We start from the raw sequence: 70,647 nt of genomic DNA, 5'->3' as shown, positions 1-70,647 counted from the left end.
ATATGCATTTGCTCAGGTTCAAATTTATGTTGTATTTTCGAAGCAAGCTGAATGCCTCGACAAGATTTTTGATGTGGTGTGTTCGCTAGGGAGCTTTGACTAACATGTCATCTACGTAGACCTCTATAGTCTTACTGATTTGCTCCTTGAAAATTTTGTTTACTAGTCTTTGGTAGGTTGCTCCGGTGTTCTTCAACCCAAAGGGCATGACTTTGTAGTAGTATGTACCTCTTTCGATGATGAATGAGGTCTTTGCCTTGTCTTCTTCATGTATCATGATTTGATTGTAGCCGAAGTAGGCATCCATGAAGCTTAGTAGTTGATTGCAGGAAGTTGAATCGACGAGCTGATCAATTCTTAGCGTGGAAAGTTGTCTTTAGGGCATGCCTTGTTGAGGTCGGTGTAGTCAATGCTACTAGAACAACGTTCGCCAGCCATTCTGCGTAAGAGACTTCTTCAATGAAATTAGCAGCTAGGAGCTTGTCGATCTCGGCTTCAATGATGGCAACCCGCTCGGGGGCGAAGTTGGTCTCTTTTGTGCTACACGCTTGATCACTGGGTTGACGTGTAGGCGATGGCAGATGATCTTGGGATCGATGCCTGGCATGTCGGATGCCAACCATGCAAATACGTCTTTGTTGTTCAGGAGGAAGGCAGCAAGCTCTGCCTTTTTCTCCTAGCTTAAGCACGAGCTGATTCGAGCTTTTCTCTCTAGCTTGTCAGGATCAAGGAGTACTAGCTTGACGTCCTCTTCAGGCTTCCATCCTTCTTCAGGAGAGACCTCCAAACGAATTCCCTCGACTTGATCCTTATTCTTTGATTGCTATTGGGGAATAGCTATTCCCTTTCCTTTCTGGTCTGCTCGGCCGTCACGAAAGGGATCTTCTTTCTCCTCTGCTTGTTCTACTCCCTTTAGATCTGCCTGATTCACATGGAGGAACTATGTTTGCTTGGTCCTCTTCAGCCCTTGACCTAAGAATTTCCTCACCATTGCCTGATCGCTGTTGATCTAGCCGACATCGACCTTAGGGATTGGGTAGCGAACTTTCTGATGTGTGGCGGAGGTGATGGCGTTGATTTTACCGATCCATGGTCTGCCTAGAATTCCATTGTATGGTGAGACTTCATCAATGACCATGAACGTTTGCGAGCTGATTACAGATGAGGAGTAGACGTTGAGATCTATCGTGCCCACGGTAACTGTTGTTGCGCTCATTGAAGTTAGTTAGTGGCCTAGCTGATTTATTAATCTTTGTTTTTAAGCCCATCTGTTGGATGACTGTCAATTGTAGGATATTGGCTACACTCCCCTCGTCTACATGGATTCGATTGACCATGGCCTAAGCGATTTGAATGCTGATGACATAGTGGCCTGTTTGATCTTCCTCTTCTTTTCTTTGCTAGTCAGCCCGGACTCCTGGGAGTCGGCTAGGATTGTGTTAATCCTTATGACCTTCTGGGATGGCTCCTTGGCGGTATCGCGGTCCTCAATATGCTGGATGGCCTACTTCGCAATGAACTTCGTGCAGTGACCTTCTCTCACGAGTTCTTCGATGTGCCCTTTCCAAGCAAAGTAATTATTCGTATTGTGCTAGTGCGTCGCATTGGATGCACAATATTTTTTGGTATCTCTCTTGTCCGGATCTCATTTCAAGGGTGGTGGTCTTTTTACCCAAGGTTTGTCTTTCACTTGGGCTAAGATTTGATGTATAGGGATGGAGAATTTAGTGTAGTTCACCTTTGTTGTAGTGTCTCCTTATGGGAGCAACCTGCGTTTGTCTTTGTCCCTGCTGCTAAGCCTGTCGCTTTTTTGGTCTGCCCTCTTGGTCAGCTAATCTTCCTGCTTGGTAGACTTCTTCGTGGCGATTCGATTGTCATCCCAAAGCGCATAGCGTTCCGCGGTCATGTAGACCTCTGCCAAAGTCTGGCTGGGAGTGATAATCAACTCATGGTATAAGTCGTGTTCAGCTAGAAAAACTTTCTTGAATGCAGAGGACGCGATTCGGTCATCGCACCCTACAATGTTGGCTTTTTCTACTTTGAATCTCTTGATGTAATCTTGAAGGGATTCATCTAGCTTCTTGCGCAGGTTGTATAGGTGGTCAGGGTTCTTCTTGATCGTCCGGTAAGAAGTGTATTCTTTGATGAAGACGTAAGCAAGCTCTTTGAAGTTGCTGATCGACCCGAATGGCAGGGTGTGAAACCAATCCTAAGTTGCTCTTCGCAAAGTCATTGCAAACACCTTGCACATTAATGCGTCTTCGGCCTTGTATAGGAAAAAGGGCGTTGAGAATCGTTTCAGGGAAGCAGCCTGCTCGATTTCGGTGGTGAAAGGTGAGGAGTTTGCTCGGTCTACCTCCATGCGTAGTGCATCTTCGAAATTTTCGCCAATCCTGAAGTCTCGAAGTCGGTTACTTACAAGCTTCTCAACGTCTTCCGCACACATGGTTGGTCGGTCATGTTAATGACCTTCACAATTTGGGCAACACTAATTGATTTCCTCGTTGGTTCGCAGGGGTCTACCTTCTCGGTTGTCCTGCCTAGGTGGCGTGTTGGTGGACTGCGCTTGTGAAAGATTCCCTGTAGCTTGTTGACGAGAATTGGTTCTTCTGGAGAAGGCAACGAAGCACCTTTCTTCACGATCCTCATTGTGAGGGTCGTCAAGTTGACCTCCCTGAGGGCCTAGCTTTTCGTGAAAATTTCCCTACGGAGCCAGGCGGGCGTGGATGTCAAGTCGTGGGCCCAGCATTTCGCGCACATTGGTCCTTGAGCTCAATCTAGATGAGAGACCTCGTCTGCTCAGAGTGTGACTTGCAGATGCTTGTGACATGTCGGCAGGCTGACCGTGTTGTTGTCCCTCTCTTTGTCTGCTTACTCCTGCTTGACCTGCTTGGTATCCATCGAACTTCCCAACCGCGCATTCTTCCATCCTTCTCTCTTAGCCCTGTTGTCCAAGGCCAAGGTTTTGAGCCAAGTTTATTTGGTTGAGAAGCTGCCTCATCAAATTTTTCTGGTCGTCCATTCTCTGAGTTAGTTGGTCAACTTTCAGATTAAGGTCTACTTGACTTCGTGGACTGGGAGGAAAGAAGTGTGTGGAGCCCAATTGCACACGGGTTAGGGTTTCATTGGAGGTGTACGTAAGAGCGTGCGTCGAGCATGGAGGCAATGGAGGGAATGACTGAAGTTGCTCTAAGGTTGGGCCAAAGTCGGTGGTGGTAGTGAGCCCATCTTGATGGGAGGTTCCACCATGCTCGGTGGTGGTGCCATGAAGATGGCTTGATCCAGCCACGGGGCCTTGAGATGGGACAACACCAGCCACGAGGCCATGATGAAGGTTGTTGCCGGTTACGTGAGGCTGCGGAGCGGCAGTGGTGGCAGCAAGGTGTCTGGGAGGTGGTGCAGTACTTCCAACCGAGGGGCCTTGCTGTGCTATAGTGCGGCGGTGCGCGTCAAGATGGTGTTCCCGGTCGTCGAACTGAGAGGAGGAGGAGCGGTGCCGTGAGGGCGTGCCAGTCTCAACTGTGGTGTGGGGTTGTCTCGGAGCCATGGAATTGTGGTGGTCCGAGCCTGTCGTGGATTGGGCCATCGCAGCATTCTTGCCTCTTGTTTTCTTGCTTCCAACCATGGTTTTTTGGAAGGCTTCAGTGGATTGGAAAATTTGAGGAATGGATTCCTTGAGCACGCAAAGAGTATAACTCGTGCTCTCAATGAAAGCACCAAATGTTTGTGCAAATAATCTCACGGGAGAATATTCGCTTTTAGATCCTTCAACCTTCGATCTTCCCTCTTTCTCTTCCTCAATTCTTGTAAAAAAGACCAGAGTAAATAGACCACACCTGGGGGGTGTTGGCCAAAGGCCCTCAGATGCCTAAGTTAGTTCAAGTGTTTGTAAGAAAATAATAGCTAACAAAGGGGTACGGAGATGTATGTATGGTGTGAACCGGGCATTCTCAGATGTATTATGTTTAAAGTGCCTATGAAAAATCCCCAGATTCCAAGTAATGGCATTCTCAGATTAAATACTTGTAGAGCAAGCATTTTAATTTTTACATAGGCTCTTTAAACATAATAAAAATATAGTATTTGAAGGACCCTTTTTCATGCCACCTTGTTCCCAAATTGAATCTGAGAATGCCATTACTTGGAATCTGGGGATTTTTCACGGTGATGGTGCCAAAATTCTTCCTTGCAAATTTTTTTAACAGTAGGCATCAACAGATGCCAAGTGCAATGGTCTGTCATAATTAGGTGCCTTCATGGAGTTGGTATTCTTCACAACACAACAGTTTCTATTCACAAAATTAAAAATGGGATATCATTCTTCGTATGGCGTTAAGACCTGTAAGCTATTCACTCGAGTAAAGACACCTAGGATGTATTCATGTTTCCAGGGAAGCTAGCTGATGATGATGTTATCTTCATGAGGTAGTGATGGCAAATTTTACCCAAAAAAATCAGAAAAAAGGGTACCGCCGTGCTGCTATACTAACGTAAAAAAGAGGACCCCTCGCCCACGTGTCAAAATACGTATAGCCGGCCGGCTATACTCTTTTTAAAAAAAAATTACGAGTACAGCCGACTGGCTATACTATTTTTTTTTTTAAATACGAGTACAGCCGACCGGCTATACTGTTTTTTTTAGAATGTTTTTTTTAAAAGAGAGAACCTTTTTACAACTTAAAAGTTAAGTCACTATATAATATTTTAATATATATTACTTTTATTCAATAATATGTGAGAATTATTTGTATAATACGATAATTTTTTGTGTCTTATTGAAACATTTGTTAAAAATATGTGTATTAAACATGAAAGTACTAAATTCTTTGTACGGGTAATTACTCTGGGTGTCTTAATTAAATTTCCCCAGATCCCAAGAGCCCCATGGCCAAGGCCCTAGTCTTTGATTAATATAATTATTATTAAACAAAGCCGAGCCTATAGCCAAGCCCATTAGCCCAACTCTCCAATGTTAACCATACTTACCAAACCGTCATCATGCTTTGTTTATAAACACTTTTATAGGAGTGTGGATTTTCGATGTGGGATTTTCACCCCTCAAAAGATAAGCCAACAAAGAAATCCATATTTTTATTGTTGGTGCAATGTGGAAATATATTTAAAGAGTATAGCCGCGCAACTATATTGTATAAATAGAAATTTTGAATTACTATTTATTGAGTAATATAATTCTTGAAGTTAATTAAAATATTCAATACTAATTATTCACTAAAGAAATAATATTTAAAATAAGCCAAAGATCATATTTTATTACCAAAAATAAAATTTTAAAAAATTAATTAACCTAAACATATTAAGTTTATAATTTAATATATATATATATATATGTTCATGTCTATCCCGGCGAAATTTACCGGCATAGACTTCTACCGATGCTCATTCGTTGGGAGAGGTTTTCTTCTTATTTAAAAAAAATCAGAGAAAAGGAGTACAGCCGAGCGGCTATACTATTTATGCAAGTAAAAAGGGACCCCTTTAGATTTTGTGACCACATGTCAAAATACGTATAGCCGCCCGGCTTTACTATTTTTAAAAGATCGAGTATCGCCGCCCGGCTATATTATTTACAAAAAATTTTTTTTTTTTTTAAAAACCGAGTGCAGCCGTCCGGCTATACTAGTTTTCCCAAAAAAAAAAGAAAAAAGAAAAGCAGAGTAAAGCCGCGCGGCGATACTATTTATACAAGTAAAAAAGGTGGTCGATTATGCGCCCACATGTCAAAATACGTATAGCCGGACTATTTGTTAATTTTTTTAAATTACGAGTACAGCCGGCCGGCGATACCCTTTTTTTAATTTTTTAATTTTTTTTTTAAAGAGGTCCTTTTTACAACTTAAAAGTTAGGTCACTATATAATATTTTAATATACATATTATTTTTATTCAGTAATATGTGAGAATTATTTGTATAATACATGAATTGTTTGTGTCTTATTGAAACATTTGTTAAAAATACGTAGTGTATTAAACATGAAAGTGCTAAATTCTTTGTACGGATAATTACTCTGGGTGTCTTAATTAAATTTCCCCAGATCCCAAGAGCCCCAAGGCCTTAGTCTTTGATTAATATAATTATTATTAATCAAAGCCGAGCCTATAGCCAAGCCCATTAGCCCAACTTTCCAACGTTAACCACACTTACCAAACCGTCATCGTGCTTTGTTTGTAAACAACTTTATAAGAGTGTGGATTTTCACCCCTCAAAAGATAAGCCTAAAGAGAAATCCATATTTTTATTGTTGGTGCAATGTGAAAATATATTTAAAGAGTATAGCTGCATGACTATATTGTATAAATAGAAAATTTGAATTACTATTTATTGAGTAATATAATTCATGAAGTTAATTAAAATATTCAATACTAATTATTCATTAAATAAATAATAATTAAAATAAGCCAAAGATATTATTTAATTACTAAAAATAAAATTTTGAAAATTTAATTAAAATATTCAATACTAATTATTTACGGGACATAGTAATGCCGTTATAGAAGTTCACAAAAGTTGTGGTGCATGACCATTATTTAAAGGGTATTTTAGTCAAGAAGTCTTCTTGGGAAATATGATGGTCGATGCACTTGTTACTTATGGTCATCAGTAGGGATGGCAATGGGTCGAATTGGGGATGGGTATGCCATTCCCATCCCCATCCCCGTTAAGCTTTTTTTCCCCATCCCCACATTCATACCCGTAACACTCTAAGCGGGGATTCCTCATCCCCGCCTTCTTTGGGGAACGGGTTCCCCTACCCGCCCCATTACTGAAATCTCTTTAATAATATATTTATATATAATAAATGAATAGAGAAGATTTCATGTTATTACATTTATAGAGAGCCCTATATCGGCTGATTTGATTTCCTATTACTCTATATTCGCACAGTTGAAGTTGAAGAGATTTCCTATTATTATTATTATAATAATAGGAAATCTCTTTAATATATATATATATATATATTCTTAACGAGGCGAGTTCGGGTTGGGGATTAAAATATCATCCCCGCCCCTCCCCAATCACCATACCCATCCCCATACTCGTTTTTTGTCCTTCATACCTGACCCGTTAAGGTCGAAGCCCTGCAAAGACCCATACACGCGGGGAAAATTGCCATCCCTAGTCATCAACTTCCTCATCTTTGTGTTTAGTTTAATCATGTTTCTCATTTGGTAGCTCTTCGGATGTTGTATGATAATATTTTTCAAACTATGATGTTACTTGAATGCCTAAAGCCTCTTGTTTAGGCATGAGTGCCAAAATATGATCATGGATGAGTTTCTCATGAGTTTACCCTAAACCCTCATCCTCATAGTTTTCTGGAACGCTTTCCAAGTGAAAGACTGTTGGTTAAAACAAGCGAAGTCAAACTCAGATCAAGCCTCTCTCACACTTTATCTAATACTGGTTTAAGAGTTTTTTGTGGATGCAATTTTCCTCCTGGGTAGATTCGGAGATGATCCTCGCACCTCTTTAATGTGTTCTTCCAAGATCCCTGCAAAATAAGAGCGATCAATCTGAGAACACCTTGGCCAAGGACCCTCTGATGCCTAAGTCAGAATACGGTCTCAAGGAGATGTAGGTATTTCTGAAAGGAAATGAGTGTTTCTCTTGGTAGATAAGGGGTGGTGTGAGAGCCATAGAGAGAGAGAGAGAGAGAGAGAGAGAGAGAGAGAGAGAGATGTGTAGCCTTTTGCTAGGGTTTATAAGAGTTACCTCATTGTGGTGTAAACTTATCTTTATATAACCTCCTTACCTTGTGCCTTAAGTTTGGCATGATATTTGGAAAGGAATAATTCCCTTTAAAAAGGAATTATTCCCCTTTCCATAAATAAGGTGATGGAGGAGATCAAGGTGATTTATTTCACTTTGAATCCTTGCATTATGGAGATATTTCCCATATTAAGGCAAATTAATAGGCAAATTAAATGGGGATTTAATTGGCATAATCAAGATGAACTATGGAATATTCCATCTTCCACGTGGTGTCACCGGAGTTGTTGCCGAACTTCCTTATTACCATAAATGCCCCCCAACTTGCAGCATGTCACGTGTAGGGCATGTAGGAGATGTTAAATACTCGTTGGGCTTTTTAATTCCCAATTGCTACTGGGCTGCTTTGTAAGGTAGGATTTGATTTCTTCTTGAAGTTAGGCTCCTTGTCAAGAAAGGCTTATGGAATTCCTTCTTGGACAAGAATTCCCAAGGGTTATAAAAACCCTAGTTCCTCTCCTTGTTTTGCACTTGTTATTTTATTTTCTTCTTCCTTCCGACTTGCGGCAAGGAGAAGAATTTGGAGGAGTTGATCGTTGAGGAGAAAAGCCAAGCGAGAGACTACCGATTCCCAAAGTGAGTTTCTATCTCTGTCTTTTTTGTTTTTTTTTTCCTGTTCTTCTCAGCGAGGACCAGTTGGCCGGTTCAACTGAAACACCGCTAGTCGGCTAGTTGTTGCTGGAGTAGTGACCAATCATGGAACTGGCAGAGTGGCTAGGTTGCACCAAGGTCGGGTTGGCAGTTATTGTTGGCTTTTTCTTTTTTTTTTTTGGTACCGAGCCGATGCAGAGGCTTGGCTGCTGCGTTTTAGCTTGGCCGCTATGCTATGACTACATTGCGGCTCAGCGATTGTGCTCGGCCTAAGCCAAATAGGCCCTTATGTATATATGTACACACACACACACACACACACACACACACACATATATTTGCCGCAAGCTAGGGTTTCTCCTTCTCGTGGTTCACTCTTGTGGTTTTGACTTGTGATTCTGACCATTTTTCTCCTTTTTGCAATTGCTTAGTTATCATGTCGTCAGATGAAGGAAGTTGGTCATCTGCTTCACAAGCTCTTTTGTATTTGTTGGGTGGTTCTTATGCTCATAGAAACAGGATTGTCCCTAACTTGCACCGTGTCCTCGATGAGGCACAATTGTAAAGGTGGTGATCCTTGTTTTCAGTGGCTTTCCCCCCCTGATGTGCATGTGGATTTGGCTGAGCCCTTATCTGATGATGTTGACTGTGTGGAGATGTATACCATTTTTTTTTTTTTTTTTTTGGTTGCTTTTTTTAAAAAAAAATTATTTAAAACAATTGATGTACTAATATTAGAATTGGCCATTTTAAACTACATATCAAACCCACCACTATCTTCTACAAACCACCAACATGGAAAACCTTACACTGATACATATACGGCCACCTAGGGTTGATTTTCGGACATATCAAATTAGTATCAGGGGATTCCAATCAAAATGAAATTTCTATTCCAATTTCGTTTTAAAAAAATTCGGAATTTCAATATCCATTACAATTTGGAAAACTTGTAATTTTTGGAAAATTTTGGACCTTACATATTTCATAATGTTTTTTTGGAAAATTTCGGAAACTAGTTCAAAATTCTAAACATGCCCAACCATGTGAAGTATTAAAATTGACTCAAAATTGAAAACTCAAATCGTAAGCTAGGATTATATGCTACCTTTACTAACTACGGTATGCCATACAATGTCCGGAATGCATATTGCTTATTCAGGACCACATTTCTCTTCCATTCTACTAGCCATGTCCATGGGACTACCCGTTCACTATTACCCAGCATCTTCCATGATGCCGATGAGTTCGAGATTCTATTCTTCTCATCATTCGAACATGAAACCTATGAAATTGGATCTTTCCCCATTTTATGGCGAAGACCCCAATGGTTGGTTAGCAATGGCGGAACACTTTCTGGAATATCGTGAGGTGGAAGAACCGAGGAAAGTCATGGTGGTGGCTATGCACTTGGGTGGTGACGCATCGCTTTGGATGAAATGGTATGAGGCGAGGTATTCTCGAGAGTCATGGACCATTTTCTCTAAAATGTTCTTACAGTGACTTGGGCCAGGCGAGGCTTTAAATGTTAATGTTGCCCTTTCACATATTCGATAAGCAGGCTCAATTGCGGAGTATGTGGCCCAATTTATCAAGCTGTGGGCTAGACTGATGAGTTACTCTTGGGTGTATTTGTAGGAGGCCTGAAGGAAGATATTCAACTTGACATCCTCGCACTTCAACCCAAGAAGCTCGCATGAGCAATGGAATTGGCCCATAACTTTGAAAACAAACGGCTTAGGAGGAGATCTTCTTTCCAATCCAACACGCCAAAACCTTCTTAACTGGCGTTGTTGGTAAGAAATAAGTGACCCTTCATACCCACAGGTACTACTCCAAAAGCTAATACCGAGACGCTCTGAGCCGGACCTGCAGTCAATTGAAGGACACAATCTGAACTCTAAGAGTGTAGGCAAAGAGGTCTATGCTTTTATTGCGATGGCCCTTATGTGTCGGGCATGATTGCGATGGCCCTTAGTCAAATCAGAAATAGAGGCTCAAGGTAGAGACATGTTGAAGGCATGATTGATTCGCCCTAGTACTAGTCTTTTTTCATCCCCAGTACTGTTAGTCAAGAAAAAATAAGGCACCTGGAGATTTTTTTATAGACTATAGAGCTCTCAATCAAGTGACTATTAAGGACAAGTTCCTCATTCTGGTGATTGACGAACTGCTTGATGAGTTACATGGTGCTGCCTACTTCACCAAAATTGACCTTCGATCCAGCTACCATCAAATTAGAATGAAGGAGGACGACATACCTAAAACGGCTTTTCATACCCATGATGGACATTATGCGTTTCTAATGATGTCGTTTAGTCTCACAAACACACCTTTTGCCTTTCAAGCACTAATGATTTTTTTTTTTGAGTTTACTTAGGATAATTTGTTTTGGTGTTCTTGGATGAAATTCTTGTTTACAGCTGCACTCTTTCGGACCACATTGCTCATTTGAAGGTTGTATTTGAGGTGCTAAGGGCTAATCATTTAAAGGTGAAGTTGTCCAAGTGTTCATTAGGCCAAGCTTTGGTTGACTACTTAGGACATACCATTTTTGCAGTAGGGGTTGGGGTTTATAAGAAAAAAATCCAGTGCATCAAATCCTTGCCAAAACAAACAATAGTCAAAGGGCTACGAGGCTTTCTTGATTTGGCAGGATATTATCGCAAGTTTGTGAAGGGATTCGGTCTTATTTCCAAGCCCTTGACTAATATGCTGTGAAATGATGGGTTTGAGTGGACACCACTTGCAGAATAGGCCTTTCTGGATCTCAAGAGTGCTTTGACAAAAAAAAATCCAGTTCTTGCACTGCCAGATTTCAGCAAGGACTTTGTAATTGAATGCGACGCTTCTAATGGTGGAATTGGAGCTATTCTTTCATAAGATCGTCATCCCATTGCATACCTCAGCAAGACTCTATCTGACAAGCACAAAACCTTGTCCGTCTATGACAAAGAGATGATGGATGGTGGCATTGGTGCCCATATCTCTTGGGTAGGAAGTTTAAAATTTTGATGGATCACCAGACCATTTCTTGGAACAGAGAATCATGACCCCTACTTAGGAAAAATGGCTACTTAAACTATTGGGTTACAACTATGAAGTTGCATACCGCGCTGGCGTGAATAATGCTAGACCTTATGATATCTCAAGAAAACACAAAGCGGATGTCAAGCGATTCATCGATGCCTGCGATACTTGCCAACACACCAAGTATGAATCGATTCACCCACCCAGTTTATTATAGCCCATGCCAATTCTAGAAACCATATGGCAAGATATTGCTATGGATTTCGTGGAAGGATTAGCTTCAAGCCACGGGAAGAATTGTATTTTGGTCGTAGGGTTGATCGGTTGTCGAAATATGGCCATTTCGTAGCTCTCAAACACCCTTACACAACAGCTCATGTGGCTCAACTCTTTATCAAGGAGATTTTTCGTCTTCACAGTCTACCTCACACCATAGTGAGTGACCGTGATCCTACTTTCCTGAGCCAATTTTGGACGGCCTTCTTTCAAGCACTGGGGACCAAGCTTTTCCAATTTTGGACGGCCTTCCCTAGTCCGATGGCTAAACTGAGGTCTTGAACTGTACATTCAAGCACTATTTGCGTTGTTTTGCAGGGGATAAACCCACTAGTTGGTCTACATGGTTACAATGGGCAGAATGGTGGTACAATTCTACCTACCATTCAGCCATTCAAATGGCACCTCACGAAGCTGTTTATGGGACCAATTATTTAGTTTTACATTCCCGACATTTCCTAAGTTGACGTCGTGGACACTACAATCAAGGAAAAGGACATAATTCTTCGCCAACTCCGTCTCAATCTGCAAGTAGCCCAAGAACCGATGAAACATTTCATCAATAAGCACCATACAAAACGAGAGTTTCAGCTTGGAAACTGGGTATTTCTCCGTTTACAGCTATATCGCCAAGCTACCATCCATAATCCCCAACATCCCAAACTGTCTCCGAGGTACTATGGTCCATTCCAAGTGCTTTATCGTGTGGGCTCTATGGCCTACAAATTGCAGCTGCCTGGCAACTCCAAAATTAATAATGTTTTCCATGTCTCTTTGTTAAAGAAGGTGGGTGCCAATGTCACTTCTTCTCCCACGCTGCCTTCTTTGTCATATGGTTTAATTGCATGGGTGCCGGCCAAAGTGTTGAATAGGGGAATTTTGAAGCACCAGAATAAACCGATTACTCACTGGCTCATTCAATGAGAGGGCCTTCTGTTTGTGCCTAATAAATCACGGCCATGAGCTGGCCGAAGGAGCCCCTTTTCTCGGCCCTGGCACTTACTCGTAAAACTGAAATGCAGCGTTTCAACAAGGTGCCTTGCCTTCCTAAAGACAAAAAGAAAAATGCTAAGGCATGATCATCTCGGCCTCGAGTGCAGGCCGAGGCCGAGGCCGAGCAAAATCACAGCCAGAAATATTAAAGCCAGATCATCACGTGATAGCAGGGACCCATGCTTCATTTAATGAAGTAGTGCCTGTTTAATGCAGCAAACCCACTGGCCACAAATAAGCATTTAATGCATGCGGGAAGGTGGGAAGTGACTAAAGTCAGGTTTTTGCGACAGAAGACAGAGTGATTAGACGTAGACATTCTCACAAGAATTCTTACAGCTTGAGAGATTAGGTCACCAGCTATTAGAGCAATAAATGCGTCTCCACGGCCAGCGGCGCAGAAACCACGATTAGGGCGGCGGCCGAGATTCACCAGGATTTATGGGGTCACACCACCATGCTTCACGATCCCAAATGTCGATTGGACACCCACTTGCGCTAATCAGACTCCACTATGCGTGAATTCAGCCTCGATTACTCATCCAGGAACTCTTCCTATAAATACAAGGCTCGAGCTACATTCAAAGGGTTCAAACACCAAACAAAAGCCTCCCACGGAGCAACTTATATTTTTCCTGTAATGCACTTTCAATATTTTACTTGCTTTCCTAGGAGTAGTGATAGTTTGTAAGGAAAATCCATTCATCAATATATCATACGACCCTTGATTTTCAAGGCGCCGGAGCATCATCTCTGTTGTTCGTTCCCTCACCCCATATATCATACGACCGTCGCTCCCTGAGTAGCGCGCTGGAGCACCGCCCAAAACCCACCACCAACACCATCACTTAACGGCCTTGTAGTTCAGGCCGTGAACCTAACAGCCGAGACTAGTTCCTCTCTCGGCTACAATCATTTGATTAGAAGACGAGTTCAAACAAGCGCACCACTTATTCATCCTACACTCATCAACATCTCGACGCACGGTAGACCGTGCTGGCACGCCCGCGCACAACCGCACCGCACCCAAAAGCAGGAAACCGCGTGTCAACGCACATCCCCTCGGCCCGGAACTCCAGTCTGTGAGATTTGCGCGGCAGACACCTTCCCGAAGAAGATGTAACCTGGGAAGATGCTTCGGTTATTCAACAACATTTCCCATCTTTTCAGCCTTGAGGTCATGGCTGTTAATCCCATTTGGGCCTAATACTCTTTCCAGCCCACTTACTATCACCTTAGTATTGCCTTAGTATCGCCTAGCTATTCTCACACAAAATAACGACGTTGTCCTTTCCACATTTGTAGGAGTTTTGTTGGAACCTTTGCTAGATCGTAGCCAGCTGGCCACGATCAGGAATTGTATAAACTCTATTTTTCATTTTCTTGAGAGGCATGAATGAATACAGTCAAATTTCCATTTCTCTTTTTCTTTGTTTTCTGCAAGTTTCCTTTTTCAGATCCAAGGTTCTACCAATCATTGTGTGAATATTTTCAGAATTTTGTATGAAGCCAATTGTTCCAAAATTTCAAGTCAAGACAACTTAAGTTGCGATCACGTCAAAATTACATTGCTATGGGAGATTGAAGATTTGAAGTTCTTGCCGATTTTTCCTAGTGATGAGCAATATATGTCTGGAAAGCTAAGAAATAGAACTACAATTCAAATATTTTTCTAGAATTTTTTGGAATTGTGCAACTAGCCCAAAATGTGCGTGAAAAGTGGCTGACGTGTTTCATAGTCAAAGAAAGATTCTATCCTAGTGTTCGAAAGTCTACATCAACTACAATTTGGAGACCAATTACAACTTTGACACCAACTCCAACTAGGATATGGAGTCCTATTTCACATCCAACTCCAACTTGGATACAAAGTCCTATTTCACGTCCAAGTCCAATTACAATTTGGACTCTCACTACAATTTGGCTCCAAGTCTGATTAGGATACAAAATCCTACTGCAAATCCAATTTGATTACAATTTATTTGTAATCAAAACATCAACTCTTCATGCAATTTGAATTCAAGTGGGACTACAAGATTGCCAGTGTTTTTGAATAATATCAAAGGGGAAGTTTTCTACTTCCTACAAGGCTATCTTGGCTCCATAACTGGGGACTGTTATTGGAGTCCGATGATTATTTCACTACTTGGAGTCGACATATTATTCTACAAGGACATTCTACAATTTCATCGAGAAGGCGATTATTCAACATTGAAATTTCTCCAATTCTTCAGCAACCACGAGTGGGGGCTTGATCGGTTCATAATTGTATATCATTTTGTACCCTTCTAGCTTATGATTTGGTTATGTTTTTGAGTTAAACTTGTGCTTTTAATCCTTTTTGTGTTTATCTTTCAGTTCATTGAGCTTTAGGTAATAATGATGGCTTTAGAGAGCATAATTCATGCAATTCAAGCATGTTAAGGCCTAATTTGGATGAATGGATGAAGAGCTTAAAGACAAACTCATTTTGGCTACAGGCCCCTGCCAGTCCAGTTCCGTAGGTCATATTGCAAGCTTTGTTTCAACAACCTACATAGCTCGAATGAGGCCACATTCTTCATGAAAGTTGTTTCAATTGGTGTGTACTATAACATATCCAAAATTCAGCCCCATTGGATAAATCCGGAGTCCGTTACCTAGCAAACACAGAACCATGCTCAGGATGGATCTTATCAGCGCGGAAAATGAGTTAGCAATTTGTTTCGGCCTTAACTTCTTCCTCCGACCTTGGATTGGCCCAAATAACATATGGCTGGAAAGAAGACATTCTGAACTTCAATTTTGAGTGCTTAAAGTCCTAATTTGATTAAGAGAAGCCCAAGTTGTAAGCCCTTGAAGTTGCTGGTCATGCTGACCTCAGCATGTGCTGGTTGGATGCTTGGTCATGGTGAGCTAGGTATGAGCTATCATTTCTGGTTGGAAGCTTGGTCATGGTGACATGAAGATGAGCTAGGGCTGCTGGTGGGATCTATTGGTGAAGTGCATCAACCAATTCAAGATTTTCTAATACAAGTGCATCACCCAATTTAAATTTTCTAATACAAGTGCATCAACCATTTCAGATTTTATAAAACAAGTGTTGTATGCATTAGCCATATTGAATTCAGATTTTCACTTCCCCTAGGCCTATAAATAGGGAAGTTCTCTAAGCTTGTAAACACACCCCAAGGGGGGGAGCTCTCAAACACTTCTCTAGAGCTCCCTTCCCTTCTCTCCCTCAAATTCTCTTAGTTTCTCTTTCTAGTTTTCAATTGTTGTAATGAAATATTTGTGCTGAAATTCTCCTTAAGTTTTCTTAGTTCCACTTAACTTTTCATTATGTAAATTCTTTTCTTTAGTTTCAAGTTTGATTAGTTTCCAAGTTTCAATTATGGTTCATGTTCTTATTCATTATGCTTATAAGTTAATATGCTAGTTTGAATGATTGATCACCATTTAGGCTTGCATGTTAGCTATCTTGGTTTGAATTAAGAGTATACACCATGCTTTAATTCGAATTGAACTATGAATAGGAAGAGTATGTATGGACATTCGACAACAGGGATTAGATACATGCTTGGTTGTTTAAATTGTTCTTCTATGCTTAATGGGTTCCTAATGCTTAATTTTAGGTTAGACAACAAATGATCAAATTAGGGAATTAGGAACACAAGGTTATGACCAAACACCATGGCTTAATCATACTTTAGCTAGAATCAATCCGTTAATCTAATTGAACTTGGGAACTTATCTGCTTGAGTTAGTTATTTTCTTTCTTCCTTGTTTTATTTATTTCCCTTCTTTTTCATTTCTGTTTTGTGTAGGGAAAATGAATTGAATCATTCAATCACCAATCCTCGTGGGATCGACCTCGCACTTACATACGCTATACTACCGAACGGTTCGTGCACTTGCGAGTATCACAAGTTGAGGATGCAGCTTAATCCATTTTGGTGCAGCTGTATCTACGCAACAGGGCTCAAGTGGACGAAAGGTCCAACCTTGAGATTTTTCGAGCTTAGACGGATGAAAGGTCTAAGCTTCATTTTTATCGAGCCCAGGTGGATGAAAGGTCCCGACTCAATTTTTTGTCGAGCTCTAATGGACGAAAGGTCCAAGCTCCATTTTTATAGAGTTGTGGAGGACGAAACGTCCCAACTCAATGTTTTATCGAGCTCATATGGAAGAAAGGTCCAAGCTCCATTTTTATCGAGCTCTGGATGACAAAAGGTCCCGACTCAAATTTTTATGAAGCTTATATGGACAAAAGGTCCCAGCTCAATTTTTATCGAGCCTATATGGACGAAAGGCCCCAACTCAATTTTTAGTCGAGCTTAGATGGACGAAAGGTCCAAGCTCAAATTTTGTTGCATTTAGGTCTCCATCATTATTATACAAACTTTATTTCTCCAAATTATTCTACAACAAAATTCTACAATGGTCAAGTGGACAAAGGGTCCAACCTAGCAATTGTCAAGCTCATGGGGACGAAAGGTCCAAACTAGTGAGTGATCATGTTTATCGACATAATAAATTCGTCTACATCAAATATTTGTCTGCATCAGAATTCATCTCAATCTACAACTTTGAAGCAATTAATATTCAGCTTAGTGTCATCAACAATTTTTGTGCACCTCCCCAAACAAGACTCTTGTCTGGGGACTTGGGGGACTTCTGTTTGTGGGTAAAATTACCCTAAGGCTGAGCTTCATATAAATTGGAATTCTATTAAGATATTGACGTCTACTTTGACCCTTCATTTGGATGAAGAAATTGAAAATCACATAGAATTCTAAAATGACGGAATTTCGATTTCCATCATTTCAATTTCTAGCAATTGAAGATTTCGATGTTTGGATTTATGTATGTCGAATTTTGTAAATGATAGAATTTTGTAAATGGCACTATGGAAATTGTGAAATGACACCTATTTTGATGGAAATTAAACTCAGGAATTTGATGCTCCAATTTCCACTTCAGCGTGTCATTTAATAAATTTAACGCTTAACTTACCAAACAAGAGAATTGTCAATTTCTCCTTTTTAATTCCCAACTTTTAGCTAAATTTCGAGTTGTTTTCCCTCATCCAAACGGAGGTTGAGGCTAATTAGGAAGCCTACTTCTACAAGGATTTGATTATCTCCAAGCTATTATATAAAGGCGACTCTCAAACTTGAGAGGGGTTCCTCCGAGTTCTTCCCACATCCACATGCAAGAACTCACCCCTATGTTATCAATATTTGATCTTGTTCGTCATGATTATGAGTGTGATGGGTGTAATTGGGATTTGGGTTGTGAGGATCAAACACTTTATATCTCTTGTTCTTTCTTCATTCAATAGTGAAAATACCAAACATCCCATGGACGTAGCCCGATTATGGGTGAACTACGTAATCTCTTGTGTCGCTTGATTGAATGTTCTTACTTAATTTATATTTACAAGTGCAATCCCTAAGCACTAGAACTCGTTCTAGGGGACAATCTGCTTGGTCATGCTAAGTTGGTTTGGAAGGATTGCCGACCTCGATCTCGAAGATGTCATTTTTTGCTGAACCAATTTTAGGCATCAACAAGTAACATTGGTAATGATGTTATCATGGAGCGTTTTCAAACAATGAAAACGTTTAGGGGACAATTATAAATTGTATTATTTTATGCTCCAGTAAGAATGATCATTTTGTTAATTAATATTTAATATCTCTCTTCAAACTAAATGCTTTGCACTTCCACATTTTGTCCCCAAATACAAAAAATTCTTGAATCCGCGACTGATGACAGAGTGGGAATATGTCTACTTTTTCTTGTTTATATGTTCAATGGGTCTTCGTGTCTTAGTCAATTGCCATATTTAATATGATTATTTATTTAGTTTGGAGCTAATTTTTTGATTCACATGTGACTGTCACCAATTTCTTTTGGTTGTTGTAGGGTTTGTTCTAGATGAATATCGATAATTTCCTAAGAAATAAGAAATGAGTATGACATGAATAAGAGTGAGCATGAGAGAGATGGGTTATCATCGAAACATTTTTTTTTTCTTTTGCTTAGAGAAAGATGGGTGTTTTCGTGTTGTTAGAGTTCCAGTCTTTCACCTTGACCAGAAAAAAGAAGAAAAAGAAAAGTCCATAAATTATAAGTTATAACTGCTAATAGATGGCATTACAATTGCAGCTACAATGGTTATCGTTCTCTCCTTGTCTTGGTTATCATTGGCTCCTTGTCTTGATTATCATTGGCTTCTAATCCAAGTGGTACATTAGAAATCCAAGAGTTACCAAATTTGGATAAAAATTCGAGAATAACAAAGACAAAGAGAGGTACCAAATTTGCTGAAAACACCCCTCCCTTGACTTTCTTGTATATTGTGTTCTTGCTCATTGCACTTCCCATTCAATTTTAATATCCATAAGTTTTAGCATGTTCGGTTGACCTTTAAAAATCTAAAATCGCGGTCAAGGTAGTGATTAGAACTTGTTTAATTTTTACATTTCCAGAAAGCTAGCTAATGTTGTTATATGTGATTCATGCTTTCCATCACAAACTGTCACTGATATGAGTTGTTACTATCAATTTTTGTGGGAGTGCACATGAAAAACCAACCTCAGAGCACAACAGCTGTTACCCCAGGAGTTCCCAGGACAAAAGTACCCTCAAATTCCATTGAACAACTTTCATGTCATTGTTTAGCCACATCAGTCAATGATGTGTTGGGCAGATCAAAACAATTGTGCTGCTAAGCAAGAGCTTTTCATATAGTAGAGCAAAACAACCACCTCCATACAACCTAGCCAAAACAACTTTGTGGTGCTATCTGAACACTTCAGTATGGATTCGTGCTCAGTCTAGTTGGAGTCGCGCCGAATAATGCTCAAATCAACTTAGATCTGCATCGCCTGTATCCGAATCCAACACTAACTTCTTCTCTCACATCTAGAAATCCTTACTCAAATCACCTTCCATATATGGATGAATCTCAATCCCTAAGAATCATGGACCTTTGCAGGTTATATACTAAGATCTTGACTTGCAATCCTAGTGTCATCAAGACTCACCCTTCACCAAGAATTCCCACCCTTTTGGGACACTCTCAAGTCAAGAGTATATATCTTTTTCACACAATACAAAAGTACATTACCATAATCTTCAAACCCCATCTTCTGCAACTTCAACTCACCTGCTCTCCAAATCGAATCCACCTGACTTTCTTGTCAAACACCACACTGGTGTCTCATTAATCTTTGATAGCTGCGCTGAGTTGAGACTCTTATCTGCAAAAGATTGATCCTACATCACATACATGTGGCGCTTTTTGATAAAAAAAAAAATTGAAGAGAGTTTAACTACAGTGATCAAATATTTACAAAGAATATTATTAGAAGAAACATTCTAAACAAAGTAAGCATATCTCGTGTAATATACATGACTACAAAAGTCAGAGATAGAGAGAGGGAGATTTCATACCACTAAAATGTACATGCATCATATAAGCACATTTACGAACCATTCTTAGGAGAATCCATGACACGTCTGGCTTTAGGGTTTAGGGTCTGAGCATCATATAAGCACATATCACCTTATTCACCTTCAGGATAAAAAGAAAATCCATCTTTGACACTGCAGTGGTCTGAGAATTTTTAAGTGCCCCTTATCTCTTATAATTTCAGTGAGTCCATTCATGATCCTTAAGCTTGACATCAGGTAACTGGAGATCTTAAAGATTCTACTGGTAACTCATAATCTGTTCTGTGATCAAAGTGCCCAAGTCAAAGCATGTGCATGGGGCATGAGATAATATCCAGAGCATTGAGCTAGTGCTCAAGCAAAGCATGCGCTTAGTGCTGATGTCATAGGAACACCCCAAGCATCAAGCTAGTGCTTGACTTCAGCTCCCGCTCGGGTTATGAGAAGTGAGAACACCTGAGCATCTAGTACTCTGGTCAAGCTGGTAATTGCTTGCAGCTTCCTGGTTGCTCTCTCAGATATATTCATCAACATCAACTTGAATACCATATTTGAGCAGTATCTGTTGCAACTTAAGATTTGCAGTTTCTACTGGATTCATTACCCTCTTTTTTCTAAACCCAAGGACAAGTGCCTGGTGAGTAATGTAATTAGGAAAGATACCATGTTCAATCATCAAACTTATCAAGGTGCATGCATCATCCATGCTCCCAAAACTACAATGCCCATGAATCAGAGTGTTGTACAGTATCAGATCTGGACGTAATCCAATATTAAGCATCTTGTGAAACAAAACATTAGCTTCTTCTATTCGACGCTCTCTACAGTATCCATTGAGAAGAGCACTGCATGTCACTACATCAGGTTTCACATCATGCTCGCTCATGTAGAACCACACAAAAAAGGCTTCCTCAAAGTTCCCCTTCTTTGAAAACCCATCTATAAGGTTTGTGAATGTGACCACATCCAGAGAGAAACCCCTTTTGATTAGCTCAAACAAAATTTCTTTTGCCTCGATTACAAATCCTCTTGTGACAAGACTATGAATGAGAGTGTTATATGTCACAATATCAGGTGAAACATTGGAAGAATTCATCATATCTAAAAGCCCAAAAACCTTTTGTAAGTGTCCCTTCCTACCAAAGCCATCCATTAAGGTGTTGAATGTAACAATATCAGGTGCCAAACCCTCTGAAATCATCTTTTGCAACGAATATTCTGCCATTTCCATGTTTCCAGACTTGCAATAAGCATCAATGAGGGATGTGTATGTGGTAACACATGGTGTGATTCCATTTTTTAACATTTTCCCAAAATACTGAAAAGCTCTATCAATGTCTCTCACTTTGCAGTATCCATCAATTATAGTAGAGTAACAAAAGCAATCAGGGAGCAAGCCCAACATAGACATCTCATGAAACAGGCTAGAAGCTTCAACCATATTACCATCTGTGCATAACTTTGAAATAAAGCTATTGTATATGAAAATATTGAGGGGAGTATTGAAAATCTTCAATATGCTAATTGCTACCTCTGTCTGCCCCAGCTTACAGTGACCATCAATAATTGAACTAAGTAGAACTGGATCAGGAGAAATACCCAATTGAGTCATCTTAAACAATAAAGCGGTGGCTTCATTCAGATAAGACATCTTGCAAAGTGAGTTAATAACAATTGTAAATGACACCACATCAGGTTGAATCCCATAATTTTTCATTTCCAACAGCAACTTCCAACCACTTTCCAGATCACCCTCACTACAGTACTTATTAATGAATAAGCTCATCATAGCTGCATTTAAACCCATCCCTCTTGTCTGCATAACTTCCAGAAAATCCCATGCCAATTCCAACTGCTTTGATCCTAATAATGCCTGCAGTAGTGAGTTACACACCCCTTTTGAAGGAAAGATGTTTAGGTGCTTCATTTGACATGCTATTTTTAAAGCCATGTTCACCATGCCTTCCTGAATATAACCATTGACAAGTGTGCTAAATGTGGTTTCTAACACCCTTATTTCGCTATGGGTTTCATAAAGGACTTCTAGCAATGAATTGCATGACTCCTCGTCACCATGATTTCTCACAAGATGCAATATCAGATCCACTGCTCTATGATTCAGGTTTCCAGAAACCAAAATATGTATCATTCTACATATGGTTCGTATTGTATGCTTTGATCCAGAACAGCATTCTGACCACTTGAAGAAGTACAGAACAAGTTTAGCATCCAAACTCTCCTCAAACAGATCGTTCAAAAGCTCTATAATGCTCAACTGATTCAGATAGATATTATACCCATTTTGACAACCAAGATTCCATCCACGCTTTGCGAGTATTAACATTAATCTTTTCATTTCATCTTCATCTGGTCTCTCATTAATGGAAAACGAGAAACCAGTGTCAACAGGCTCACAAACGTCGTCTCCACCACAATAAAGTTCGTTTATTCCTCTAAAGTCAGTAGGATAGCTTTTTGCATTCAGAAAAAAACCATTATCAGCAGCAACGGTATCTTCAAGTGTTGAGGTTTCATCCTCTGACAGAGTTATGGAAGATAGTGCTGAATTCACAGAAGAATAATATCTCAGTGCACTTCTCCTCCTGAATATCAGCTTCAATTGGGACGCGTACACGTTGATGATTGACAACAAACCCGTCATCAACAACCTTAAAAGAGCGAACATAGCTGTACAAAGCAGAAAAAGAGGAAAAAACAAAATGTTTACATATCTGAATTACCATATATCCTTCGAGCAGATACTCAAAAAGAGCTTAAAACAATCACAAAATGATGAGCATATACAACCTCACTCTCACTTTCAACCCTAGTCACATGACCTGTTGTTGTGACGGGGGGTTGTATTCAACAGTTGTATAGCAACCAGAAACAAAAAGAACAAAAATAAAAATAAAAATGATCCTTTGAACCAGAACCAACTGTGTCTCATATTCATACCATAGCGCAAAATATATATAAAGTTTTTTTCCATGTTGTCAAATACTAGCCACTTCATAAACTTTATGTTTTACTACTGTTGATTTGTTCAACATCTCAATCCGCAAATCAAATACAATGCTAGCGTTTGAAGCCAAATCTCTTTTGTGGCATTTCATCGAACGATGACCAATTGCATATTATCACCAAATTATCAGTCATGAGATACGTGACAAATGACATGGCCTTCAGAATAGCAAATTACGCCAAAATCCAAAATCAAAACTTTGCTTCTAAGTTGAATTAAAAGAATTAGAAGAAAGAACAGAAAGCTTACCATTTGGGAGATTACGCTTGCTGTATTTACTGCTGCCTGCTGGGGATGATGATTCAGTGAGAGAGAGAGAGAGAGAGAGAGAGAGAGAGAGAGAGAGAATTATGTTTACAGTTTGGCCGACCGAGAATAAGCAGCTGTGTTCACCGGACAGTTGAAGAGTAACTACCTTTTCCTTATTTCGACAAGGTAGTGTTTTTCAACTTGAAGCCCTGATGTTCATATGGCCAGAAGTAGGTCGTTTTTTTTACTTTTGGGTCAATTACAAGTTTACCTCTATACTTCTGGGATTTTACATTTTGGTCTCATAACTTTAGTTTTCTTTTTCTTTTCTTCTTTTCTTTTCGGGAAATAGTAACCTCTTTTTTTTTTATTTTTTTGGGGCCTCTCATATTGAAAGGGTCAAAATTCACTAAACTCACACATGCCCATAGGACTCAATCCAGAACCATTCGTGCAAGAATTTCTTTTTTCCAAACTACTACATTAATGGGTCTCTTGCAATAATAACCATATTATAAAAGTAGACAAAAGAAGTGGTGCATGACCACTTTTTGAAGGGTATTTTGGTCAAAACAAATGGGTTTATGTCCAAGAAGTCTTCTTGAGCAATATGGTGGCCGCCGATGCTTTTGCTACTTATGGTCATCAATTTCCTTATCTTTTTGTTTGGTTTAATCATGTTCCTTCTTTGATAGCTCTTCGGATGTTGTAAGATTATATTTTTCAAACTATGATGACAAGCTTATGGCAGATGTTACTTGAACGCATAAACTCTCTTGTTTAGGCATGTGTGCTAAAATATGAACGCATAAACTCTCTTGTTTAGGCATGCGTGCTAAAATATGATCATGCATGAGTTTCGCATGAGTTTACCCTAAACCCTCATCATCATAGTTTGCTTGAACGCCTTCCAAGTGAAAGACTGATTGGTTAAAACACACGCAGTCATACTCAGATCAAGCCTCTCTCACACCTCCTTTATCGCAACAATAGCCAGAGTAGGAGTTCGGATCCATCATTTCCCCTGTTTTACCTTCAAATTACGATTGATCCGTCTAGAAGCTAGGGCGTTGTTCGCCTTTGGACACGAACATTATTCCGATCTCAGCAGAAACCTGCCGTAACTGTTGGAACTGAAGATTTCTTTTTTTTTTTTAAACCTTATCTAGTAATTGTTTAAGAGTTCTTGAACAAAATTGGTTTTTAAGAGCTAGTTTCTACACATGAGGATCTGAACAATTGGTATTATGTATGAGCTCTTGGGTACTCTTCCGTTGAATGACACTCCTTTTCTTAGTTTTTATTCACCATAAATTATGTTTCTAGTCAAATAATACACATACAATAAACTGTTGCTTAACTTGTTACATTTATGCATGCTGGATTATATGTCGAAGAACATGAAACAATTGCTAAATCATGGTAAGGTTAGAAGACAAATTATAGAAAATGTTCCAGGTTCTAGAAAATCCCGAATGAATTGAATATCAATCAACCTGAGTTGATTTCAAACGGCCATTTAATCGAAGTTCATATGTCAACGTAATTTAACTTGAACAAGAGAAATTAAAGAGCCTTAGCTGCCTTCTAGAGCATTTACCTCTGCACCGATAATCATAGTTCGGCTTTCGCCCTTTCCATTTTCAGAATATAAGAACAGAAAGAAAACAAGAGAAATAGAACATTTAAAAGTTTTAGATGATATTAGAATCAACTCTTGGTGCAGATAAAATTGTCAAATGTGCTTGATGTCTGGCCTGCAAACCCCCCTTCTAATTCTAGATAGGAATTCCAGGTGAAACCAAAAAGAGCCAAGAAAAGAGAGATGCCCAAGAGACTAGAACAAACATTTAAATCTTTTTCCTTTCTTTCCTATTATCAACAAATACAAAGAATATGTAAAGGTTAATGTACAGGCTTACAACTGATCCATCCCTAAACATAAACTTGAGGAGATGTACACCTTTTTTTTTTTTTGCTTTTTTCTTTTTCAAAAGAATTGATTTACTAATATTAGAACTGGCCATTTTAAACTACATGTCAAACCCACCACTATCTTCTACAAACCACCAGTACGGCAAACCTTATAGTGATACCTATACGGCCACCACAAGAAAATTTGTAATGCCCTTTCCAGTTCCACCAACCCATGAACTTCAAAAATATGCTTCCCTTTCTCTCGATACCAGAGATTCTATTTCTAACTAGAGAAAGCCTTCTCCCAATACCAGAGACTCCACGTTTACGACTAGAAGTATTCAGCAAAATATTCTTCTAACATCTTCAGCACGTACAATTCATGTTCTGGAATACTAGAGTTACTTCACGCGAAACTCATGCCTGAATACTGTCAGGTTTTGGGTAAACTTGTCCCTGTTCTTTGAATCCAAGCTTCTGGTAACATCTGCCATAAGCTTGTCAAAACACTGTGAAAGCCGCTGATGTTGATCCGCTGGCTGCAGGTCAATGCAAAAAGAGTCATGTACAGGTGACAATAATTTGAAGAGATACATAGGGTTCTAGAAAACTATTCTCTTGTCAGATTTATATCGCATGACAAATGCTTGTGTTGCTAGACTGTGAAAACACATTCACGAAAAAGTCAAACTGATCAATAGTCCAAATTACAGTCTGCAACATCGCATCTTTCTCTCCCTATCACTAAAATACACGTATAAGACTTGAAAAGATGATTTGGCTGTGATTTAGCACTCTTTTTGTTCGAAAATATATATATTTCAATTTTAAATTCATTGTTACTCAAACAAAAAGTTTGTGTTTGGCCCATCCAATTAACTTGATCTTTAAAATAGTGAAGGCATGACTGACCTGTGAAGCCAAGATCCGAACTTTCAAATCAGAGAACATCTGCAAGTTAAAGACCACCTTTCAGTAAAATATAAAGTAACATACGATAAGTGAAAAGGTTGGGACCATCAACGCAAATCCCTTTCGGTGAAGTTTTTGGTTTTTGGTTTTTGGTTTTCTTTCTATCTATTCTCCCATCACTCTTCCTCACTTCTTTCTCTTTCTTCCTCTCTTTCTCTCTCATGAAAAACTAAACTAAAAAACTTTATCAAATGCAGCCCAAGTAGTTTGGGGTTTCAGCTAATTTGGCCATGCTGATACAAGAAGAATTAACAAAGTTGGCCCACCACAATGAGTTGAACAAAAACATAAAAGGCACTGAATTCAAACGTGCAACTTCTGTATGGAAACGCAAAGGGAGAGCATCCTTTCGTTGGTCAGGAAGGCCATGAGAACAGAGAAAGGTTAAAGACTATATATAAATACTGTACAATTACTGTTGAGACACAAGGCAAACGTACAACATTTGAATATGTTCTTACATTATGAAATGCACAGTGGAGGAGAGTACCATACATAATAGGAGGATCCTTCAAGATTAACAGTTAATAGAGAGAGAGAGAGAGAGAGAGAGAGAGAGAGAGAGAAAGAGAGAGAGATCTGCTCTGTTTCCAAGAAATGTACTAAAAGCTGAATAGAGAAAAGAAAACATTCTTTTCAATTGGCAGAAGAAAAGTACAAGCACATACGCGCACACAGCACGAAATTGAAGAAGCCGATCTTGCACATTACGTGTTGTTTCTGTGGCTAAAGATTTGAACAAGGTAAACTACGAAAGTAAAAGGCCACACATGCACTCAAATAAAAGTATCACACACAGAATGGGAAATTGAATAGTGTATCAGATGAAGATAGGATGAACTGATTAATAAGGGGCATTTAAGAAACAATGTTGCACACATTCCTGTTGTGTTTGTGGCTATAGATTTGAGCAAGGCAAAATATGAAAGTAAAAAGCCACACATGCGCTCAAATAAAAGTACAACACAAACACACACACACACACACACACACACACACAGAGAGAAAAGAAAATTGAATAGTGTATCAGATGAAGGTAGAATGAACTGACCAATAAGGGGCATTTAAGAAACTGATGTTGCACGCACATGTGTTGTGTGTGTGGCTAAAAGTTTTGAACATGGTAAAATATGAAAATTAAAAGTCACACATGCACTCAAGTAAAAGTATCACCTGCTCACTAATAAGTACCAAGCTGAGCATTGGTCTGCTAAGACTCCACTGGTTGCCACAGTCCTCGAATAAAACAATCTCAAATAGCGTCTTCAGTATCTTTACATATAAAAGAAAAAAACAATCAGATTATTAATATAACCTAAGAAATTGAGTAATCATGGAGGAACAAAATAATAAAAAGTCATCAAAGTTTGGAAACCTAAAGAAAGAGTAAGCGTATTCAATTCACTTCATATACATGGGGTATGCAAGTGATTTCATGCAGAAGTTTGACACAAGACCAAAAATTATAATCATCATTGACAGCACATAATTCACACAAAATGCTATTCTGAGCACTAAACTTTTTCAATATTGTAAATTACAGACTTTCAAGTTTCAAGATTCTATTCAGCTCTGTAACAAGGAAAAAAAAAAGTTTTCCATTCTGAATACCAAACTATAACCACCTAATTCCCAAAAAAAAACCAACCCGAAGTCCACAAGAGCATATATACATCTAGACCTCGTCCTCTTAACGGTGAGGCACACAAACACTTGATTCACAGACATCCAGACATGGGATTAATTGAACTAAAAAAATGCAAAACATATGTATACAAGTCAATTGGATTTGTGCATTTCCTCAAGTTATTATGTGAGACAAGAGCAAACACTTAAAATATTGGAGCTCAATGCCAAAGAAAAGCATATCCACTTAACTAAGCACAAAGTGTAACATAACCCAGAAATTAGAGCAACAACGTACAGATCCCCACTTACTTCTGGAAACAAATTGGGGCAGTCTGAAATGTGACGAGCAAGATTGACCGCAGTAGGTAATGTGGGCGCCTCACCCATTGTGATGTTGTTGAAGTAGAAAGCAGCCAAATTATCAACAGCAGATGCACACTAGCGCAAAAGGTAAATTTTAGGATTGAATAATGAAAATAATGAAAAATATGATCGCGGATGAAGAAAAGTAACTGGTCAGTTGGTACAAGCACATTTCTACTTGAGATTCCTTTTTTTTTTTGGGACAACAATTGCTTGCCAGAAACTTTATTCGGTGGAATGAATTTTTTAAGTAATTTTGACATTTGTTTTCCAAATAAACATTACTATTCTATTTCAGTTCCAATAACCACAATACCCAGATTTCTACTAGTACAGTGTTGGCTGGTTGGGGGTTAACACTTGGGTATTAGCAGTCACTAGCCATTGATCATCTGAGGCGTTGCCACTGACTGGCTGGTAACCCGTTGAAAGTTGCCAAAGACTGCCGAGGGTTAGGCAAGAAATTGGACTTGAGGGAGTAGAACTGGTGGCAACGAAAGGTTTAATCTTATTCCAAAACCAGACTTGTGCCCTTGAGAAGCAAAGTTATTTTCTACATTTCAGACTAGTTTTCTTTTCACTTGGACACATATTTCTATGACTGATCTTCTAGTTCTGAACAAAAATTAAGAAAAAATTGCAAAAAATGTTCACTCATAAGTTATTTTCTGACAACAATTGGAGTAAAAAATTTGAGACGTGCAGATAATGATAGAAGAGTTCCTCCGCCCATAGAAGTTGGCATAACACGTACCTGTGATGAAATACTTGTATCTAGACCTTTAAGCCCAGATTCAAGGGATCCAACTATATGCATAAAAGTAGTGGTATCCAGATTCAGCATATAAACTATATGGCTGTTGAATAAAACCTCCAAGAATGCAAAGTAGGCCCTTGTCAGCTGCACATAGAAGAAAATCTAAATAAAGATCTTCCTACAAATTTCAAGCAAGAGAAAAAACTCGATGCAAAAGAAAACTAAAGAGCATGATATGTTTAAAGTATAAAAAAAGCATCCACATGAGAAAATTTTCAGCAAGGACTAGAAGTTCAGAACCATGCTTTTCAAACAACAGCGTTTTCTCATTTCCCATTTTTTCTTCGGACAAATAGAAGGAACTATTTTTTTTTGTTTCTTATGTTTTATTAATTCTTAATTTATAGTTTGTTCCAGAAACTGTGGTTAACCCAACAACCTATATGAAATACATCATAATTCAAGACTAGCATATTCATATTCTGTGGAAATAATTGATGGGAAATGGCTGTGCGTGACTTGTTGGAGGTGTTGCAGAGTCTTGTGACCAGCCTGTACAAGATTATTTCCAAGGTATTTGTTTAGGAGATCGAGGGATTGCATGGCACATCTATTTCCACTTCCCAGCCATTGTTATTATAATTTTAATTAGCCTCCAAAATTTCCACTGACATTTGGTGGACTCTGAGGCTTTCTTCCACAATTTCCAGCAAAAAAAACCTAAGTGTCGACGTAATTTCAACAAAATGGTGGAAGGATATACCCTATACCAGGTTTTGGTGTCAGAATGACTGAAACACCTAATTTGGCTGAAGTTCAAGCACGTTCCAACTTCATTTACAATCATTTAAAGTAGTATTAAATACTAACTATTCATTAAAAAATAATAAGTTGGTCCACTTTGAATGATTCGCAACAAATTCCAATTCCTCAGAATTTCCATATTAGCTAGAATCTCATATTCTGCACCACACACAAACACACACACACACACAAAACAAGTAGTACCCACAAAATCAAACTTCGAAGATGGAGTACGCACACAAACAGGCAGACATTCAAAACCATATGATTCTAGTTAAAATAAATCCAACCAGGTATTCAAAACTAATAGATGTCGAAAGAAGACTTGCAACAAAAGTTCATGTACCTTACGGAATGCCAATATATCAGCCAAAGGAATTGATAATGTCATCTTCAGTGCAATATCAAGTGCATCAGAAAGAGCTCTATCACCATATAGCTCAAACACCCCAAAGTTAACATAATTTCCAGCAAGAGCTGTTATTTGGCAACAACACACTAGAATCAGTTCATAACATAACATTTCTACAAGCTATTTATTTATTTGTTTTAATATTCAACCAGAAAAGCAGGGAAACAGCCACTACAGCATTTCTAGCTAAAAAAATAGTATTTGCAATTCTGTCCTAGAAAAAAAAAATTAAATTGAATGCACAACTCTGAAAGAGAACTTTATTTTGTTGTCTCCTGTTTTCAATTTGAAAAGAATAGCAGTAATAGAAGAAGAAGAAAGAGTTGGGATGCTCTTATTAAAACAGAGGCAAATAACAGAAATGAAAAACAAAATCTAAACATCAGTTTTCTTATGGTATCTGCAATTTATTCACTTCGAGCTTATTTGTTGAACTACAAATTGATGGGTTTTCTCCAATTATCTTCATAGACTCTTTAGCTTGTCTTTGTTACGGTCACATTATTTTTTGTGTAATCATATTTCTTTTAAGAATTTACATACATAAAACATTGATGCATGTTCAGTCTTTCCATCTCTAAACTTCCCTTTTTTTTTTGTCTTTGTTTTTTTTTTTGACAACCCAGAACTCCACTTTGTCAGCTTTGCTGACTCAGCTTCCAAACTGGGGCCCACCTGCTGAACCCTACAATCTTTGGGGGGCAAGGAAACTCTGGCAATAATTGTGAGATAGGTACCTCAGTGAGTTTTGAACCCCAAACAGGCGGTTCCCCAACAAGTCCCCCAACCACTGGACCACAACTCACAGGTTAAACTTCCCATTGAATAAATTAAATTGTTAAGGTCGCCCATGATTCAATCAATATTTCACAGTCTCACCTTTAACATGCCTTTCTTAAACCCACATTACTGTTACAAGAAACAAGAGGTTCATGGTCTCACCTCTCGTGAGAATAGTTAAAGAAATCCATATTCCCTTGTATTTGAAGGCATATATATCAGCAACATTTGGGAGAGACAAAATCCTTGACCCATAAGCAACAATCAATTTACTGACTTCTCGGAAAAGAAGTATGCCATTAGGAGAAGATGAGTCAAAAGTCAAACGTTGGGCTTTGTTCAGTACAAACTCAGCCATGAATTTCAGTAAAGGGGTGGTCACCTGCAGCATTAAGTATTGAAAATTTGAGAAAAGAATAACCATTATTTATAACCATTGACTTTGGAAGAAATAAATAAGGAACCAAATGTAGATGGACATGCACATAATACAGAGATAGATTTCAGGACTGGAAGACAACAATGATATCAAGAGATAAGTATTTAATTCTACCTGATCAACAAGCTACAAGATATAATGCAAAGGGGTTGTTGAACAAGAAACAGGCTTTTGCATTTGCTTCACAAGACATTTATTTATTTATTTTTAATAAAATCTTTCAGAAAATGTGGAAATCCTTAATTAGTACTAATGGTTCAGTTCCAAAGTATGAAAGTTTAGATAATTCATTGTTGGCTTAACCACTTAAGACATCAGAACTCTGTTGAATTTCTCGATAAAGGAAGAAGTTAACATATCCTTTACCTCTGGTGTATCAGACCAGTGCAAAATGCCTTTCAAAAGAAGTGGCATGTGTGCGGGGTACAACCAATCAAACAGAAGCCCATAAGTTCTGCGACTGAAGTTATTCAAAGAGAAGAGCATAAGAAAAATATTATGTTATTCAATTCAAAAAATGAAGAAGCATTTACCTATTTGTGGCCATGGCAATTCCTCTAAGGTCTCTCATCAGCCCAATTAACGCATACTTTACAGCATCAGTACGAAACATTGAATCAGGAGTTGATTCCAGATTGATGAAAACCTAAAATACCACATATAGTACATGAGTAACTAAAATTAAACCCTACAAAAATAATTAACGTTGGCAATACACAAATAGCAACAATCTTTCTTCAAAGAACTCAAGCAACAATGACTAATAAACAGAGAGGACCAAGAGGATTTTTTTTAGAAATTAAAACAAATGTGAGGTAGAAGTGGGTTTATTGTGGGATAAGGTCCGGGATTTCCGTTTCTGCTAGGGTTCAGGAAATACCATTTTAATTTATCCATATGGATTTGGAATTTTGCAATAACTTAAGAGATTGTTTTCTTCTAGTTGGCTTGTAACAATGAGTAGCTGTTATTCTATATTTTCTTGATAGCTGGACCCCTTGTTCAAGTTCATTGTTCTGGCTTTCACTTTCATTAATAAAATTCATTCTTATTCAGACGACTGTATAGCAGGTTTGTAAATTCTCCCCTATTATGAGAAAGAAAACCACACATTGATAACCAATAGCGAACTTAACACTAAAATCAGTATGGTCAAGTATTTTAATGAAGAGTGCAAGAAAACATGTGCAGATTATACAGCATGCACATAAGCAAAATTTGTGTGTGTGTGTGTGTGTGTGTGTGTGTGTGTGTGAGAGAGAGAGAGAGAGAGAGAGAGAGTACTTGCAGAAGTGGATCCATGGAAGATTTAAATTTCACAGGGCTGTCTTCCATGAATATTAGCCAACCAATTGTGTAATAGAAAGTTGTTCTGCTGCGAGAACATCTATACTCTTCTAGAAATGGGAAGTGCTCCCTCTGAAAAGAGACATTCAAGATGAGAACTTTTCAGACAAGAGACTCAAGATTTTCAAATCAAAGCTGTAAACGTAAAAGAAAGACATCTCAGATCTGGATTTACAGTGTGATTGGCAACTATAAATTTGACAGTATCCAACTTCAAAAGTAGCTTTCCAGTCATGTATCTGCAAAAAGAATTATAGTGGTACATTAAGTAAGCACCATTAAGGGAAATGAGGTTCTCTTAAATCAACAAGCAACTCCAATGCTCTAAACCAAATACTGAAATAACAAAACTAACCCAGATGCCAGCTCCAAAAATAAACTCAGGGTGTGACCAATGACCTCCTCACTCTGAGAATAGGCAAGGATTAAAATGCAAAACAGAATAAAGAAAAGTATCTAACATAAGCAAAGGATGAAAACTATTTCACCTCAGTATAACATTTCAGGTTTGTAGCAATCTTGCCAACAATCGCATTTAACATTAAAAGATGATCCTGAAGTCCAAGAAGCTCAGAAAGGCGGGCATATAACTGCTGCAACAATAAGAGAAGCTTCAAGCGCAATGTTAACATAACTTTAAAGAATGGAAGGGAAAAATTAATTACCTTTGAAGAATGCATGGCCTGATCACCCACATAAGACTTCCGAAAATGTTGAAAGAAGGTAAGGATTGCACGATCTAGTCTTTGCTTGCTTATTTCACCATATCTCTGCCAAATGACAGAGTGATTAAAAGAAAGTAAAGAAAGGTGAACAATGTTACTAGTTGCATCCTTATTAGGAATTTTTTTTTTAAGAGAAACAAAGTTTTATTAAAGATCTAAAATCACAATACAAAACTTAGTGAACCAGAAGTCCACCATCAAATTGATGCAGCCCTAACAAAAAAAATCTCTAACATATACTTCATACATTGTAATACAAACTTTAAAAGCTATCCTACAGCATCACCCCAATCTAGTACAATTGCAGAAATGAAAGATCCAAAAGCTAGAGAAAGAGAAGCCCATAAGGATGCCCAAAACCTGACTCTTTTCCAAGAATTCTCTTCTACGTCCCCACTATAGTTCTCGAAGATTCTCCTATTTCTCTCTAACCAAAGTACTCAAAAGACAGCTAATTTCTTGCCTTATTTCCACTGCAAAAAGACATACTTTTCAGAAAGAAGGTGACTAAGGAATAACCCAATTAACCAGCCTCAATGCATATGAACAGTGTAAATACAATCGAGGTTGCTTATTTAATGTGTGTGGTAATTAATGGGTAATGCAATGGAACCAACGGGTACGTTTGTTACTTTTTCTTTTTCCAGAAAATATAAACTGTATTATAGTTTCATAATAAATACTATTTTGTTTCTGTATCTGTATCCTAGTATTAGAAGGTAAGATTAATTTTATATCAAACCATGACACGAAAAACCACCAAATTAGGCAGAGAAAGATAAGAATAATGTAGCATTAGAAGGTAAATATTCACTTCAAATCTAAAATTTAAAAAGGTAGTCATTCCTGCTGCTGTACCTGGCTGTGTACCCCACTGTCAGTGACATTTATTAATTGCAAGATACGAGCCGAAAGTTCTGCATCAAGTACTTCTTGTGACTCAGCACTGCACAGGAAAAATGTAAAACCATAAATAAAAAAATTGTAGTAACAATACCATGGTACACTCTGCATTGAAGGGAAAAGATAAATGAAGAAAGGAAGAAATGTAGTTTTTCTTTAGATTGGAAAAGTGGTTTTGTTTTCTTTACCTGCACCCAGTACATTGTTTTATCTTAAGAATTGCAGCAACAATATGAACAATCCAAGCAAGTTTGGCTTCAATAACAGAGAGGTCACTGTTATCACTGGTCTGCACTCGAGCTCTTTCCTATTTAATTCAAAAGAATTTATCAAAAACATGAAGTCAACAAATTTTTCTTTTTAATTTCCAAAAGGCATCCTTCACTATAAATGCTCATACCGTATATATTTGCAGAATAGGCTCCACTATGTTTATTATGTACAAACTACTGCTTTCATACTGCAATCCAAAGAAAGGTGGTCACAAGACCAATTTTAACAAAAACAAATCAGTTCCACATGTCAATGTCAGGATACATCTTTAAATGCAATTCTATTTACAAAAATAGTCATTTAACCATTTGCAAAACAATATTTTCTTGAAACTGAAAACGAGACAAGCGCGTATTATTTGTAGAGGCTAGACCTGGAATCTACAGAGGTAAGGAAAACAATCCAGCTGATCCTGAAGAAGTTCAACATTGTCTAATGGGTTCTCAGAAAGATCATCTGGCGATCCATCCTGTAAATAGTAATAGAAGAAAAAGAGAGTGTTGTCTCAACTTTGAAAGTGAAATTATAATATTGACCCAGAAAAGCTTTTGGTGTATACCTGAACGGAATTAAATCTTGATGTGATGAAACCTTCAGTAATTTTAGGCACAAATTCATCAAGCAAGCTGGGTGCATCGCCTTTCAAGTATGGTACAGATGTCACCAATCTAGACCACAGTCCTAAAAGGTAGTATACACTGCTGCTGGCCCACTGGCAAGAAGAAAAAGTTTGTCAGTAATTCAAATTGCAATTTTTTAATCCAGATAATTAGTTCTGGCCACCAGGCGCTATAAACACACTAGGACAAGTAATATTTATCGAATGAAATTTTTGACTTTATAGCGAAAGCAAGAGCAATGCATCTGTTGGAAACACAGAAGAAGAATTAGTAGCAGGTTATCAAACCGCCTGTGTAAACGAGGTGCTCTGCCTAACTGAGCTATAGCCCTTGTGCTGTCTTCTATCTTTATTGATTTTTTACTGTTTTACCTTCAAGGGTATTTTTGTGAGTCGAAGTAAGTAATTAAAATATAAACAAACTTCGGTGGCCTCATATTGAAACCAGCAATTACAGCAATATTATTTTCTTCTGCATCCATGAAGCACAGATGGTAGTGCTAAGATAGATGGTAAAAGTGACTACATCAAAACAGAACAAAAATTTGTGAATTAAAGAAACATTAGGATTGACAATGAAGAACTATATGATAAGAGTGACTAGACTTATATGGTATGACATACAATATAGACCACTAGATGCACTTAACTAAAGGAAGACTAATTTAAATAGAAGGAAAAAGATTGTGAGGCCAATCAAGACTGACATGGGTTGAAGTAAAATGAAAGGATCTACAAAATTTAGATTTAAAAGATAGTATAATATATAAGAAGGGTAGATCAATTGCCGACCCCATACGTGGGACAAAGGCAAGGGTGACACTAATTTATCGTGGAAGTGTTTTCATTTAACAGCCTAATATGCAACAATCTTTGGGTAATGCTTAAAATAAAGAGACAAAAGCCAGTCAACCTTCCAGGATTGTAAAGACTTTAATGTGAACTCTGCTACTAAACGAATCCAGTCACTATAGCCTTCCACATTCACAAGCTCTGACAACTGCAACAGATTTTAGAAATTCAATGAGCATGAGCAAAAAGTTGATCAACTCAAAGCAAGATTTGCATGCCAGAAAAAGAAATTCATAATCAGCATGAGAAATTACAAGCTATCTACACAATCTCACATTAAAATTCACCTTTTCAAGGTACAAAATCTTCACAACAATAACCCCCTGAAGATAATCATTGTACATCAAAACAGATAGAGTAAACTGTCGAAATCCGCCCTGAAGTTGTAGCTAATTTTGGATATGCCCCTTAACCTTTTTTCTTAGAATACCCTTAAGCAATGAAATTAGCCAATCTACCCGCTACTGTTGAATTTTCTCACATTTTCCGTTAAAGAATATCATGTACCCTGCAGCCTTCTCTCTCTTCCCTTCCTCCCTGCCTCAAATTCCATCTCAGGAACACCATGGCTTCATCACCATCACCACCACAACCCACGAAGCCACCACCCCAACCCATGAAGCCACCACCCCCACCCATGGGTCCACCATCACCAACGCAGCCACCACCCAAACCCCAACCCATTTTCTTTGAAACCCCACAACCCACCACCGAATTAATATCAGAGAGAGAGGTAGTGGGCTGGTTTGGATGAGCTGAGGGATGGGGAGGTGGGTATGGGTGGGAGACGAAGGGGTTGGAGGCTTGAAGCCGAGGAGAATAGGGTGGGTGCTTCTTCTTCTTTTTTCCTTCTTTTTTTCTTCTTTTTTTTCCAAAAAAATAATGTTTTTAATGATTGAAGTGTCACATGAGAGGCCTGTGACCCTTTTTAACAGCAAATTGGATGAAATGTGATGCATTTGACGGTAAGGGGAAATTGACTGTTTTTAACAGTTCAAGGGAAATTTATTCTAAGAAAAAAGGGTTAGGGGGTAGATCGAATTCAACAGTTTACTCTAACAAATATCCAAAATAAAATGTAGACTATATATATATACACACACACCCACACACACACACACACACACACATACGTAGTTATATGATTAACCAGAGATACCAAAAATGACTCTTGGGTATTTCTTACCAAAGAAAAAGCCTGATGTCAAAATTACCAAAAAGAATAAGATTTACCTGATAATTCACTCGGAAACGTCCCAAAAGACGACAATATTCATGATAATTATCATGATCAGCAAGACCTGATTTCAGTCCAAACGAATCATTACAAAACAAAACCCAACAGATGAAACATATAATTCTTAAATTAACCAATCAGATTTCGGGCCAGTCGTTTACAGTATTAACTCAATAGCTGACAAGTGTCTAAAACTCAGAAAAAGTAAAATATAGATCAAAGTTTTATTATACTAAGGCATAAAGCGAGGCGTTTTATGGAAACCCTCATGAGGCATAAGTCCCGCTACGTTTAACGCCTTAAATCCCTATTATTATTATAATAAAATGTATATATATTTGGGTCATATGCATTGATATAAAACGTATGGCTGAAATAAATAAAAATTGGGACATGTAAGTAAGTATATGGGCTGGGACCATAAGAGAAAACTTATTAAAATACCAGCCCACAAGTGAAACACTACGTTTCACTAGCCCTATTCTTCTCTGCTTTTCACTAACCCCATCCCCCACCAGCATCTCTCATCTCTCACCGGCATTGACGTCGTCTGGTTGCTCCCTCATCTCTCTGGTCAGATATGGCTCATATCTGCCCAGATCTAAGCTGTTGGGGGAGAAACAGACACAAGGCGAGTGCAGACGCACAGCGCCTTTTGCACCTCCATCACGCACAAATCGCGCCCTGACAGTGCCTCCTTTACCTTGGGCTCTGAGTTCGGCGCTCCGATGCATAGGGAATGCACCTCACAGTGAAGTGTGCCTGATGTGCGCCTTTTGAATCATTGATATAGATACAAATCCTAGCCCCAATCAATAAATGGCAAAGACTACAACCTAGAATAAGTATGGGTAAAAATCGTCCATAGTTTTTCATGCAAAAGCGTGAAAAAGCAAAACGGGAAAACAAAATAATATCTATAAGTTTATAAAATATATACATATACAGTAAGTTTCTAATAAGTATTATATCTAAGGAGTTAATAATTACCAAAAATGTACACAAACAAATTATTTTCCATTCATCATCATTAGAGTACAATATACATTACAAACAAACGGCAACAGAAAAGGGACAAGCCAACCGCACCTTGCCCAGTTTGTAGGATTTCTTTGGTTCCTGTCATTAAATGGGCCAAAAACTTAGAACGGGCAGCATCGTTTGTGAACAAAGAACGTCTAACAGAGGCTAGTCGCACCAAGCACTCCAGTGCCTAGAAAGAACCATAGTGAAAACTCAATTTCAAGGCATTAAACAACAATAAATACATTTATTTAATTGGTGGGCGAAGAAAATTTATACTCCAACAAACAAAGACCAATGCATATTACATAGGGGGGGAAAAAAGACTTCCACTGCTGTATGCCTGCACATACGTGAAGTAACTGTATGTGTTTGCAGTTATCGGGAACTACTAAAAATGTTCTTTCAGAGGATGTACTTTACACAAAAACAAAAAAATAAATAATTAAACCAAGATAAAACATTTATTAGCATTATGACAAGGATCCATCAACAACATATCCATCATCAGCAATAAATTAGCCCAAAAGAGACAGTTTTTTTTCTTTATTCAGTATTAGTACTTGCTAGTAATATTCTTGATCTATGTCCTTATGTAAATTATACAAATTGACACGGAAAGCATTCCCAATCATTCAGAGATAAATTGAACCTCGTTATGGGCTTTAACTACTCCAGTGTTTCGTGACTTGCGATTCTTTCTTCTAAACATGGACAGCAAAGTTTCTCTGTCTTAAGTTTCTTGATCGTAGCTTAGGTGGCTTTATTCTGCTTACAGCCTGGTTAGGTGCTGTTTTGTGTTACACTCCTGGTGTCTAGTTTTTTGCACGTTGAGGGTTGTATCTTTTGGGTGGACAGCTGGTGCACTCACCATTTTCTACTAATATAAGATTACTAGGTTTCCTACTTAAAAACTATATGCATTGACCTAGTTACCTTTTTAAATCGCAAAATTTACTGAACATCTTACAGATCACACTTAGATAAATATTCATAAAAACTTTGTGCATTAATACAAGCTCAGCAACAGTTATTGCTACTTGCCCAAAACACACCATAAATTTTGAAAATACCTATAGGCCAAACATTATCTAAGACAACTTAAAATGCAACCAATGTAAAAGCAAAAGATTGACTAGGTGGGCATACTAACTACGAGAAATTTGCAATCTGCCTGGTTTCAGTAGTTGTGAGAATGTTGCATGCTATAGACCTTCCATAGCTAAGGATTAAAATATACATACCCGCACATATAACAGTACTCAGGACTTACAGAAACATTGATGGAAATATCAATATCGGTCGAAATATCACTATTGGTGGATATATCGATATTGGTAGAGGTATCAGTATCAGTGGAAATATCAATGAAAATAAATAAAAAATACCAAAATTTGCTTTAAGACAGAGAAATTTAGAATGGAACATTAAGAAATGTTACAATCAACACTTCATAAATTAGGCATTTAATCCATGCTAGACAGAAGGCATGTATAATGAAAACAATACTTGTGAGTGATCTATATACTCTTTAATAATTTGTGTATACAATTTGTATCAGATATATATCAATTTTGTTTTCATTTGTATAGAATAGAATTGTATAAGTTTTTACAACAACTTGGATTAATTATTTATTGATTTGACAAAAGAATTTTTATCGGTTAACAAGGATTATATTGAGAATATTTTAAGTAATATGGGTTATATTTGTCAATACAGAGTATTTGAATAATATTGATCACGTCCTACATTCATTGGTTGTGAATCGTAAACAGCCTCACCCCAAAATCGTTAGCCCATTTAGTTTACTCATGTGTTATTGAGATGTTTAGTTTACTGGTTAACACTTCTACTTCGTTGCCAAAATTTATCTTAAATATGTTGGTTTTGAGAGAAATTCCACTGAAACACTGAAATACTACCCAAAGAGCTGATAAAACCAAAGTTTCTAGGAAATCTAGAACCTTGTTCATCATGGGGTGAAGCTTTCCTACTTGTCCGTTGGAGATTTTTCTACTTTTACCTTGCAGGTGTATTGGGTTCACAGTTAAGGACTTTTTTTTCTTATTTCAGGGGGAATGCAGCTTTGGGGTCCAAGGCAGAATATTAACTGCAGAGAATTTGTTACCACAGAGCCATTTCATCACCTGACCAGCTATAGCAGAATAGGCAAGGCAATGAGTCTTCATCACTACATGGTTGCTGAGATTATAAAATTGAATAAAAAGAAAAAGAAAGGGATGTCCCTTATTCAAGAAGGCATTTTCTTCACTGTCGCATGGTTGATGGAGCTATAAAGGACAAAAGAAAGAGATTCTGACTAAAAGAACTCAGCAATGTACCTTGTAGAGTGGTTCCAAAGGCTAAAAGTGGAGTACTTAGCTAGAAAATATAGTAAAATCACCAGTTGTTTTGCACTGTTCTCAACTTTCTTCATCTTGTATTTCTCACTTACTCCAAGGTTCTTGCTTATCTAATTTTAACCTTAAATATGTCATTCATTTGTGGATTAGACTTTAATCGCTTAGGGGACCGTGCTGCATATGATCTTGGTACTTGGGCAACTTCATATGATTCTTTGAACTATTAAAACAACAGATGTTTTACTGGTTTCTTTTTTTGCCTTTTTCCTATTCTTTTCATCGGTATGCATAGGAATCAGGATAATTAACATGATGTACAAGTTCCATGACATGCATAACACCCTCATAACTCTTTTTTCTTTTCTTTTCCCTTTGAAAAGAAGGAACTTTAATATATCACAAAAACAACTACACAAGCAATGGACAAGAAATCCATTTCAGCATCCTCACAACTCCAAATATTTCTCAACCAAGTTAGGTTAGTTCACTATTAAAAATCTTTGGGGTTATGAGGATGCTGAAATGGATTTACACGCAATAAAAAATCCAAATACCAAACATTGATGAGCACAGTATCATGCCAAAGTAAATGCCAGTTAAAAACTTGACAAAATTAAAAGAAAGTGTTGGAAAAAAAAAATTGTGCCTTCAATCATCCGATACAAAACTTCCAATCACAGAAATCATCAACAATTAGTTCAAACAGAAAATTACATATACTAACCTCCTTTGAAAGGGGGGCCTTTGTAATGGCGTAGTAATCAAAGAATACTTGAAGTGTTGATGGATCCTCCAAAACTGACCTCCAAGCAGATGGAATCTGTAAAATTACTAGAAAATTATTATTTATGATCCATTACAGAAGGGACTCCTTGGAAGACCTTCAAATGGTTAAAAATCCAAAACAAAAGAGGAAAATACCTGAACAGTACCAAATTCTTCAGAACTTTCATCAATTGATGTCCCAACAAAATCAAAAGATAAACATTTAAGCGAAAGAGAAAGAGCCAGCTCTTGCAATCGACTTGCAACTGTGCATCACAAGAAGTACAATATTAGAAAGCAGTGGTAAGGGAGAAACCCAAACAATTTCAGAACAAACGTCATCATATTACCATTAGTTTCCAGTTGACGCAATGAAGTTAAGGATATTTGGAATATTTGAAACAGAGACTGATCCCTGAAGGAGCAGGCAACCCTCCGATGATGAGTTGAGGGCAACCCAGGATTAGGCTGACCATTTAGTAGTTTATGAACATAGAGGCAAATGTTAGTCAGTATATATTAAAAACTTGGATAGTTTGAAAACGAGAGGCCATTTGATGGAAACAAAACAAAAGTAAGTTCAATTCTTATTTGCAAAATTGAGAAGTGACTTCGAATCAATAGTGAAACTAAATCAAATAATAACATGCCTACATATGTTCAACCAAGGTCAAACTTTGAGTGCTCAAACTAACCTCTATTGATGTTCATGAAGAAGAAAATCAACAAATAAATATTCAAAACACACACATTCATCTAACCATGCAAGGATGCCTTAAAGAAACTACAGGATGGTAGTAAGACAAGAGTAAATAACCAACAACAAAAAAATCAACGAAACTTTCTGTAACTAAAAGGTAATATATTGCCTTAATGATGATAGACTGACGGAAAAAAAGATTGAAGTCTAACCTGATTCATCTCAGACACAAGTTGGCTCAATATCTTCAAACCAATGGCATAGTGATCAGATGTTGCCTGGTAAAACAAATTGTTTGTGAGTTACAGTTATCGGCAAAATGTACTGACTAGAATATATAAAATAGGGAACACAACCGCTTCAATCTCTAAGTAGTAGCACATGTACTCAATATAAGGAGTAGCACATGTACTCAATATAAGGAGTAGCACACGTACTCACATGTAGTACCACAGTTCTAATAGACCAATATTACAAAGCAAATGGAGCACATGAAATTCAATACAGTACAAGAAATTTGCTTACTGAGAAGAGAAGAAATGAGAAGCTACTAAGTATTAGAGCTTGGTTTTTGGCATTGATTCAGTGGCTGGGACCTTTGATTAATTTCAAAACTGAAGACAAATTTGTTGGTTATTTGTCTGGTATCAGGAAATATTAGTAAATATGGGATATCGGGGTGATTGGGGATATATTGCCGAAGAAATAGGCTTACTCATCCACCCCTCCCCCCTCCCCCCAACCCCCCCCCCGGTATCTGTATCAACACCTAAAAAAATGGGATATATCAGCCGATATTTTCATCCTTGGATGGAACTATAGTCTGATGGTTGTGTTTTCAGTGGTGTGGACGAAAAATGAAATAGAAGAATACTCGAAAAGTATGCTGGTGAGGTTGTGGGGATTTTGTGAGATAAAATTCGATTTTGGACCTCTCTATAGGATTCAGTTTCTTTTATGTTTTGTGATGTATTCGATTTTGGACCTCTCTATAGGATTCAGTTTCTTTTATGTTTTGTGATGTACCATTGTACTATATATATGAGAACTGGAAGGATGTTGGCAGTAAGATTCTGTTTATCTTAGATTCAATGTAATGCGGTTTTGTTGTATGTGTCCTGGTTGATAGTGCTAGTATTTTTATTCAGTAGTTGATAGTGTATGTTTCCTGGCTGATAATGTTTGTTCAAAGTACTTTTATCTTAGATTCAATGCAACAGCATTGCCACAGAATCCTAAAATTTTCAGTATCAAATGACGAACAGAAGTTCATGATGAAAATATATGCACATTAAATATGCACACATACATAAATAAATATGAAGGTTAGTACAATAGACCATACAAAAGAACATAGATTGCTGAGTACTTGAAGAAGTTACAACTACAAGTTATAAACAGAAAGTCCCATCACCTGGTTCAAGAAGTTCATTGACTCTTTCACCACTTCCCGAAATCGATCATCATCAAACCACCCAAACTTGGTGAGTCGACATAAGAGTTGGATTAAGGATGCAGTCACAAATGGCTGCAACTCAGGTCCTCTAGTGGCCAAATAGTTAATAAGGTAACTCCCTACACAAATTTCCACATTGTTCAATTTCATACATTAAAGGTAAGATGCAAACAAGAAGAAGAATAGCAAACAGATAAAGTCAGGGAGATTACGAATATCAAGACGAAGCTGCAGAGCAAGGCTATGGTCAGTGACTTGCTTCAACAAACTAGAACTTGCTAGCATCAACGCGTACGGAGTCACAGCATTGTCCAGAATGTATTGGCACTGTGAAATGTATTCGATGTTCACAGAAAAGCATTTGAGAGTGTTCTCAGCGTGGGCTCGTTCAACAGAGTCCTGCGAATTGTACAGCCTCTCACACAAAGCCTCCAGTTGCCGTAACCCTTCCATCGCTTCAAAAATCCTATCATCAACGTCAGGTTCAGATTCTCAGCACAAGAAATTAAAGTAATCAAAACACATACATAAAATAGTAGCAGCATCTACTTTAGCCCAATATCAGTTTCCAAGAGATGAACAGTTCAAATGCCAGAGACAAACAATCATAGGTTTTCTCAGAAACCAAACAGAGCAGCCCAATAAATTTGCAACTAATTTCAAATGAAAAACAAAATGGAAAAGCATCAGTTCTGAATCTGCACAAGTAAAAACAGAAAGAGAAAAGCATCACGGCATTGTAGAAGCCATGCAAATGATCCTAGGAGATTGAAATTCACAGTAGAACAATCTCCCAAGACAGTGCCAGAAGGCGGTTGTACCCTTTGCGGTGGATCTGAGATCGAAACCCTAGCGCCCAGTGGTCCTAATGTTGCATTGAAAATGGGAATTTCGACCGCACAAAGATATATTGGGATTCTTTTGGTGTTGGTATTGGATTTTCTTTATGCCCTGGTGCCTTGTGAAGGAGTCTACAATGGCGAGCAAGCGAGAGCACAAATGTGAGTTTTTTTTTCTTTTTCTATAGAAACGGGCCCCTTAAATTTAGACACGGCACGCACGAATATATATCAGTTCCTAAAATTAAATATAAAAAAACAATTTTATTAGCTTAATTAACAACAAAAAAATACAGATCAAATAGGGAAAATGCAATGGATTTGTAAAGGGCTGTTTGGTATAAAATTTAAATACCATATACGATTTTAGAAACTTATGGAATACGTTTTGAGAATAGAATTCGTGTGTGGCATGGTATTTTTTTTAAATATGGTTTTCCTTGTATGTTGTTACTAAATCTACCCATGTTATTATTACCATATTTTCTAATTGGCTTCTTTTTATTCCTATGATTTTTATTTTTATTTTTATTTGGTCAGATTATTCCTGTGATTTTGTGCCAACTATTGGATTTCGGGTCGTTTAACATTATTTTAAACATCGCACACCGTTGGATTATCTATTTTATCTACATAGAACTGTTTTCTTTATTATCAAGTTTGTTTTCCATTTACAGTATTTTTATTTTTTGGTCGTATTTCCATTTACAGTATAGTAATGCACTTTTGAAAAAAGGTTTGAGTTTGAAAAATTAGTTCCTAAATCGTATGTTTTTCATTATGTTGTTGCCAAATCTATTAATGTTATCATGTACTTTCTAATCATCTACATTTTGACCTAATTTTTGTCTCATAATTGTTTGCCTCTTGTTGGAGGATTGACATATGGTATTATCTTATTTCAAAAATAAGACTTGAGTTTTCTATTTGAGTGTTGGTATTTGTACCATATTTACTGATCACATTCATGACAACTTCTTTAGTAAAGGTGGGTCCACATACATATGCATAGTCCACCTCTATTAGAGAAGTGGTCATCAATGTGGTGCAAATATTATTATTGTATTCCAAACCAGGGAACCTTATGTTTGTGTGGTAAATATTGCAAAAAGGTTTATTTGTAGAAATGCCCCCTGTAGTTTCCAAATAGTCCTTACGTTTTAAATGACTCAATATGTATGCGCCAAATGGGACTCGAACCTCTAACCTCTACCACTAGTCTAATCACTTTGTTGTGAAAATGAGTATAACAAATATATTTAAAAGCTTCCCAGAAGAACAAAAAAACCAAAAAACAAAATATTAGCTTTAAAACCCGTACACGTCTTTTTCTCCCCATTTTCTCTAGCCACTCTTTCTTTGTGTGCCATATCCTCTCCTTATTTTCTTCTCGAATCGATCTTTCTTCTCACACACACACACACACACACACACACACACACACACACACACACACACACACACACACACACACACACACACACACACACACACACACACACACTCTCTCTCTCTCTCTCTCTCTCTCTCTCTCTCTCTCTCTCTCTCTCTCTCTCTCTCTCTCTCTCTCTCTCTCTCTCTCTCTCTCTTATCTTCTTCTTTTTCTCCTTTTTCCTCTCTTCCTAGTCACCGCACTCTAAGCATGACATACGTGTCATATTTGCAGTGTTCGTGTCAAGCCGTTAAGAAAAGCGAGTTGACATGGCACGGCCCGTTAAGAAAACGGGTGGAAAATATCAAACATGAACATGACCCATTACAATTTGTGAATCACACGACACGACCTGTTTCACCCGTTACGAATATAAAAAATTGAAAACTGGAAAACAAAAAATGAAACCACGTACAAAACCACATTGTAGCCCCCCTTTCATCTTTCTCTCCTCCTCTCCCAATCCTAATAACTCAATCTCTCAACTTCACAAAATACCAAGCCTAAATCAATAAAACAAAATTTTCACAAAACATATTAAATGAAAACCAATAAATCACAATTGGAGTTAGAAGATATAAGCAAATATGCATCAAACCCACAAAATAAGTAACAGACAAATCAAACCCACCATGCACATGAGAGAGATGTGAGATCGCAAGAAGAAGAAGATGAGGTTGAGAGAGGTTCTGGGAAGAGAAGGAAAGGGAAGATTGACAGAGATAGAGCAAGAGAGAGATCACAATAAGAAGAGAAGATGAGGTTGGAGAGAGAGAAAGTGAAGCGCTACCCGTCAGAATGAAGAGACAAATGCTAGGGGTAGGGATTTTAGAATAGCAAATTACAAAATTACCCCCTCTTAACTGGTGGATTCATGAATTTGTGAATAAACAACGAAACAATATGTTAGCTTAACGGGTCAACACGATATCAACATAACACTATAACCCCAACCTGAATACTAAATTTTTTTTGCGAATTCATGTTGTGTTAATAGGGAGCATATAATATTGCCAGATCTACCGCACTCCTCTTGGATCGAGGCCATACTTCTTCTCCTCTCTTTGCAGCCACCTTACCCCACCCAATCTCATCTTTCCTCGACGCTGCCATCGCTAAGCAGAGATCTGCTCTCTTCATCTCCATCTCTCTCTCGCAGATGTTGCCTCATTAACGACGTCACCCAATACTGACGACTTCCGATCGAAGCCAAAATAGCCTGCAACCGACCGATAGAGGGTCGGCGATGATTTCATTTTGGCCAAGCCGATAGCCTCTCGGTCGGTACTCGGTTACCTCGTTTTGTTTCGGTTGCCGAACTGAAACCACCCCTACAAGTTATGGCCATTTCCCCTTGGGCTAGAGTAAACCTCGTTGAGGGTTTCTAAATATGTTTTTATCTTATTACCAAATGTACTAATATTAATTATTATACTTTTTAAGCATCTAGATTTGTACCAAATATAATGGTGGTAGATTATATCATGTTATTTTGAGAATCATTAACTTTTTTATTAAATATATTAATTAAGAATTCTCACTACCTACATCATTCTGCATGAGGTGAGTAAGCCAAATAGACTCATCCTCCTACCAAAATTTATATTCATCTCAACTCAAAGATAAGTTGTTTGGGAGTGAGCTACTTTATTATAATATCTAGAGACAAACTTAAAAGAGATATAATGAAAACTGATTGCCAAAACCAAAACATCACGAAAAAGAACCTCATATGCACCAAAATGACTATCAGCCTGGCCAAGATGATTAAGCACTACCTGAGTATCACCCTCAACAACTAGGGACATGAAGCCAACATCAAGAGCAAACCGCGGTCTTTCTCTTATAGCCAATTATTATGTAGCTTTAGGAGAAAATCACCCAAAGATTGGTTTTGCCATCGCTCCCATTAATTCACCAAACTCATTTTGAATAACTGCACCAATACCTTTTTTCTAAGAATTTACCCCACAATAACTATCCACATTCAACGTTGGTAATCCATAATAGGATGGAATCCAATAAGTTGACGTTAGAGTCCTAGCTACAAACCTTTTGGCATTGATTCTGATAAACTCTTCATACATGGATTGAGTAATTTTATAGATAATCTCAAGCTTCCATAAAGGTCTACTATGAGTAGCACAATTTCTTTTATACCAAATCATCAAAGAAATATAAACAAATTTTTTTCTCCCTACCATTTTCCACTACCACTACATGAGTCCAAAGATTTATAAATGTTGGTTCCTTCCTGACATTACAAATTGTGCTAAGAAACAAATAATTCCCAACTTTCTTAGCATCTGAGAATTCTCATCAAGCTTGAAGAACAAATTCAGCCTCCTTTCACAACTAATACAAACATCCTCATTAGAAATTTTCATGCAGTTGAGCTCCCAAGCACAAGGTAATATTATATGAAGTGGGTTGTACCCAAAATGTCTCTAGGGCTTACCCTCTAGACCCTAAAGCGAAGTTAGGCCCAGCTCCATTGAGGAAGCGACTGGCCCTACCCATTGGCAACAAGGCCCACCAAGCGCGATCCCAAGAAGCACGTTGATCCCATAGGAGGAATGATTATGTGTTAGGATCCCATAGACCGCCCAATATGAAGATGTCACTTCATTAGAGACCTAAAAGTCCCATATTGGAAGGAAACAAAATGAGGGCTTCTTCTTCCCAATATAGAAAATAGTTTTTTTTTTCACAAAAATGGTAACTTGAAATCTCTCTAGGCGTAAGGACATTACCTTTCAATCTTTCTTTAGGGAATGATATGACTTAGGCATCAGAGGGTGGTTGGTGGCCCCACCACTACCTCTAGTGACTTTTTCTCTATTTTCTTTCTCAAGAAGTCAACATCCAATATCCACTACAATACAATCCCCCCAATGGTATACGGAAAACAAGTTTTTACAGAAATATGCTTCTCAAATCCAAGAGGGTCATCCTTGATTCGGTGGGGCAAAAATCAAGAATCAACATTTAGCGCTGTCTGTGGTAACAATTGGTCGTTCACCTCCTTATAGCTTGCACTGAGGCTAGCATACCCTTTAGGTAATGCCTTTTTCCTTCAATGGCTAAGAAATAGAGTAAATGCTAGTAATCGTATGAAGGAAAGGAGAATAAACATCCAAATGGACAAAATGTAGCCTGAGATTGAGATCACGCAAATACAAATGTCTAAGCTCATTGCTACAAACCGCAAGCTCCAAAAAACCAACGAGAAGTTGTCAACCCGATTATGCTAAAAGCTTGGTGACCTTATGGAATCGGTTAAGGAACCGTAGAGAGTGCACGAAGAGACTTTCAACTTCCAAACATCTTGGAACTGGTATAGAGACTACCGTGAATTCATTCATATGAAAAGGCAGCAATTCACATGTACAAATGAGAAGTGCGACCACAGAAAAGACTCGAGCAACTCCTATAGCGTGCGTAACGTTGGGGGCATGAAAAATCCCATGATCGAGACATCACAGTTGCTCAAAAATATGAATATGATTCTTCACAACATTAACAACCAACTCTTGCGGATCGAGCAGGGGAAGCACACGCCCTGTTCATAGAATAGATATTTCGCTCCCCACATAGTATGGATTGTGAAGTCGCTAAGAACCGGGTATTACTAAGGGTCTGGCGATCAGGTCGACCATATGGAGACCTTTGAGAGTGAAATGGATGCTCGATAAGGCTCTGAGGTGGAAAGATGTCGTGTCTTTCGAACGACCCTCAAGATAGGGTGCAAACATAATTCAAATCTCTGCTACCAAGGTCAATTAATAGCTTTCTAGACCTAAAAACTCAATTCTAGAACAAGTATGCTATGTACATAGACCGGTATTACATCGTGAAGGATTCAAGTAACATCAAGTAGAAGCATAAGGAATCACTCCGAAGTTATATGACTCACACTCATCCAACAAACAACATGTTCGCAACACAAACTCATCCCGAGAAGTCCATTCCCTTTGACATTATGGGTACACAACATCTCATAGGAAATGAGACAACCTCATGAGATAGGTGGAACTCTTTCTCACCTTGAGTAAATATTTAAACTGTGCAACCATAAAGACTAAATTCACGGTCGTGCATTGCCAACGTCCTACAACGCCATATTAGAATAGGCTGCCATGTGTGGAATAAAAGTCATTGTCCTAGAACGAAGTTTATTGGTAAAGGTACCGACCCCTGGCGACATAATCACCATCAAAGGGGATAAAAAAAACGTACATGAGAGTGCTACACCATGTCATGTCGGTTCACAGATAAGAATTCCATGGAAATCGACGCCGTCTTTGAAACCTGGAATAACGATAAAGGGATCTAGGACCCCCACACTGACCACATCCGTGCATAGCCGCGACCAACTGAAAACTTCTAAAAAAATCCCTATATCAAATGAGCATCCTAACAAAACAGTACAGATTGGGGCTAAGTTAGCGTCCAATCTAAACGCTGAGATGCTTGCATTTCGAAAGACAAACACTGAGGTTTTTACATGGTCGTATGAGGATATGCTTGACATTGACCCAACCATCACCACACATATGTTCAACCTTGACCCTACCCTTTAGCCCATCCAACAGAAAATAAGACCATATGATCCCGAACGCTATGACACTATGAAAAACAAAGTTGACAAACTCTTAGACATCAAGTTCATCAGAGAATCCTAATAACTTGATTGGTTGGCCAACGTGGTTATGGTAAAGAAAGGAAGCACTTACAAATGACATACGTGTGTTGACTACATCAATCTCAGTAAGGCTTGTCCTAAAGACAATCTACTGATGCCCCGAATTGATCAACTTGTTGATTCGACCATTCGACATAAGTTCCTCAGCTTCATGAACGCCTATTCATGGTAGAACTAGATATGCATACATCCATCAAACCATGAGCACATCTTTTTTATGACAGATGGGGGGTTTTACTGTTAAGCCATCACCAACCCAAGGGGTGGAAACCCAAATTAAGAGTTTTGAATCCAAAATTCTTCTCCAACCCGTGTATTTTAGGGGGTGAAAATTTGAGAAATCTCAAGTTTAGGGTGGAATTCCAATCCCATTATTGCCTGGACTGATATTTTTTGTGGGCCCAAAATTTAGTTTTTTTTTTCCTGACTTGGAAGCCCACTTGCTGATCAAAAGTTGCTTGGCCCCACTAACATTTGCTGTTTGGCCAGCACTTTGCGCCACACAGCTGGCCTGCATGACTTTTGATTCCATTCCAATAGGTAAAATTTTAAAAATTGTGCAGTGTTTTTTTAAAAAAAGAATTCCAACAACTATATTTGTAATTAATGATCATGATTAATTTTAGGCGATCTGAACGGTAAAATTTCACATCCAACGGCTCAAATTTAAATCCAACGGTCATAATAATATTTATAATTAATCTAAATCAGATCCAACCTCAAAACTTATTCCAAACTCTATAAATAGCCATTCATTTGGTAAATAATCCACCAAAAATCATTTTTTTCCTTTCTCCCTTTGTTATATTTTTTCATTTTACTTTCATTCTTGTTGAAAATTATATATATATATTAAAGCCTAATGAAATCAGATACTATTCATAAGCACTGTTCTTTGAACAGTAAAATGACAGAAAAACCCCCGTTTTACTGTTACAGAGCCTTATTTTTTCCAATTGCACAGCAAAATCACAGTTTTGCCCTTGGTTGTTTTTGTGTGTTTTCCCCGTTTTGCCCTCTCTTTCCTTCGAATGTAACTAGCCGTTGTTTGTTCTTGAGAGCTATCTGGTTCGATTTCAACTGGCTGGTTGGAGAGTTTCGGGGGTAAAGATGGGAAAGCTAGGTTGGTTCTTCGATGTCTACATCTGGAGGCTTCAACTGTTTTACAGAGCCATCTGCTCAAACCATCAGTTTTGGCTTCCATTGTTCACCGACTTCCTTGCCTTCTGCCTCATCAAAGACCCCAACCTCATCAAGCGGGTTTGTTTCTCTCTCTCTCTCTCTCTCCCTCATTGCCCATTTCCTAATTTGTTATTATTGTATCTATACAATGAATATACATACTTTCGTTGGCTTGGTTATGATGAATGTTGGGTTTTCGTTCAATTGTTTCATCAGGTCCGCTTGGAATACTTGGGAGCCGGCACAGATATTCTAGTCACTTCATCTTACCAGTTATAATTCTTTATTTTCCTCATTTATAACTTTACCCACAATTTTGTTATCTCTGTTCTTTCTTTTTGGTTCTGCACATTTACCATGGTTAGTTCTTTTGTCTTAACCTCTATTGAATTTGGTTTTCATTCATTGTCTTTTCCCTTTTTTATTATTGGGGTTTTTGTCAATCTATGAGTTAATAATCATGTTATTTGGGTTAATCAATTATGTTGTTTGATAAATAAAAAAATAATAATAAGAGCTTTCTAACCTTAAACCCTCTAATATCTGAGTATGTTGTTGAATCTTTTGGGTGTTTTGTTGAGGTTAATTTTAGGGTAAAGCAATGAATTGAAACATCTGAGCATGTTGTTGAGGGTTTAGGGTTTTTGTGAATACAGGCAGATATAAAATAAGTGTAATGACATTGATGACTGATGGAGAGAGAAAAACATAGGAGAATAGTATCTGTATATAGTTCTTTTTTTAATTGAAATTATGATTTGGATATGTGGTAGGATTGATTTTTGATTGAATTGATGAACTGAGTATGTGTCATATTAAAAATTTCACTATGGTTATAAACCAGACATCTTCAAGCTTTAGTAATTTTTTTTGAAGAAAATTTATGAACTTCGCATGTTATTTTTTTTGTTAACCAAATTTCTGTAATGTGCATTGCCTTTAATTCTTATATACTATCATTGCTGAATGCTAAGAATAGTATATGTATAGAGTTCTTTTTTTCATTGAAATTATTATTTGAATATGTGGTAGGATTGATTTTTAATTGAATTGATGAACTAAGTATGTGTCAAAATGCTTATGTAAAGGACTGTTGTGTATGTACGGAATTTTGATCTCTGTGGAAATATGAATGGTTTGTTAGAAAGTGTAACTTTAAATTCATATAGACCGCATAGTTGGAATTTTGAGTTGTTAGGTTTATTTTTGTGCAAGTCTTCTATTAGAAGGTTCATTGAAGAGCAATTTTTTTCCTTTTTCAATCCCTCTTCTATCACTTGAAAGGCTAAAGTGCCTGCAAATGCATGAATTCTTGCTGGAATTATAGCTCATGAGAGCAATACCTTTTTTATATAAATCTATTTAAAGGATGAGACATAGAAGAATCTTTGAAAATTATGGTCTGGAATGGATGTTTTGCATACCAAAGTTTGAGAGGTCTATCATTGGGAATGCATAATTGTATCTGAAAGCTTCCCGTGATGAACTTTAGGTCAAACTCATAAAGAGAGAAGATTTAAATTCGTAAAGAAAGGGTAGTGTTCAGGCTATTTCCCATGTTATTATTTCAAATCTTTGCCCTTCCAAGTTTTAAAGGTTTAAATTGTTTGTTAGGGTTTCTCAATTTGGGTGTTTGATTTCCGAATTTTAATTCTTCTCTCTTTCTAAGTTTGAAAACTACCTTCATTATCTAGTTGGAGTTGTTGATACAACCATAACCAAATTTTAGATTCTGTTGGGATTGTTGGGAGATAAGAATGGGAGATCTTTTTTGGCTGGCTCTTTGTCAGTTCGGATTTGTTTTTCTTTTCTTTTCTTAATGCTTCTTAATTGCTGTTTTACTTTAGCAAAGTGTTCAGTTTGCTCACATGAATTGGATCTTTCTGTTAATAGAGCATAGGAATTAGCTAACGGCACCATATTTAAATGGGTTTAATTTTCTTTAGGTTTATAGTGGACAAGTTGATCGTTTAAAAGGGTTTTTCTTCAAGCTTTAGTAATTTTTTTTTCAAGAAAATTTATGAACTTCGCATGTTAGTTTTTTTGGTTAACCAAACTTCTGTAATGTGCATTGTCTTTAATTCTTATATACTATCATGGCTGAATGTTAAATGATTTACTCTGTTTCATACATTGGGATTGCATGTTTTATCATAAAATTGTGAGATGTCAAATGTAATTAAGTTTATCAGTTTCTAATTTCTAAAGACAGAAGTTATGCTGGATGGTAAATTTGTAGTTCACCTGTTTCATTTCTGTTTTTGAGTTTTTGGAAGTCATTGTTTAGACTGTTGTGTATGGAAAGTTTGATCTCCACTCAATTCACATAATGATTTGTAGGAAACTTTTGTGCAAAGAGAACATGGCAGATTTGTTGGTTGGTTTTAGACCATATGTTTGATTGGCTTCGTGAATTTTGTTTGTCTAGTTCCTGTTGATTAAGTTTTTAAGTTCATCTAGATGTTTTGTAAAACTCTCTGGTGGGTATCTACTCCTCAATGTTGCCAAATTATCATTTTTGTCTCACTTTACTTTTATCATTTATAGTTTTGTCTTTGGTTTTTCCTTTTATATTTTGTAAAAATTGATTTTAGTTAGAAATCTTGATTTCCATTTTAAAAGGTTTGTTCTAGAAAATACAAAATCCAAAACTCATTTGAGTATTCTCTTAATTTCGTTACTTTGTGTTTCCTCAATTGGAAAACCATTTATAATTTTCTTATTAAATTGTTAAATTATATTATTCATGTTTATACGTAATTAGATGTTTATGATTATTGTCCTAACTCAATTTTCCCCATTCATCAACATTAACACTTACTATTTTCCCACTTTTTTATAATAGGGTCAAGACCTCCATCAAAAAGAAGAAAAGTCATGAAGAAATTGCAAAACAAAACCCGCCCAATTAAACAACATGCTGCTCAAAATTATCCAGATTTTGCTATTTTGATAGCTGCTTCCCACTATTAACATCTCAATGTATATACAAACATGTCTACTATTTTAACATAACAAGTAGCATGTAAAATATGTTATTACTTCATTTTTTGCAACTTATACTTTCTTAGTTAAACATAATGCTACAAGTTAAATCTCATTGTATATATAAACAATCTTATTTTGTCAATGTAATTTCAAAACTTGCAACATCGCGCGGGCTTTTTGCTAGGGTCTTCAAAACCCCAAAGATGTGTGAATTGGAAACCACAAGAAGATGAGGCATTGTGCAAAGGGTGGGTTTCTATATTTTAAGATGGGGTTATTGGCACGAATCAATCAAACGATTCATTTTGGTTGCATGTGTACCAAAAGTTTTTGGAAAATGATCCGAACATGAGCGGAGCCAGGGTACGATCACCGCAAGCTATTGCTTCTAGGTTCAAAATCATCAACCAACAATGTTATCTATGGAAGGCATGTATGACAAATGCCAATGCAAGGCATGTGAGTGGCTCCAATCTTGAAGATGTGGTGAGTACCCATTTTTTTCAATGCTTAAATTTATAATTATAATTCTTTACAATTATTAACTTGATTTTTATTTTATGTCATGGGAAGGATATGATTGCAAAAATAATTTTATTGAATGATAGTAAACCTTTGAATAGGCCTTTCAAGTTGTATCATGCTTGGCAAATCTTAAAAGATTGTCAAAATGGAACGACCAATGTGAATCTCCCACACAACCATTCAAAGATTCTTCTCATAGTGGCAATACAGTCAATTTGGAGGAAAATGAAGATGATATGGTCATGCCTACTCCAAAGCCGTTGGGAAGAGATAAGCAGAATGATTAAAAAAAGAAATGGAAAGGTGTTGAAGGTTATGTCAACCAAAGTGGAAATTTCTTGTCTGAATTAGTTCAACAAGGAAATGCGGCAAAGGAGGATATGAGGCGAAAGTTAGAGCTCCTACAAGAGCAACATGCCTATCAAATCCAACAGGATAAGGAGGCCAATGAACAGAGGATAATGTCAATGGATCTATCCAAATTTACTACAAGAAAGAAGAAGTATTGGGGGAATAAGTAAGATGGAATTATTGAAGCCCAGATGAATACAAGTTCCCCCTACAATCCAGAAGACAACTCTAGAGACTATTATCCAAGCCCTCCACATAGTGGTTAATAATTTATGTTTATTTATAATTGTTGTTTATCTTTATTTGTGGTGTTGTACTTGTTTTTATTCTTAAGTTAAATTCTATTATGTTTTGGAATTTTAATTTTTTTAGGTTAAAATGTTTTTAAAATTAAATCACAAATGTTGAAACAAAAATAGTGTCAAGAAAAATTAACGAAAAAACAAATTAAGGGTTAATCATTCTTAAACAATTTCATAAAGTTGCAGACTCAAATTATGAGTATGCAAGGTTGGAGGAAAAAATATTTTGAGTCCTGAAAATACATGAATAGTTGTATTTTGGAGAGTGGAAATTTGAGTTTAGCCCCAACATGGTTGGAGATGGCATTATAAGGTGATGTTGTTTGGCCTAAAAAATGTAGGAGCAACCTACCAAAGGCTAGTCAATCGCATGTTCGCAGAACAAATCGGAAAAGCCATGGAAAAATATGTCGACGATATGTTTGTCAAGAGTGTCACATCCGGGCAACAATTGGAAAACTTATCAAAATGTTTTGAAGTGCTTCAAGCCTATAAAAGGAACTCTAACACCACATGGTCTATCTCATTCTCAGACGAAGAAAGATAGGATATATCGTCATTTCGAAATTTATTTAACAAATAAGGATTAGGAACCTCGGTAACATCAAGAAACTCAAGAACCTCCTCGTTAGAACCTCAATAGACCACCACCCATCAAACAACCCCTCACCATACACGTTGCCAAACCCATCATTAAACCCCTCGTCAGACTCGATAATCAGTGACGGTAGGGGTGGGCATAAAAACCAATGAACCAAATGAACCGACCGAACCAAACCAAACCAAACTGAAAAATAAGGTTTTGTTTTACCAAACTGAAAAAGTCAAAGTTGAACCTGACTCGAACCGAAGTCAACGGTTCGGCCCTCAGTTCCAAATTTTTTGAACCGGTGGACCTGAACCGAACCGCCTATTATTTAATTGCATATAAATTTGACACATGGCATGATATTATTAACTAAAAGGAACTTGTACCGTGCGCTTGCTTGCACTAGATTACTCTAACATAATATAAACATCTCCTCTTGACCTAACTCGCAGCCAGCCTCCATCTCAATTTATTTTTTTCGCCGCTCTCCATCTCTCAACCTCTCTCATCCTCTGTCGTCTCCCTAGCTCTGAAAGACAAGACTTCTCGTCTCACGAAGTCGACGGCGACGACTCTCTCTCTCGCGCACGACCTCACTCTCTCTATCTCACTCTGTCTTGCTCAACCTCACCCTTTCTCTCTCTGACTTGAGCTCGACCACCTCACCTTCTCTCTCTGTCTCGGCCTGATCCTTCTCTCTCTGGCTCGACAGCACCGGAGACTTTTCATAGAAACGGTAAATTTTAATTTTTTTGGTCAATTTTGTTATGTAAGTTTTAGGTTTTCGTCAATTTTGTTCTGTAAGTTTTGCATTTTTTTTTGTCAATTTTGTATTGGGTTTTCAATTGTATGTGGATCTTAAGTTTTGGTTTCGCATGTGTGAGAGCTGTAGATTTTGGATTGTATATTGGAATTTTTAGGGGTTTTTGAGAGCTGCTGTAGGTGATTTGATCATGAGTAATTCTTGTAGACAGGTCATCGATGGCTTTGGTCCTTCACATTCAAATCAAATGAGCCTGTGTGTGTGCATGCATGATAAAAGTAAGTAACACTTCTTTGCCTATTTGCCTAATTGTCTGTTGGTCGTAAATTATATATTTTTTATCTATGGACTATGAACTTCTGAAAAAGTTATAGGATTGTTACATCCAAAGACTGCATACTGCAGTCTTACTTTCACAGTTTGAGTTCAAGTCTAACAAGAAAGACTTTTTTCAGTAAGCTGATTCTTAATTTCTGGACCCAAGAGTTTTTACAAGAATGTCTCCTACTCTCATCCAGTCTGCCCTCAGAACGGACGCAGGGGCCTTACCTTATGCAATATATAATATTAATTCCATGTTGCAATATATGTTAGAAATGTGCCCTAAGAGCCAATACATTTGATGTAATCTCCTTAGAATATATTTCGTATATGATAAATAAAGGGCAATATTATTTTGTTATCTTTTATGTCGTGTAAAGAAACAAAAGTCCAGGGTGTACTAAATAAGAGATAAAGTAATCTAAAGAAGTTTAGATTCGGGAGACCTTTAATCTCTAACTGTAGTATCCCAAAATGTTCCTAATCATAAGGTTATCAAATGGGCATTGATAAACCGTCAAGATTGGCACATACTATGTATGCTCAATGATGAGGATGGTTGGTCTCAAACCATTTGTGTAGTTGACACTAATACAAGTATGTGGGTGCTCATTAGTGAATGAGTACACTGAACGCGATCAACCGGAGTTCTCGTATGGAGTATTTATCTATATGTCAAACGAGAACTCATAGTTGCAATAATGCAAATTAGTCCTTAGACCTGAGGCATCATGGTTGTCTTGTGATGCGTTATTGATCTTTGATAGCTCACAAAGGCAAGTCGTAAAAGATTTTCCTTATGTGTTATTGGGATCTCTTAATTCATCATAGAGGCATGTGAATGTACAATAAGGAATCTCTACCTTGATAAAGAAAGGAGAATGTTTCAAGATATGATTCAGTGAATCTTCGGCCGAAGTACTTGAACATGATTTAAAAAGTGGTTTTTAATTGTGTTCTATTGAATCATATGAGTTTAATCATATTAGGGGTTTGACATTATCAATCCGTACCCTAACAATATGATTGGAAACATTGTATAAGAGAAGGACCGTATTGCATTGCAATTCCAACTGAATAGGTTCTTCATCTATTCTAATTAGCTTGGGTAGCCATGATATATTGCTAGATGTCACTCTTGGCTTGTGGAAGTCCTAGGACTGATTGTGATCAATCCAAAATAAAGGAAGAATTAAAAAGGGGTTTTAATTCCAGTTGGTTAGAAAGAGTTCTAATGTTTTCCCACTGCCTTGCTAAATTAGAACCTAATGGATCGCACACCTTAAATGGTTAACTTTGAGTAATACAAATGAGAATGAGGAAATCAATTTGATTGATTTGATGTGGATGATTTACTACGTGTAAAAATATATTTGGGCCTCGATAATAGTTAGAGGGAAGCCCAAATGGTTGGGTATCAAGCCCAAGGGCTTAAGACACCTAAATATTATGGTTTAAGTGTCATAAGGCCCAATTTTGGAAGCCCAATGGGGTTTGGCCGAAAATGGTTAAGTGCATGTGTATGGGAATTGTTTCCATAAGCTCATTTGACACACAAACACAATCCAACATCAACCAAAGAGGTTTGGGAGATCAAAGAGAGATAGTTGTGAGTTTTTCAAGAGTGAAACACAATCTTCTTTCAAAGGGGTTTAGATTGAAACAAATCTTGAGAATCTTGTACTAGCATCCTTGTATTCTCAAGATACCTCTTCTCATCTCAAGGTTTCATTGGTGTGGAGACTTAGAGGCCATATACTTTTGTGGCTCACAAGGAGGAGAAAGATCAAGAGGAGATCAACAAAGGAAAATCATCAAGAGAAGACCAAAACACAACTTGGTTCATATAATTGCTTCAAGGGTAATTAGATCTTATCCTTTCTCTTGAATTTTCATTTATGAAAAACATATCAATGTTCATGGCTTAAGATACTTGGAAGAAGTTTGTTTTTGAATTTAAACAACCACCATATTCTTCCGCTGCGATTAATTTGATTAAATGCATGTTTAATATTCAAATGAACTTCTTAAAAATGTTTTAAAACCAACAATTGGTATCAGAGCCATAGGTCATGAACTTGATATGTTTCTAGGGTTTAGAGATGCATATGTGGGTTATAAATTCATTTAAAAGTATAATGGTTATACTTGATTTATTTTGATATGATTGAATGTAAATCAAATGGAGTGAAAGGGGTTGTTTGGGATTTTGAATTTCCGGATTTATGTTTTGATGATTGATGCTCTCTTTGTATGCATATATGTATGTATGAACATTAGAGCATAGTTGCATTAAAACCCCATGATTTTAACTTCATGAAATATATGATATTAAGAGCATGAGATGGTTAAAATGGAATATGGATTTTTCCGGAAATAGCATGAACATTCATATAAGTTCATATGCATGTTCTTGGTGTTCTTGATGTTCTTGTTATGGGATCTTTTTGATCCATAAGTTAGGTGACTAATTTTGATGATTGTGTTTAGTGGATTTTTCCACCAAAATAGGTCAAAAGATGATGATGGTGTTTTATTATAAAATTAAAAGTTTTTCAAAATGTTTCCACTCAATAAACATTTACCCACCACACTAAAATTAATAAGATTACTTTGGTGAGTGTGTGGGGCTATCTAGATTTAAATTATGATGATTTGATTTAAAATGCAAAAGTTGTTCAAATTATTCCCATCACTAATTTTTTACCCACCACACTAAAATTAATTTTGATTACTTTGGTGAGTGTGGTTGGCCTACCTAGTCACATTCATGATTATTCACCTTGTTGGAATAATCATGATCACCACTTTGTATTATACAAATGCATGCTTTAACCCCACACCCTAGTGGATCAACTTTGGATCCATTATTAATTGATGAATAATTTTGGACTTGCAATATATGATAAGTGTAACTATATCCAAAAGATTTCCACAATTACTTTTGCTATTGTAGTAAAACGTTTTCACTCCATGGTAAATATATTTTGAATATGGTTACCACTTGAATTAAACCCACATATGTATGCAACCCAAGAGCATGTATTAACATTGCTAGTTTAATTGTTTAAAGCGTTTAAATAATTAAAGGATGGTTATGGACTTAGACCAAACAATTGAGCTATGTGATTGGCCGCTTATTGGATATGTATTCATTTTGATTGGCTATGTAATATTGAAATGGCTTTCATGCCTAATTTATTTGGCTATGTAATAATGAAATGGCTTTCATGCCTAATTTATTTTTATGCGCGCGTAATTAAAATGAATCACCTTCCAAGACCATGATCCAACATGGTGGCTCGTGTTGGATCAACAAGAAAGTCCATAATCATCCTATAAGCCCAATGCAATTTGAATGTTCGGTAATGACAATAATTAACCAATTAGTAGCACCATGTATTCTCGCTATCTTAAGCAAATGGTTTCTAAAATATTTAGTGGGAGTATTATGTGCTACTAATATGTTGCATTGGGAACCATTTAATGAGATTAGATAGGTAATTTTAACAGGATTAAAATTGGATTAAAATGAGACCAATTCAACTACCCTCAAAGCAATATTAAGTTGATAAGCGAAATGGCATTTTGAATGCTATTTTGTGGCCTTCCACCGTGGTAGTCTCTTATTGGGTGGCACATTTACACTTTGTTGTACCTCAGTGAGGCAACATCCAGTACTTGTAACCATCCAAGGGAAGCCTATTACACATACTTGATGTAGTGCGGATAGATAACGAGTGTGGCCAACAAATCGTTAGGTTGAGGTCATGCTTGAAACCCTATACCCACAAGCATGGTGGGAATAACTTAACTAAGACGAACGAAACCAACAAACTGTTAGGTTGAGGTCTAGTTCTCTAGAGGCCATAGTGATGGGTATTCACATGAATGATGTGATTGGATAAGAGTATCCTCTCATTAGTAAGATAGCAATCCAACAAACTGTTAGGTTGAGGAAAACTATATGAAAATGAGACTCCCATCCCCACTAAGAGTTTCAACGGAAACTCTCGGATTTCAAGAGGGATATGAAATTTGCCAAAAATAGTGGGACCTACCATCATGACTTAAAGACCCTAAGTTTTTGGTAGAAGATTAATCTAAACTAAAATTTGTTTACGTTGTTGCAGAATTTTTCAAATGGCCGTTAAAAACCCAATCTCATCGATACTTAACAATTACATCCTTGATGGCACGAACTATCCGGGTTGGCTTCGCAAAATGAAACTTGTCCTTAAAATGGATGAGATTGATTATGTGTTGACACAAGCCCCACCACATATTGCTCCTAACGAAGAAGCTACTCAGGAAGAAATAACTGCTTATGAGAAGCATGTCAAGGATGATAGTAGAGGTAAATGTTACTTACTAGCATCCATGAATGATGAGCTACTAAAACAACATGAAGATATGGAAGATTGTGCTTCCATATTGCTTCACCTTAATGAGCTTTATGGTGAAGCTACTCGTAGCTTGCGATTCAATACAATATGTGAACTTGTCAACACAAAGATGACAAGAGGGACTCCGGTTAATCAGCATGGTCTCAAGATAATATCATTACTTGAGAAATTAGAAAAATTGGATTGTCCATTTAATGCTGAAGTTCAACAAGATTTTTTTCTTTCGTCCCTCTCATCAGATTTTTCCCAATTTGTTATGAACTATAATATGGGAAAGATGGAAAGTTCTTTATCTGAGCTACTCAATATGGCTATAGTAGCTGAAAAGAATATCTCAAAGGATAAAGGGCTGAAAGGGACAGTTGCGGTGTTTGAAAAGAGTTCTTCCTCCTCTTCCAAATCCAAACCGAAAGGTAAGGATAAGGGAAAGAAGAAGAAAGGTTTTCTAAAACCCAAGGAAAGAAAAATAACAAAGAAAGGCAAGGAACCGAAAGGAACTTGCTTTCACTGTGGAAAGGATGGACATTGGAAGAGAAATTGCAAGGATTACCTCGCAAGCTTAAAGAACAAGCCTTCGGAAGGTAACACTCTTGTTCTTGAATCAGTTTTTACAGTTAATACTTCTACCTGGATAGTTGATTCAGGAGCTAGTCAACATATTTGCAATTGTGTGCAGGGACTAGTAGGAAGTAGAAGACTCGGAAAAGGAGAAATGGTGCTAACTGTGGGTAATGGCACTAAGGTAGCTGCCAAAGCTGTAGGCACCTATCGTCTCAATCTACCTTCCGGGGAGACCCTGAATTTGAATAATTGTTATTTCATTTCTGGTTGTGTAAAGAACTTAATATCTGTCTCTATGCTTTTAAGAGACGGATTTGTTGTTTTGTTTGACAAACTACTTTGTTCTATTTCACATAATAATCGAATTATTGCTTATGCAAATTTGATTGATGGTCTTTTTCATTTAGAAATGAATGGTAGTATTAACTGTATAGATAAAGATGCACCTAGACCGAAAAGGCCTAGAGAAGTGGATAACTCAACTAAATTGTGGCACCTCAAACTTGGACACATTGGCCAAGATAGGATTCACCGGATGGCAAAAGATGGATGCCTTGAATCTTTAGACCCTGCTCCTATGCCTACTTGTGAATCTTGTCTACAAGGTAAAATGACCAAGTCTCCTTTTACAGGAAAAGGAGAAAGAGTTACAGAGTTGTTGGGGTTAATCCACACAGATGTTTGTGGACCTTTGTCTACAAACGCAAGGGGAAGTTATTCATACTTCATTACCTTTACTGATGATCATTCACGGTTCGGGTACTTATACTTAATGAAGCATAAGTCTGAATCTTTTGAAAAGTTTCAGGAATTCAGAAATGAAGTTGAAAACCAAACAGGCAAGAGTATTAAAATCCTTAGATCTGATCGAGGAGGTGAATACTTAAGCACAGAGTTTCTTGATTACCTCAAGGAACATGGCATCTTATCACAATGGACTCCACCAGGGACTCCACAACATAATGGGGTTTCTGAAAGGAGAAATCGAACCTTAATGGATATGGTTCGTTCCATGATGAGCTATACTGATTTACCTATATCCTTTTGGGGATATGCACTTGAAACAGCAATTCATTTGTTAAATAGAGTGCCTTCCAAATCTGTTCCACAAACTCCATACGAAATGTGGTTTGGGAAGAAACCAAGTCTTGGTTATATCAAGATTTGGGGTTGTCCAGCATATGTCAAAAGACAAGATGTGGATAAACTAGATGCAAGGTCAGTGAAGTGTAGATTTATCGGGTATCCCAAGGAAACTATGGGATATTACTTCTATCACATCGACGAGCAAAAGGTGTTCGTCGCAAGGTCAGCTACCTTCCTGGAAAGAGAATACGCTCTTGATGGGAAAGGGGGACATGAGATAGAACTCAAGGAATTGTCCAAAGAGCTAGAAATCAACACTGAACTGAATGCAATCCCAGATCCACAAACTGATATGACACAAACTCCGCGTAGTTCAAGTAGGGTTAGAAGAATGCCTGAGAGGTATTACGGTTTCCTTCATGAAAACGAAGGAGAGTTAAATCTCCTAAGTGATTGTAAGGATATTGAAGACCCTTCGAACTACAATGAGGCAATGTCAGACATTGACTCACAGAAATGGCTTGGAGCCATGAAATCCGAAATGGATTCTATGTATACCAACCAAGTCTGGACTCTAGTTGATCCGCCTCTTGGTATTGTACCAATAGGAAATAAATGGATCTTTAAGAGGAAGATAGGCTCAGATGGGAAAATAGAAACCTACAAGGCAAGGCTAGTAGCAAAGGGCTACAAGCAGAGAGAAGGGATTGACTATGAAGAAACCTTCTCTCCTGTTGCTATGACAAAGTCTATTCGGATTTTGCTTGCAATAGCTGCATACCATGATTATGAGATTTGGCAAATGGATGTGAAGACGGCTTTTCTTAATGGCCACCTTCAGGAAGAACTATACATGGATCAACCTGAAGGCTTCATTTCTACAGCTGATAAGCATAAGGTATGCAAGCTACATAAATCCATTTATGGGTTGAAGCAAGCTTCTAGGAGTTGGAACATCCGCTTTGATGAAGTTGTCAAATCGTTTGACTTCATGCAAAACATGGATGACCAATGTGTGTACAAAAAGGTCAGTGGGAGTTCGGTAGTATTCCTAGTGTTGTATGTAGATGACATACTGATTATTGGAAACGATATAGGAATGCTATCTTCAGTGAAGCTGTGGCTCACTAAATCATTCGCAATGAAAGATTTAGGGGAGGCATCTTATATACTTGGTATAAAGATTTATCGTGATAGATCTCAGAGAATAATTGGATTATCTCAATCATTGTATATAGATAAGGTGCTAAAGAGATTTCATATGGAACAATCTAAGAAAGGGTTACTTCCAGTTAGACATGGACTTCACCTTTCTAAGAACATGTGTCCGAAAACTCCTGAAGATATACAGCAGATGAGTAAAATCCCTTATGCATCAGCAATAGGGAGTCTCATGTATGCCATGGTTTGTACAAGACCGGATATCAGTTATGCTGTTAGTATAACAAGTAGATATCAGTCAAACCCAGGATTAGATCATTGGGGAGCCGTTAAGTGTATCCTTAAATACTTACGAAGAACTAAGGATATGTTCCTTATTTATGGAGGAACATCAGAGTTACAAGTGGAAGCGTTTACCGATTCTGATTTCGCATCTGATGTTGATGATCGTAAATCCACATCTGGGTATGTCTTCATTCTGAATGGAGGCGCTGTTAGTTGGAGAAGCTGTAAACAAAGTGTTACGGCTGACTCCACCACTGAAGCTGAGTACATTGCTGCCTCAGAAGCGGCAAAGGAAGCTGTTTGGATGAAAAAGTTCATTACCGAACTAAATGTGGTTCCAACCATAATGTCACCAGTGCCTTTGTACTGTGACAATAATGGGGCGATAGCTCAAGCCAAGGAACCAAGGTCTCATCAGAGATCCAAACACATTGAAAGAAAATTCCACAAGATTCGAGAACTCATTTCGAATGGTGATGTGTGCATCCTAAAGGTTGCATCAGCAGACAACGTAGCAGATCCACTCACTAAGCCTATGTCACAGTCACAACTGGATAGACATACAGAGAAAATGGGTATTAGATACATGGCTAAATGGCTCTAGTGCAAGTGGGAGATTGTTAGAAATGTGCCCTAAGAGCCAATACATTTGATGTAATCTCCTTAGAATATATTTCGTATATGATAAATAAAGGGCAATATTATTTTGTTATCTTTTATGTCGTGTAAAGAAACAAAAGTCCAGGGTGTACTAAATAAGAGATAAAGTAATCTAAAGAAGTTTAGATTCGGGAGACCTTTAATCTCTAACTGTAGTATCCCAAAATGTTCCTAATCATAAGGTTATCAAATGGGCATTGATAAACCGTCAAGATTGGCACATACTATGTATGCTCAATGATGAGGATGGTTGGTCTCAAACCATTTGTGTAGTTGACACTAATACAAGTATGTGGGTGCTCATTAGTGAATGAGTACACTGAACGCGATCAACCGGAGTTCTCGTATGGAGTATTTATCTATATGTCAAACGAGAACTCATAGTTGCAATAATGCAAATTAGTCCTTAGACCTGAGGCATCATGGTTGTCTTGTGATGCGTTATTGATCTTTGATAGCTCACAAAGGCAAGTCGTAAAAGATTTTCCTTATGTGTTATTGGGATCTCTTAATTCATCATAGAGGCATGTGAATGTACAATAAGGAATCTCTACCTTGATAAAGAAAGGAGAATGTTTCAAGATATGATTCAGTGAATCTTCGGCCGAAGTACTTGAACATGATTTAGAAAGTGGTTTTTAATTGTGTTCTATTGAATCATATGAGTTTAATCATATTAGGGGTTTGACATTATCAATCCGTACCCTAACAATATGATTGGAAACATTGTATAAGAGAAGGACCGTATTGCATTGCAATTCCAACTGAATAGGTTCTTCATCTATTCTAATTAGCTTGGGTAGCCATGATATATTGCTAGATGTCACTCTTGGCTTGTGGAAGTCCTAGGACTGATTGTGATCAATCCAAAATAAAGGAAGAATTAAAAAGGGGTTTTAATTCCAGTTGGTTAGAAAGAGTTCTAATGTTTTCCCACTGCCTTGCTAAATTAGAACCTAATGGATCGCACACCTTAAATGGTTAACTTTGAGTAATACAAATGAGAATGAGGAAATCAATTTGATTGATTTGATGTGGATGATTTACTACGTGTAAAAATATATTTGGGCCTCGATAATAGTTAGAGGGAAGCCCAAATGGTTGGGTATCAAGCCCAAGGGCTTAAGACACCTAAATATTATGGTTTAAGTGTCATAAGGCCCAATTTTGGAAGCCCAATGGGGTTTGGCCGAAAATGGTTAAGTGCATGTGTATGGGAATTGTTTCCATAAGCTCATTTGACACACAAACACAATCCAACATCAACCAAAGAGGTTTGGGAGATCAAAGAGAGATAGTTGTGAGTTTTTCAAGAGTGAAACACAATCTTCTTTCAAAGGGGTTTAGATTGAAACAAATCTTGAGAATCTTGTACTAGCATCCTTGTATTCTCAAGATACCTCTTCTCATCTCAAGGTTTCATTGGTGTGGAGACTTAGAGGCCATATACTTTTGTGGCTCACAAGGAGGAGAAAGATCAAGAGGAGATCAACAAAGGAAAATCATCAAGAGAAGACCAAAACACAACTTGGTTCATATAATTGCTTCAAGGGTAATTAGATCTTATCCTTTCTCTTGAATTTTCATTTATGAAAAACATATCAATGTTCATGGCTTAAGATACTTGGAAGAAGTTTGTTTTTGAATTTAAACAACCACCATATTCTTCCGCTGCGATTAATTTGATTAAATGCATGTTTAATATTCAAATGAACTTCTTAAAAATGTTTTAAAACCAACAATATATAGACAGCTTAATCTTTGACTCATTCAAATTCTTAGTGGTGTTAAATAAAATAGATTATTATAAATAAACCCAATCCTAGACATGTATTTATAAAAAAACCCACACACTATTTAAACATAGAAACACACCCAAAATCAACCACAAAATCAATAATTGTATATTTTTTGGGTGTGTTTATAAATGGGGTTTGAGTGTGTGTAATGATGGGTTTTGGGTGTTGGGTTTTTTTATAATTTCAGCCCCCATTTTGGGTGTTTTAGTGAAACTCCCTAAATAAAAAGGAAAATCCTAGGATTGCTTAGATTCAGTTTAGAATATATGGGTTTGGGTATGGTTGAAGAGAATGAGTTTAAAATTTAGTTAACTTGTCTTTATTAATTAGATGTTCGCAGACTTTTGCAATGTCCGCAGGTCCTCACTGGTTGCATTGCACTTGATAGCTGTATAGCAGGTCCTCTCTGACTCGAATTTTTGCATGTGTGAGAGCTGTAGGTTTTGGATTGTATATTGGAATTTTTAGGGGTTTTTGAGAGCTGCTGTAGGTGATTTGATCATTTTAGGTCAGTTTTGAGAATCAGTTTGTATTTTAACTATCTTTCATCCCTTGGTTTATAGTTCACCAAAGTCAAATTTACTTTTATAAACTTTTTTATTTGTATGATTCAAACTCTAAAGTGGGGGGATTAAAATGAATATCTACTAAGCTCTAATATGAGATTATATAATTTTGTTGTTTATCTGTTTCTTATTCAAGTAGTTCATGATTTTTGACATGTTCGCTTGTTAAAACTTTGAAGGGTTTTGAAGATAAGCAAACAATTTATTTCCATTTTAACTGAAATTATCTGTTTGGTGATTGATTGTTGACTGATACAAGTGTATTTTTGGACAGATGAATGCAGGTTGCTTTGTTAAGGCTATTGGATGGATGGATGTAGATGTTTTGGAAGGATTTTTGTTATATTTTTGTCATGGGTTGTAATTATAATATTTTTTATGATTGTGTGAATTTGTGATTGATTTAGTAGTTTAGAAACTTAGATTTGAATGAAAGATTTTTTTTTTATGGATTATACTTGAATTTGCATGATTTCAGCATTTGAAAGAGTAGAAAAAATTAATTTGGGCATGTTAATATTGCTTAGGTTTTGGCAATTTGCCAAAAAAAAAATTCAAAAGGTGATTTGGGCTTTTAAAAAAACTAGTATTGGGCTAAAGCCCAGAACTGACCAAAAAACAAGATCCAAACCAAAGCCTATAGGGTCAGCTCATTTTCGGCTTTGAGTTTAGACCCGACCCGACCCGACCCGAGAACCGGTGCCTTACTCGATTTGGCCCACAGGTCGCACAAAGTTAGACCCGATCCGAACCGTGCCCAGGCCTAAGTGACAGGCCCAGGAATCTTATCTCATAGGGTCATAGTGTAAAAGTTCAACAAAAAAAATTTACGATTAAAATAACATTGAAAATGAAAATATAGTACGTTCATTCATAATTCATGTAAAAAACAACATTACAAATCACAAATGGCCACAACAAGGTTTCATATTTTGAAAACGTAGCATTATAGCTTCATTTTCAATATAATCAAAAACATCCTTCTCAACGTAAATAAGTAAACTATCACTCAACCATTGATATCCCATTTTGTTCTGAAGTGGACCCTTGATAATATTCATGACTGAAAATGCCCTCTCGACTGAAGCAGTTGCAAGCAATAAAACTAAAGCCAACGTAATAAGCAAATACACATAATTGAATGCTCGATGCATCCTTGTCTTCACCAATGTTTTTGCAAGACCACCAATCTCTTGCAATTCAGAGAAATCACTACTCGAACACACATAATGAATATAAAGCTCAAGTTGATCTTCAAGTGCCAAAAGATCCCCATCCGAAAAGTCTTGAGGATAAAATTGAGCAAGACGAAGTAGCTTTTGTTTATCAAAAGCTACAAATGAATCACTCGGACTCAAACATGCCAAACAAATAAGCAACTCAATATTTACCTCATTAAAACGATCATCTAACTCCGTAAGTTGCTCATCAATGACATAAATAAAGAGCTCCACACGATAATGTTGACGATTTGTCTTTATTGGAGCATTACGTCTTGATCTCCCTAGAAGTACGAATGCCTCATTCATATTAGGAACATCAATATGATGTTTGTCACAAAATAAAGATACTTCATCAACCAATACATCAAACCCATTATTCCTCATCCAATGTACATTTTCCTTGCATGATTTCACTAAAGTCATTGCATTCAAAATTTCTTGCTCTTTCTTTTACAATGCTTGTGACACATCATTTGTGAGTCCGAATATAGCTTTCATTAAGAATTGGTGAAACACAAACTCAAAAGTAAGCATTTCTTTTTGAATCTTCTTTGCTTTACCGGCACTATCATTGAGATTATCATCAATAATCATTTGAAGTACAAGAATCACAGATGAAAACATAGAAATGATGCTAATAATGGTACCGTAATGTGAGTTCCATCGCTTGTCACCGGCACATTTGAGACTTGTTTCTTAATTCAAACCTCACCCCGTTATAAGACAATCATTTTCAAAAGCTATCACAAGCTCTTCTTAGAGTTGCGCTCTAAGTGCATCACGCCGCTTACAAGATGCTCCAACATTATTAGTGGTTGTGAAGAAAGAGGCAATATCAATATTCTTCTTTGCCACGACAACAAGTGCTAGTTGAATTTGATAAGCAAAGCAATGAACATAATATGCGCAAGGTTGTTCTCTCAAAATCTTTGTTTTAAGGTCATTCACCTCACCTTGCATATTGCTAGCTCCATCATAACCTTGTCCTTGTAGCTTGAAAAAGCTCAACCCGTTGAAAGAAAAGAATGTGTCAATGGCATCCTTTAGTGAACTTGAAGTGGTGTCGGTAAACCGACCACAACTTGCAGTTTGATAATCGATCGCATTTTACGTTGCGGTTGCAGTTTCAGATACCCAAATACCCAATATACCGCAAACCGCAATAGTCA

General features: G+C 37.3%; 2 protein-coding genes and 1 pseudogene across 4 annotated transcripts; all 3 read right to left on the bottom strand.

The window, feature by feature from the left end:
- Positions 1–18,998: 18,998 nt before the first annotated feature.
- On the bottom strand, positions 18,999–23,585 carry LOC110765245 (Pentatricopeptide repeat (PPR) superfamily protein). Of its 2 annotated transcripts, none has more exons than XM_088247822.1 (3): positions 23,396–23,585; positions 20,122–22,809; positions 18,999–19,928 (listed from the first exon to the last, which is right to left on the bottom strand). In XM_088247822.1, exon 2 carries the CDS (start codon positions 22,805–22,807, stop codon positions 20,636–20,638), a length of 2,172 nt encoding a protein of 723 aa, XP_088103948.1. In that variant the 5' UTR covers positions 22,808–22,809; positions 23,396–23,585; the 3' UTR covers positions 18,999–19,928; positions 20,122–20,635. The 2 variants fall into 2 exon arrangements, with proteins under 2 accessions (XP_088103948.1, XP_021824022.2); XM_021968330.2 differs by having other exon boundaries at positions 19,000–19,928; positions 20,162–22,809.
- Positions 23,586–25,233: 1,648 nt separating this feature from the next.
- On the bottom strand, positions 25,234–44,788 carry LOC110765244 (ARM repeat superfamily protein). 2 transcript variants are annotated; one of them, XM_021968328.2, is made up of 29 exons: positions 44,556–44,788; positions 43,947–44,200; positions 43,693–43,853; positions 42,491–42,556; positions 41,929–42,046; positions 41,735–41,844; positions 41,538–41,633; positions 38,514–38,637; positions 37,421–37,488; positions 36,249–36,335; positions 35,276–35,428; positions 35,090–35,185; positions 34,844–34,903; positions 34,632–34,750; positions 34,399–34,486; positions 33,481–33,585; positions 33,304–33,408; positions 33,171–33,223; positions 32,991–33,054; positions 32,753–32,887; positions 32,002–32,114; positions 31,835–31,928; positions 31,192–31,411; positions 30,184–30,314; positions 29,031–29,177; positions 28,223–28,351; positions 27,458–27,556; positions 26,225–26,263; positions 25,234–25,851 (listed from the first exon to the last, which is right to left on the bottom strand). In XM_021968328.2, exons 2-29 carry the CDS (start codon positions 44,185–44,187, stop codon positions 25,714–25,716), a joined length of 3,159 nt encoding a protein of 1,052 aa, XP_021824020.2. In that variant the 5' UTR covers positions 44,188–44,200; positions 44,556–44,788; the 3' UTR covers positions 25,234–25,713. The 2 variants fall into 2 exon arrangements, with proteins under 2 accessions (XP_021824020.2, XP_021824021.2); XM_021968329.2 differs by having other exon boundaries at positions 33,304–33,405.
- Positions 44,789–69,157: 24,369 nt separating this feature from the next.
- LOC110746995 (uncharacterized) overlaps positions 69,158–70,647 on the bottom strand; it is a 2,158-nt pseudogene continuing 668 nt past the window's right edge.

The sequence above is a fragment of the Prunus avium genome, chromosome 2 (genome assembly GCF_965620075.1).
Source record: "Prunus avium chromosome 2, drPruAviu1.hap1.1, whole genome shotgun sequence".
Lineage (NCBI taxonomy): Eukaryota > Viridiplantae > Streptophyta > Magnoliopsida > Rosales > Rosaceae > Prunus > Prunus avium.
This window is presented reverse-complemented; position numbering and strand designations above follow the sequence as displayed.

Coding starts and splice junctions, on each gene's coding strand:
- LOC110765244 (XM_021968328.2), bottom strand. CDS start 44,187: ATGGAAGGGTTACGGCAACTGGAGGCTTTGTGTGAGAGGCTGTACAAT. Junction 33,055..33,170: donor TTTTTGGAGCTGGCATCTGG/GTTAGTTTTGTT, acceptor TTCTTTTTGCAG/ATACATGACTGGAAAGCTAC. Junction 25,852..26,224: donor TTCGGATCTTGGCTTCACAG/GTCAGTCATGCC, acceptor ATTGACCTGCAG/CCAGCGGATCAACATCAGCG.
- LOC110765245 (XM_088247822.1), bottom strand. CDS start 22,807: ATGTTCGCTCTTTTAAGGTTGTTGATGACGGGTTTGTTGTCAATCATC.